The 67,354-nt window shown below is 32.2% G+C and overlaps 4 protein-coding genes and 2 pseudogenes across 16 annotated transcripts; 1 reads left to right on the plus strand and 5 right to left on the minus strand.

Annotated features, from left to right (window-relative positions):
* Positions 1-13,119: 13,119 nt before the first annotated feature.
* On the minus strand, positions 13,120-17,676 carry LOC113855466 (zinc finger CCCH domain-containing protein 18-like). 2 transcript variants are annotated; one of them, XM_027487109.1, is made up of 8 exons: positions 17,147-17,676; positions 15,509-16,426; positions 15,028-15,183; positions 14,754-14,933; positions 14,184-14,260; positions 13,869-14,036; positions 13,631-13,754; positions 13,120-13,533 (listed from the first exon to the last, which is right to left on the minus strand). In XM_027487109.1, exons 2-8 carry the CDS (start codon positions 16,408-16,410, stop codon positions 13,461-13,463), a joined length of 1,680 nt encoding a protein of 559 aa, XP_027342910.1. In that variant the 5' UTR covers positions 16,411-16,426; positions 17,147-17,676; the 3' UTR covers positions 13,120-13,460. The 2 variants fall into 2 exon arrangements, with proteins under 2 accessions (XP_027342910.1, XP_027342909.1); XM_027487108.1 differs by having other exon boundaries at positions 13,190-13,533; positions 15,509-17,645.
* Positions 17,677-24,678: 7,002 nt separating this feature from the next.
* Positions 24,679-27,211, plus strand: LOC113855304 (vacuolar protein 8). The gene is made up of 2 exons (XM_027486891.1): positions 24,679-24,838; positions 25,103-27,211. Exon 2 carries the CDS (start codon positions 25,150-25,152, stop codon positions 26,542-26,544), a length of 1,395 nt encoding a protein of 464 aa, XP_027342692.1. The 5' UTR covers positions 24,679-24,838; positions 25,103-25,149; the 3' UTR covers positions 26,545-27,211.
* A 692-nt stretch (positions 27,212-27,903) lies between these two features.
* On the minus strand, positions 27,904-34,453 carry LOC113854378 (annotated as a pseudogene).
* A 990-nt stretch (positions 34,454-35,443) lies between these two features.
* LOC113853693 (ABC transporter C family member 3-like) lies at positions 35,444-41,708 on the minus strand. Of its 12 annotated transcripts, none has more exons than XM_027484218.1 (11): positions 40,625-41,708; positions 39,340-40,573; positions 38,850-38,936; positions 38,107-38,757; positions 37,821-37,985; positions 37,257-37,551; positions 36,932-37,146; positions 36,498-36,803; positions 36,233-36,296; positions 35,870-36,109; positions 35,444-35,764 (listed from the first exon to the last, which is right to left on the minus strand). In XM_027484218.1, the coding sequence occupies exons 1-11, from the start codon at positions 41,674-41,676 to the stop codon at positions 35,652-35,654; spliced, it is 4,422 nt and encodes a 1,473-aa protein (XP_027340019.1). In that variant the 5' UTR covers positions 41,677-41,708; the 3' UTR covers positions 35,444-35,651. The 12 variants fall into 12 exon arrangements, with proteins under 12 accessions (XP_027340019.1, XP_027340017.1, XP_027340018.1 ...); XM_027484217.1 differs by adding an exon at positions 37,625-37,644 and having other exon boundaries at positions 35,585-35,764; positions 37,257-37,488; positions 38,127-38,757; positions 39,340-41,708; XM_027484219.1 differs by having other exon boundaries at positions 35,585-35,764; positions 36,498-36,514; positions 36,590-36,803; positions 39,340-41,708.
* A 2,459-nt stretch (positions 41,709-44,167) lies between these two features.
* On the minus strand, positions 44,168-47,315 carry LOC113856081 (annotated as a pseudogene).
* An 11,199-nt stretch (positions 47,316-58,514) lies between these two features.
* LOC113854623 (cytochrome P450 71D10-like) lies at positions 58,515-60,608 on the minus strand. The gene is made up of 2 exons (XM_027485746.1): positions 59,745-60,608; positions 58,515-59,126 (listed from the first exon to the last, which is right to left on the minus strand). The coding sequence occupies exons 1-2, from the start codon at positions 60,432-60,434 to the stop codon at positions 58,515-58,517; spliced, it is 1,302 nt and encodes a 433-aa protein (XP_027341547.1). The 5' UTR covers positions 60,435-60,608.
* Between the last annotated feature and the right edge of the window lie 6,746 nt (positions 60,609-67,354).

Below are 67,354 nucleotides of genomic sequence, written 5' to 3' on the forward strand. Positions count from 1 at the left end.
TTAAAAAGGACAGAAGAAAAGCACAATGCATTGGTGTTCATGTGATTGTGGGCAAATCCCTGTGGCTATGTCCCTAGATTTGAAAAACCACTTTACACAAAGACTATGCGTTGGTCGTTGAAGTTGAGTTGAATCCTCTCCATCGTTAATTTCCCTTTGTTGTTTTCTGTTTCTTTTCAACACACCAACATGCACGCCATGATTATTTATGTCACATTTGTTGATACAATATGACATTAATTTATCGTCAACCATGCGTCATGCATGTGCAGTGGTTAATTTAATTAACTTTTAGAAGTCTTAATTATATAAATTTAATCATAGAAATTGCTATTAACATATATTACTTTTTATTTATTCATATAGCAAGATAAATGATTCTTAAATAGAACATCTAAATATCCACAAATTATGTCTGAGTTGGCATATATAAAAATATTATTTAATACAAGGTAATTAACCATTTTTTAAAGGGAATAATGATTTTAAAAATGAAACTCAACAAGACAAGGAAAAATCATTTTTGTGAAAGAAATTACTTATACTTAATATATAAAACGAGTAACCATCATAGATAGATACAAGTGATATAAACATGGGAATCTGTCAGCAAAGTCTAATTTTTCTGCTTGGTTCACGTGGACTTTGTCTCGATGACATAACATGAAATACCCCATCGTTCCTCTATTCCTAAAGTGGCTTTCAAAAACTTAGTGTAATTGAATTCACTGTCAATATATTATGTGAAGACTTTTACACCAAAAATGAAAAAAATAGTATAAGGAGAAGGATAAGCTTTGAATATCCAGTTGCAGATTTGAACACTCAAGTGTCAAACACCGAGTTTAATAGCAATTAAAGGAGTCACTGAAATATGTCATCATCAAGATGAATAACATTATTATAAACAAGAATCACCAATGTTAGCTATTGTCTTGTTTATGTGTAATGGACTTGGTGGTCTTATATCAATGATTTTATAATATCGTGTAGTTGTGACACTAATATAATAACATTTATATGTAGAATTAGGTAAAAATTATTACATTTTGAAATAACAGTTGTTGAAATATTTTAATCTTAAAATTTTATTTGAGTGTGCTCATAGAAAACTTATTTCATAATGTCCATTTCCACGGAATGTGTGGCTTATGACAATTTGTAAATAGTGACGAAAACAGATGTTGACCTGAATCCCAGGTATTTATAAAAGTAATAAATAAGTCAATCACAAAATGATAAACTATGAAGTACCCACCAACTTGCTAACTATGTAGAATGGAATATGAAAATATGCACTTCATCTATTTGATGCAGATTAAAAAGACCCTTGTTTATAGTGGATGTCATTTGTCCACCTATGAAACCATGAAAATGGAGAGTTTCTGCTTATTTAGGTAAAATAAATTTTGATAGCATTAACTTTAAATTATAAAATATGATTAGATTGTATGATTACATTAATTTTAATTATAATTAAATTTTACATTAAAACTTATGTTACAGAAATATAATCAACACTAAATGTTTCTCCAAGAGACTATTTCATGCTTTTTCCTTCACTTTTATTATCATTGAAAATCTCTGAGGTTAAGCCCTTAAGCACACACGGTATAGATAACGTCATTAGGTGTAAGGTACAGCATTTCATAATATTTTATTAATTAAAAAAATATTAAATTGTATAATATTTAATATGATTAATATATTTTATTATAATTTTTTTAAATTTTGATTTTTAAATTTCTTAACTACTACGTTAAAATAGTCATTAACAAAATAATTTACATATTATTGCAACTCTTGAATTTTTCACATGATCCTGTAATAAGCACATATACTTAAATTCAACAATAATTAATTATTTCATATATAATTTATTAACTTATATTTATTTTAAAAAATATCCCATATATTAAAGTATATCAACTTACCTTTAAAATTTTGTTACATAAAAAATAATAATATTAAATTATTTAACTCTATTTATAAAACAGTGTTAGACAGAATAAGTGACACAGTAAACTTCAATATATATAGTTATGTTGATATCATTATTTATATGAGACTTAAGACATTTATTTCACCTGTGGTATTTTGAGCCTGTTTTTTGAAAATTATTTTTATGAAAAATGTTTTTTAATAATTATTTTTAGATTTTTTATTAAGATTAAAAAATGAAAACAAATCTAATTTAAACTTTTCAAGAGAAGTTATTTTGAATGATTTCTATAAAAAAAAATAACTAAAAAATTATAACTATCCACTAATTAACACACACAATCAAATTATTTTTTATATATCTTAAAGATTACATTTTTTTTTTTCAAAAGCTGCAACAAATGGATCTTAAATATATATGACATTTAGAATTAGAACTGGTGCTTGTCCTTGTCCTTGGCTGTTCTGCCATATATGGTAAGATCATTATCTGAGCTATGGATGGCAAGAAATCAGAGGAGACATGAAAAGTTTCTATTTGTTTTATCGTCCACGAAAAGGCACCCATCCAAATACGTACACGAAGAATGCTAATAATATTCTGATATATCTTTTATTAAATAATTAATTTATGAAATAAATATTTTATTTTTTAAAATAATTATATATTAAAAAAAATTGTGTTGTTAACATTTATTTTAACTTGGGAGAGAAATTAATTTTTTTTATCTTTTACAAGTACTAATTAAAAAAGAATCCGAATGTTTGCTAACATCACAATAATGCAAACTTGGATGTCTTTGTATTTTTAATATATATGTAGAAATCTTGAATTAATTTTAAGAGGCTGTTTGGTAACTTTGTATTTTTAAATATTTATAACAAAAACAGTAAAACATTTATTTTATTTTTTATATGTATAAATATTAAATAGAAAATAGAATGAAAATTATGATATATAAAACGATCCAAATATTTCTACATTTGGAGTATTTTGCACATGTTTGAATGAGACTTTGAGTTTTTATTGATTGAAGAAGCTGACAAACTTTATAATGTGCGTTGAAATATTGATAAATCAGAGGCATATTGCCCAAATATTTGTGAATAATTAGTGTTCAATTTTATCTAACGTAAATTGATTTCAACATTGTAAATTATAATTTTTACGTATAATGTACTTTCAGCAAATTTCACAACATTAAAACTTTTGAGCACTGAAAACCACTGACCTTTTATTATTAACAGGTAAACCACAAACATTAAGAGGCCCAGCCCAGTCTTACATGGACTAATGCAAACCCCTCACCCACTTCCCCAAAATGAGATAAACCAAATAGCTATGTTGTGTTTGAGTACATATTAATTAAAATACAATTACCAAAACAATAAAATACTGAAAATTAAACAGAGACTAAATGATATGTCTAATGTTCTGCTTTGTCTATAATTTTTAATTTAAAATGTATTTTTGATATGGAAAAAGGGAGAAGTGATTATCCAGTTTCAAGTTTCAAACAATGCTACTAAAAGATGATATACCAACAAAAGTTCATAAAACGAATCCAAGATGATTAAAAATGTATGACAAATAGACAATTGTTGAAAAGACTTCCATGTTTACAAGTGACAACCACTAATGAAGGATTAGTGACAACCATTAATGAAGGATTAGTGTTATAGTAATAATACTATTCAATGTAACCCATATAACCAAGACCCCATCAAGGATTGAGAGTTGTTAAAACGCCAAACGTGAATTAACATTAAAATATTAGTCAATAAAGGATTATATTGATTGTTTTAATTGTTTTTATTCTCTAATGCTGAAAAATCTCATTGTCCTTACCCCTACTTCTTTATTGAGGTGTTGCATCATACCTCAATTTTTCTTCCGATACATTTTTAACTTTTTTTTTAATTATAAAGAAACACTTTTAAAGATTTGTAGATAGAAAAGAATTATTATTTATTAATCATGTAATGTTAATTTTTTGTTAGTATAATTTTTTAATAAAAATTAAATTATTATTATATCGATATAAGTTTTTTCATGTTATTCAATTCTCTTTACATTTTCATATTAATTTTCTTCAAATTTTGTTTATTCCAAGTTTGAAAAAAAAAAGTTATAAAAAATCAAGGCTAACAGCAAAATGATTCAGAATATCATTATTATTTTTATTTATAAACAAATTTAATTATTTATTTTTATCACCTATGTCTATTTAGAGACCTTGGCGGTGTTCCAAGTGTAGAACCCTTTATTCCCATGTTTTTAGAGTTGGAAAACCTCCTTTTGGCATGCATGATTCAAGATTAGTACATTATTCTTCCCACCATAATTTTAATTTTAGATGAGTGTGACTACAGAACTATTATGATTCATTGTTTTCCCTTGGATGTGGTACGGGACCTCATTAATTAAAGCAATATTATTGGGTCTGGAAGATTATTGACGTAAATTTTAATATAACCTACATATATACAACATATATATTATCAATGAAAGTTAACAATTTAAGAACTATTGAAATTGGTATATGTTTTATTCATCCATACAAGATATAAGATAAGTAATTACTTAAAAGAAATAACTCATTAAAACAAGATTTTATCATATTATATATAGGGATGGTTATAAATCAATCTAATCCGACACATTTTTTTTTTTGTTAAGCAAAATATATATTATTAGAGAAAGTGTAAACTCAAAATCTATATACACAGAGAAAAAAAATTAATACTTACTAAAAAAAATAAAAATATATATATATACTTATATAAAGATAAGACAGAAATAATTTCTAGGTTCAGATATCAATCTGCTAACAAAATAGCTTCTCTTTTACTAACAAGTGATAGCTATTTTCAAGACTTCAAAATAATAGAATTTGACACAAAATATATATTAAATTGAAACAAAAAATTTTAAAAATTCAAAACCCTCCAATTTTTTACTTATCATGTAAAAAAGTTTTATCTAATTTTAAAAATTGTTCAAATCCAAAACAAAATTTGTTTGTATATAATTTAAATTATGAAATTAGTTATTCACTTATACTTAATTATATAACTATATTTTTATTTAGGATCTTTTATATAATCAGATTTACAAAGTGCTAATTACATGCAGATAGCATGGTTTTTGTGTCGTAATTACACACAGAAACAAGTAAGCTGACGTATTTTAGTAGGGATTGCGTGCAGAGTGTTTTTCTATGCTTAGATTTGGTTATATAAAATAATATTAGTTTTTCTCGAGATCATTTATTTATATAATATTAAAATATTACTTAATCACGCCCATTCATTGAGTTTAGGATCTTTTGCAGCATACTTTCATTTTTTTAATATAATATATAAATATATAAGCCAAAGATAGAAAGTGTTATGTGTTACTTTCTTATATGCAATAGAAAAAAAATTGAATTTTGCTACATTGACCTCGAATATTCTGCAGCATATTCGGTTTTTTGTTTTAATACATAAATATATAATAGAACGATACAAAGTCCGATCCTTTTTGTCGTTGACAAGGAGGCAAACAAAAGCTGTAAACTTCACTGTATTAATTACCTTCAATCACATTTTTAAAAAATGTAAGCAAGAGATATAAATATTTGTAGATTAATAAAAATGAACACACTCATTTCACACATGAGAAAGATGAGAGAACAATAAAATAATTTATGAATTACACTACCTTTTATTCCCTCACCATTTTACTGTAACATTACTGGTATGTTCTTCACCCTTGTTCCATGTATAGAAACTCGCTCAGTAACTTTCTTTACAGATACAGTTGCCTGAACAAAAGATAAAAAACCAATTTGGAGGTGAGGTAAACAAGCATCAGAACACATTGTACAAAGAAATTGCAAAACCTAATAATTTGAACCGACAAAAAACTCACTCCCTTCTATGGTTAGAACGAGAATGCTGCAATTAAACATCACTTTGCATGAGTTGTTTTATCTTCTTCTCTTTTTTTCTTTCCCAAATAACTTGATTAATGTGGGGAGCATGGTGCTAGGCACAACATCCCCATTTGCATATCCAGCAATTTTTTGTGTCCTTCTTTCAAATCCGACTAATACTCAATCAATGTGGCTTTTACTGCAATTTATACAATGTCATGTGTTAAAATACTTCAGAGCTCCTATTTTGGGAGCAAACATCTTAAACAACAGGGCACATTAAAAATTTTGCTTATCATAGCAAAACCACTCTTCAGATAACGCCATCAAAGAGGATCATCTAGCAAAATGTTTATATATTAACATATGAATTAAAATGCAATATTTAAAACTTATAAATTTCTGTCAATCCCGACCCTTTATTTTCATATTAATATATCCAACGATAGAGATAAGCTTTCATCGAAAACCTACATAGCACAGCTAATAAAGTTGGCTATTCCAAGTGATGACAGTACACCTCATGCTCTTAACTCTACCTGTATATAAAGGTAGTCAACTTTAGATTCCAACATCTTTTTCATTCATTCATTCATTCTTCTCCTTACTCCACACACCTCACATGCTCGTCTATCCCACTAGCTTCATTCTCATATCAAAGATCAAGAACGAGACCCAACATCAATGTATGTATGCTTTTAAACTCTTCTATTTTTTATTATTTTTCTTTAAACTCATCAGATATTTTGGTTTAGAATAATAAAGGGTAGAACTAGGGTTAATTGGTTGTAATATACATTTGGTTACAACCATGCATAAGATGCTTTAGTTCCTATTCGAACGAAAAGGAAAACATCATAAATGAGTTTCCAGTTCAAACAACCAACGACAATGTTTGGTGGTTGAAACTGGATGGTGGGAAGGAAAAAGAATTGATTCATTACCCTCTTAAGGGTTCTTGTGTAACTAATTAGGGTGCAATTCTTGTAAAACCTACCTATATATATTACTACAGGCTACAGCACTACCACCCCACATATCATTTTATCAGATCACTCTTCTCAAACAACCGTTATTTTTCTTTCTCTTGTTGAAATTGGGGTTTGCTTTGTTGAAACTAATTAAGGTTGGGGGTGCTCCAATTTGCAAAGCCTATTTGGCGCAAAGAAGACCCTGAAAAACATCATGCTGTTTTCCGATGAAGGTGTCGAAGATCTTATTCTCAAAGTGAATGAATAAAAATAAAAATAAAAATAAAATAAAAATAAAAACCATGTTATATAGTAAAGTGAATGAATAATATACATGCTTAATTATTATTGTTCAACTTACATAGTTTTTGGTTGGAAGGAAGTTTGAAACAAAGGAGAAAGTTTTTTTTTTTTTTTTTAAATAATTTTCTTTTATGTTTGATTTAACATATTGGAAGAAACACGAGGAGTGAGAAGGAAATGAGTCAAGATCTCTCCTCACTCAATTTTAATCAGCTCTCCTCCAAAATTAAGTGATTAAAAGTCTTGAAACTTAGCTACTTATATTTATTTTTTCATTTTATCCTTAATAATTAATTATTTTAATTATAAAATTAATATTACACCCGTCCCTCAAAAAATAGTCTTTAATAACATTCAAACATATGCATTATTTTAAAATCACTTTTAACTCAACACATCAAAACAGAACTTATTTTTTATTATTACAAAGAAAAGATCATTTATTTTTTCTAATTATGAATTGGATGTTCTGAAAATGATGAAGATAATTAAATTGAAGATATGGCAAGCTCTTGCAGTTCATGTTAAAACAGTCTATTTCTCATTTCTTGTTTGATGCTTTGAACTCATTCTTATCATGAAATTGTTCTTTTTTGCATGATGACTGAAAGCTAATTACTTCAAAACATATTTTCCTTCTTATTATATAGAAGAACGTTAAATATAAAAGAGATTGTTTGTTTTGGGCTGATATGTGAGACTTAGTATATGATGCTTAATACTTGTAGATATAGGTAAAACACCCATAGTGCTTAATTAATGAAACTTTTGTGCTTATAAAAAAAAAAGATCAATAAATATAAATTATCAAAAATAGATTGTTAGGATACATTATGAAGATTTATATACTAATATGATATATTATACTAACAAATAATTTTGTCAGTAAAAATATTAATATATACTATTGATATATTCAATGTTAATATATATTTAAAGACTATATTAATAATGTATTCTTTTAGACAAAGATTAATTATACTAACAAAAATTATTCTAATATTATAATCTGATAAATTTTTTTATAGTAAATGTTATTTTTTTATAGTGAATAATTGAGTAACACTGTATAATTGATTATTGAAACAATCTCTGTTTATTTGCCAATTGATCGATCGAACACACTAATTTCTTTATTTAAATGCACTTTCAACAGTTTATCAGCTATGGCAAGTGGTATCTCAAATTCAAACCACTACGGTGACCGCATTATAAATAACATGGATTGCATTTTCAATGGCAATGGCAACGGTAGCACAATAAGCCACTACAACTTCTATATCAATGACAAAGGGTACAATCATCAATTACCAGAGGCAAAAGCAGTAGTACAGCCAACAATAACCTACTATTTCACCAACTTTCCTGAGGAGTATGGTGTGATGGAAATGCAGAAAAGGTTTACTAGATTCGGATGGGTGATTTACGTGTCCATTCCCAAAAAGAGAGACAAAAATGGAAAGAGGTTTGGCTTTGTTACATTCAAAAATGTAAGACAACCTACAGAATTGGAGAGAAGACTTAATGGGATTCGGATTGGCACTAACAACATAAGAGTGAACTTGCGCAAACATAAGAGTGAGATGAATCTGCATTGCAAGAGGAATTCTAATGTCCAGTGGAGACCCAAAAATGATTCAATAAAAGAGTCAGAACACAATGTGCGAGGTAACATGTTCCTAATTCATTTTAAAGCAGATGATCAACATCTTCCTTCATGGACAAAAGATTATGGTGGTAAGAATTTTGATGAGGCAAGAATTTTGATCACAGCATCTTCCCCCCAGAATAGAACAATTAATATCGAAATCAATGGATCGATATCTAGTATCAGGGTTTATTTTAGTTACCTCACTGGTAAATAACAATTATTTGAAGAATCTCCTCAGAATAGCATCATGAACATGGGTGGTGAAACTTGCACAACTGTGTTCATCTTCAGTTGTTTCTTGACTCCGAATCATCCTAATTCAAGTTGCGTAGATAAAGGAAAAATAGTTCACATACACTTCTTAGGTATATATATTTAGAGAGACAGAAAAAAAAAAGAAAAATACATAAATATGAATAGAAGAGAAGGAGAGTAAAATGAGTATTAAACTTATTCAAAAGTTGAATATGGTTCACATACACTTTTTTTATTTGTAGTTTGTTGATTTTTTGTAATGATTATTTCCACAAGTTATGTAGCCGTTGAATTTATAGAATTGATATCTTGTGTATTATCTTTAATGCAAATGAAAGTTATAACGTGAATATCTAAATTTTGTTTAAATTTTTTTATATTTATTATTTCAAATTTTTGAATTTATTTTTATAAAAAAGAAATAAGAACAAAATATCTTAAAAAAATAATTTATTTTAACAAAATAAAAAAATTTAGATTTAACTTTAAAATTGAAAAAAAAACGTTGCAAATAATTGAACTTATAAATCAATGTTTACTTTATAAATTTTTATTTTAAAAAAGATTAGACTAAATTCGTTTACAAAATAACTTAATTCCTTTATTCAAATTAAGAGTTGATTAAAATTATTTTATTTTATGAAATTAATCAAATAGTGACTGATTTACTGAATAAATTAAAGCTTCATTGTAACTTTTAAATACATTTTAGTTTGTAGATCACTAAGTGCAGTTTTCTTAAATTTTTTAAATTTATATAAAATTAGAGCTTTGCCTTGCATTTGTTTTTTTTTTAAGGGTACGGTATTTTAAAGTATTGTAAAAAGATATTTACAACATTATTTGATTAGTAAAAAATCTTGCGTGAAAGCTCAAAAACTGGCAGGGAATGTAGGTCACAAGCATAGTTAGTGACCAAACCAAGATAAATTAGTTTGTGTTTCTCTCTTCTTCTTTTTTTTAATTTTTATCTTCTATTTACATTTTTGTTCATATTTTATTAGTTTATTGTATTAGTTTTTTTTTTACTATTAGTCAACTTGTATCTAAAGTTTACAAACATACTCTAAATTTTTTGAACTCAATTCATTTTCTTAGAGATGAAAGTCATTTGAGTTACATATACACAGAGCAATAGAAGAAGAAAAAAATTATAAAACATAAAATAATTTTTTAAATAAGATTATATTATTCAAGAGTTATATATAGATAAAAAAAGAGTTTTATAGAATTAATATTAATTGATAAAAGAAAAATCCTTAAAAAAGAGAGAGATATATTGTTAAAAGAAAATTAATTACTTTACGTTATATATTTATACTTTATTTCTTTATTTATTCGATATCTCATCAAGGGTTAAAAGAATGTAGATATCAGATGTATATTTCTAAAAGAACGTTTCTAATGAAAAAACAAGATATGACACACATGTATATACATAAAGTTGTTTCTGTTTTAAAAGATTAAGTACTTTTATGCGTGTGTTTATACTTACAAATTTTTAAAATATTGAAATGAACATTCCTTTTTAAAATAAATTTAAATTTAGTTTTTTAAATTATATTAATTAAAAATTTAACCTTTTAAGATTAAAAATTTTATTTCATAATTGAGATGCATGCATGTCTCATAATTTATGGAAAATCAACCACAAAGATAATACCTATTTTGTTGATGACTTTATTCTATTTCAATATTAATAATAAAGAATATGTATTTATTAATTATTAATTATTTATAATTTTTATTAAAAAATATTTGTTTATTTTTAAAGAATTAAATAAGAAAAAAAAATTGCAGCTGCAAGGGAGCTGCGTTTTCAGCCTCATTTCACGTCTATGAAGGTTCCATGGAAATATGCATATTTGAGGTGTAAATTTCAGAGAAATCAAATAAATTTAACCCTTAAAATTTCAATCCCTTAAATTTGACAATCTAAAACTAAAGAAAACGTTGAAACAAGAAAAAGTTGTAAAGTTCTTAACAGTTGAAAAGGTAGAGCAAAGAGTGAACTCACTTACCTTATGTCATGGAGTTTCTCTGCATAAAATTACAGGTTTCATCTCTCCAAGTATATGTACGAAGATATTGACCAATCTTGTTTAATCATTCCCTTCTTCAAAATTGAGTTAGTGCCCATTTTCTATCAATCTCGAAGCTACAGTGACTCTCTGGAATGAATAATAAAGCATACAAAAAGATTGGATCCGTAATGAACATTCAAATCGTGGATAAGATTGGACATGTCCCTGGAAAATGTAAAAGACACATGCAAAACACAGTGGCCATGTTGGACTTGGTTTTTAGAAAAAACAAGAAGAGAAGACCACTTATTTAATTATAATTTTTTTACTTTAAAATTATAAACATTTTACATCAAATTTAAATTTAAATTTCTTTTATTATTTTTTTCTCTTCCATCCACTCCACTGTTCAATCTTTTTCCCAATTCTTGACAACAACAAAAGTTTAGAGAAAAGGACAAACCATTGGTGGTCTCTCCACGTTCTCCATGGCTGAATAATATGTACAAATACAGTAAATTTTGAAAATTATAACATTGCATGAGCACATGAATAATAAGTTTCTTTACCTTTTAATTTAACAGCTTTAATTTTAATATTTATTTAAAACATATTATGACTAATTATCGTTAAATCAATTTATTTTTAACTACATGATTATTTTATAAATTTTAAAGCTAAATAATTTAATTTAAAATAAATTTAATCATAGTTTTAAACCAATTCAAATTAAAATACTATTATATCTTTTATTTTTATCTGATAGAACAATTTTTTCTTCTAATTTATTTAAATCTTAATTAATTTTTTGGTTTCAATAGAAATTGCATGATTTAGATTTTGTCTCTATAAATTTTTTTATTACAATATATTTTCTATTTTTTCTTGTGTGTTTTGTTGTTAACTATTTCGGTTAATGTAATTCAAAATTAAAAACTAATATTTAACTATATTTTAGTAAAAATATTAATTCAATAGACTATAAGTAAAAAAAAGAGTAAAGACTGTATAGTTGACATACTTGCACGTAATGCTTAGATTTAGATGCATGGTTTCTTTGTATAATATTAAAATATTTATTAGCCATGTCTATCACATAACTTAGTTATTTTTAGATGCAAACTATATATATATATATATATATATATATAAGCCTCATTAAAATTATACTTATATCATGCATAAATAATTTTGATAAATACTACAATATATGCTCGAAACAAATGTTAAGATGAGACTTTTTAACTAGTGATATAATTTATTAAAATTGTTATAATTTTGATTTACAAATTATTTTTGAACTTTTTAGATGTAAAATTCATGTAGAATCATGATGCTTTTCATTTAATTAAGTTCTTTAAAATCTTAAAAATGTACGTTAAAATTAAAATAAGAGAATTAAATTTAAAATTAAAGTTGTTTGATAATTTTACAAGTCAAAATAGTTTTATAAAAACTCTAATATTAGAATATGTAACGAAAGGAAACGAGAAAAACTTGAACATGTAAAAACATTTGTTTGGTTCTAGATAACTTATTGTTTTAAATAAATTAAGTTAAATAAAACACTCTTGCAGCTAGAAGGGTTTTTATTTTTTAAAAATACTTTTGATAAGCTAATATTATTTATTGAAATCTTATTAGTTTTTAAAAGCATAACAAATAAAAAGGATTAGAGATTTTTTAAATATATACTCTTTTCCTTTCAAAATAAAAATTGTTTAAAAAAAATAAAATATAAGTAGTTTTATAAAAGTAAAACTACATATTTTATTTTATTTTATTTTAAAATTTACATTAAGACAAAAAATAGTATGATAACTAGTATTTAATTAGATAAAAAATGATTTATTAATTATGAAATTTAACAAATTATTTATTTATTTTAATATTTATGTAACAACTTGTATTTAAAAAAAAAAGTATGTCATATCGTTTTGTGAGTAAAATATCACAGGATTAAGAAGTATGTCATAATATTAAGGATTAAAAATAATTACTCAAAATATATCGATAACAAAATCTTAATTTTAGATTTTGATTCTAGAAAGTAACCATTCAAAAGTAAATTTCCGTATTGATTATTATTCTAATAATTATACTTATTCTACCATCCGTGTCGTTAAAAGACAATTACTTGATTTCTTTGTTTCTTGAAGGCTCTTAAATACGACTAAGTCCACTGACTTTCTGGACTTTCTATCACATTTTTCTTCAATACACAAAAAAACTGTAACTTTCTTACATGTGTCACTAAGTTAATTCCACCCGTTCTGCTCTTCACTTGTATGTACGCCGTCCAGAGACTTGACTAAACTGATTCTTGATGCTTAGTTGAGTTGAGAATAGACATCAATAAAATATGAAACTAAAGATACTTTCTTTTAAATGTGTATTATATGACTGCTGAAATTCCACTATCTACTGGAAATGCAAATGGGCTGTCCGGGAGATTCAGTCCTTGGTTTCTGCATAAAATAATTTTTTTTAAAATGAATCAAAATTTGAATTGTGTTTAGAAAAAATTGCTTGTTTAGTAACTATAAAGGATTAAATGATTCATACCTGTCATTGTCAGTGTAATTGGCATTTGTAAACCCCGCTTTGTCATTTGGAATATGAAAGAAAGATTCTGCAGACTGGACATTCGAATGAAAGAAAGATTCCGCAGACTGGACATTGAAATGATCTGTTTGAAAGATGCAAGAGATTACAGCAGTAAGGACTAAGGACAGCAAAGCCAAATGTAATAATGTAACTGGTTATGCAGATATGAAATCCATGTTAGTACATTACTACACACCATCAGAAACTTGTAATCTATTCATGTTGAAGTCTATGTGCGGTGGATTGGAAACGGAGTTTTGGGCCAGTTGCAGTTCTGCAAGATGCCTTCTCTGAAATTCAAGGGCCTCCTCTTGCTGTTCAAATAGCCTCTTAAGAAATCTAGAGTTTCTGCAACTTCTTGAGACTATAAAACTAGTGTGTTAGTACAAAATCTTCTTACACGAGAGGAAACAGATTGAAAAGAGCATTTGCATATCATCGTATAATCTTATAGAACTTGAAAGGGAAGAGAAAATTCTAGGTTCCAAAGTAGGGAATATATCATGCTCACTTGAAGTAGGTTCAGAGTCAATGTCTACATAGTGTGTTGAATAACTAACAGATTGCTCCATTCTATCTTGGTGCTTCCTGAATCCAAATAGAAATGGACAGGGAAATAAAAGAAAAAAACATCAATAGTGAATAAGAGACTGTTGGCATCGAGAAGCTATATGATAATATTTATTCATGGTACTAACTAATTTCTCAGTTTACATGTTAAAGAATATATAGATAATAAAGTGAACAGGTGAGTTTTGAGACTTCAAATAACTATCCAATAACCACAATTTCACATGCACTTCAAATAACTATTCCCTGACCACAATTTCACATCATTACGAGGAATTATGATGCTAAACTTAAGACTTGTATAATTGTTTGGAAAGGACAGGATTGAAAATATTAGGATTCAGAGATGACAGTATAATCAGGATTACTGATGATTATACTGTCTTTGCAAGCTTTCAGCAAAAGCAATGAAGTTTAACGGGCACAGGCAAATTGGAATCCATAAAACTCAAATCAACTTCCAGTGGAAAGAGAAAGAGAATTGAAAGGAAAGAACAAACGAGGAATTTACTTGTCCATAAGTTTTGACTTCTCCTTGTAAGGTTTCACAAGAACTCGAGATCCACGAACATAATGTGGATTTCCCTTGGCCAAAATCATTTCAACAGTTTCAGAATTAACAAATGTCACAAATCCAAACATCCTTCTCTGTTGGCTTGGAATCCTTACATCTTCAACATCCCCAAAAGTGCTACACAGGAAAACATGTTAAAGCAATTTGAATTTTCAGACACAAACAATTAACTACCAAAAAGCGTTCCAATTAGAATGTTACATTCATTCACCTGAAGTAGTTTGCAACATCATCCTCAGTGAAAGTGCTGTCAGCTGGAAATGTCAGATATATTTGTCGCGATGCACTAATGTACTGACCAAAATCTAACTTTCCCTTGCACTTTGGAGCATCTTCTGCCAGAACCACTGAATGCTGCCCATGAGGCCTGTTTATCAACCCAGCAGAAGTAAAATTAGAGAAAGAACGATTTAGTGTATGTTTGGAAACACGTTAAAAAAAAATAAAATCAGTACGCATGGTTCTGATGCAAAAGCTACTGGCATGTTGAGATTCACCTTTGAATAGGATATGGATCCATGTTTTATTCAATACTACTAGTTGTATCTATGTTTACAGGCGATTTAATAATTCGAAATAGAATTAGTAATGTTGAAATAAATGTGAATCTTTGATCAATTAAGCATGCATGCCAGCATGCTATCAATCAAATTATAACATAAGAATACATAAGAAAATTCACAACTCTTCACCTGCCAATTAGCCGAATACTATTTTTCAACCGCGCAAGAAGCTTTGTCAAGCTGTAGCCAGACTTGCCATGCCTCTGGCTCTCAGTTAGGTAACCTTCTGCCTGCAGCACCTTTTTATACTTATCATAGTATGCCATTGGAAGGGAAGCAATTGACATGGGGTTGCCTTTTCTTAGTTTTAGGAGCTCAACGATTTCTGACTCTAACTGTGCTAGTGACCCTGGTGAAATCACCTGATCATCATTAAGACCATCATTTCCATACATCTGAGAGAATATGTCAGGAACAACTTGTCCATGATAGTATCTGCAGCTATTTCCATGCTTACAAAATCCTTTGTTGAAATAGTGACAGGTCTTAACTGGTAATTCAAACCTTCTACCAGGTTTTGAACCCATATTACCACCTGATGGAGCATCTAATCCAAAGCAATCATTGACAAATCCAACAGTCCCAGAATTTACAGTTTCCATTTGATTCTCTAAACAGAAAAATGGGGTCTGCTTTTGAAATTCTGAGATAGAATCCAAGAAACTTAATGGCATAAATTCAGAATTGGTATTACTAGTAGACAGAGTATCCCAGTAGGGAGATTGAACGTGGAAGCTTGCTGCAGAAGTAGGAGTGCTAGAGAAGATTGATGACAAAGGGCTTAAATCTTGTTGAGAGTTGATTGGAAGTGAAATTGGATGAATGGCTGATTTAGCAGCCAACCTTTGAAGCTCGGTCCGGGCCTTAAGCGCCACCTCGCGGATTAAATGGTCTGGGAATGATGCCAATTTAACCATGTCTTCCTCACCATGATCTTGCAGAAGGAGATATCCAATGATCTTTGTAGCATACTCTGGCTCAAATCTCTGAAGTTTCTCAAAAACAATCCTAGTGTACTGTGATATATCCATAGCTTTTATCTTGTCACTGCAAGAAGTTCCAACGACCATAACAAAAACTAGTAAACAACAGCCTAGAAAATAGGCATAAAGAAACACTATACTGCATCAATTATTCACTTCACATTGAGATTAATTCTAAAAATAAAAAATAGTCCCAATGTTATAATATAAGAAGAAAAAATTGCATACCTAACAAATGATAAAAATTGGCAAAAATTAAAAAAGAATAACATCTAATCAATCCTCCAGAGATTCAACAGACCCCATAAAACAAAAGGGATGTTCATCAACCAAAAGGTACCCTACTCCATGAATCTAGTCATAGGCAATTAGCAACCTATTATACGCGAAACACCCTCCACACTGCAATAGATTTTCCTTAGAAAGGAAATTTTTTTAATATATAGCAGAAATGGGTATTTTCTTTTCCTCCTAATTTGGAAATGAGTAGTAGAATAGGAACACACGCTGAGAAATAATCAAATGCACATAAGTGCAGAAAATTGTACGCATTAAAAGCATGCCTTCCCTCCAAGCAAATGATCATACTTCCAAGAAAACCACCCATCATTTGAAAAAAAAAGAAAAAAGAAAAAAAGGGCTCTAGCATTTCCAAATTTGAGTTCAAAGGGAGAGAAAAACGTAATCACACCTTCAACAATCTAAAAAATCCATTTTTTTAAACTAGATCAACAACTCAAACAAAAAAGCACATGAATGATTAAAATTCTAGCAAGGTTCATACCCATCAAACAGCAGGAGATAAACAATCTGCAAGTGCTTCAATCACAGATCTTTGCCTTACACTCAGAGAACTATATCATCATCATAAGTTCATAACCCAAAAAGCAAACACAGAAATGTTTTTGAAAAAGCCAAGAATCCAAATAGATGCAAACATCCAATTGATTATGCTCTATGTCTCTATGTATCTAAGTATAGGTGTTAAAAGCCCCTAACCAACACTCGCACACTAAGCACTAACACTCAGTTATGTGACTCTTTCACTGTGCTGTCCATCTATATTTAGCCTTCTTTAAACTCCTTTTTCTGAAAATCACACACAGCTGTTACTTAATCACGCATACAAGGCAAATTATTATGCTTAATCCCCGTAGTCCATAACTGCTTCTTGAACTACCACTCAGTTACCAAAACACCCTTTAAATTTTTTCTTTAGAAAAAAGAGAGGCTAAATTACTATAAATAATAAGTAATAACAATAATAATATTTCAGAAAAAGCAATGTGTTAAACTTAGGACTTGATCATATATGTAAAAGGCAACATGCATATGGCACAAATATAGATTTTTGTGGGGGAAAAAATTAAATAGGAAAGTGGGGCCCAGTTGAATCTGCACCACTGGGTTGGATCCTTTAGATTCTGAAACTCAAATTTTGTTAGTTTGGGACCATAGTAAGAGGAAAAATATGCACCTTGCGAGTTGGCTAACGGAAAAAGCTTGGTTTGTGGTGGAACATTCCAATTTTATTTGACAGAGGATAACACAAACCACTTAATGGGACAATACTATAATACCATATAAATTAAAATTGTATAAATGCAGTGTCACATAGCACGGTCACATGAAGCAGTGTCCATTGTTTCGTATCCTACTTGATTTGTTTATGTTGTGGTAAGTGGGGTCCATTTCTTGTTTGAGGGGGCCCCAAAACATCCAAGAGAGTTTTTAATCTGTTCTTGTTGGTGTAGCCACTTGATTAATTGTTTTTAAAGAGAAAAGCAACGAAAAATAGGTGTCTGATATTGACAGTAATTTTGGTGTTATTTTTTTTAATTCAAATTAGAGTTTTATTTTTTTTGCTCATGATGATATTTTTATTGCATATGTTATGAAATAAGATTCTAATTTTAGTTTTAAAAAATGTAAGACATAATTGCCCTTAAGTATTCTAATTTTATTTTTGCTTTTAACTTGATTCTAGTTTGTGAACTGTTTGATTTTGTTTGAGATCAAATTACATACACCAAACAGAATTATATGAACCAAATAAGTTATATAACATTGATCATATTCATGCATTTATGAATTCTAAAATTAATTTACATTGTTTGAGTATTCTAAATTAGTTTGTAATCATAAAATCATAATTAGTTCAAGTTTACTTCATTTAATTAACAATTAATGAGCTTAATTTTTATTTTTTTTGTTTAAGTTCAACTCTTTAATTTAGTAACTAAGTTTATTAAGCTAATTAATAACTCAAAACTCAAACTAATTTCAAGTTGATTGATTCATTTTAAATCATACCATCAAAGTGGTATATGTGGTTTTTTGTTTTCTAGTTCATTTTATCGTGTAAATCATTATTTTGTTATCAAAAAGTAGAAGGGTCAATCATTTTAGTTTTTCAAGAAAAAAAAATTAATGTCAACATTCTTGAAAATGTATATCAATCATTTTAAGGCATTAGAACTAATTATTAAACGTTATGTTATTCCCAAGTACTAAATTAATTCATATAAAAATACTCTTAGTAAATTTTTTATATCTGTTATACCTTGCTTTAAGACTTGCTACAATGAACCACAAATGACTTTTGCTTAACCAGTAAATGGAAGAAGAAAGATAGTTTTTATAGTGTAGTGTCTAATTAGAATAAACAAAGCTAAAACACATTTTCCAATAGTTTTTATATCTTCTTAGGAACTAACATGAAATAAAATTTATGTTTATAAAAATCAATTTGAAGTTTAAGGAGCTGATATTGACTATTTATTGTTATATGTTGTCTGACTATTTATAAGAATATATATATATATATATTGCAATAGTTCACTGATTACATTATTGAATTTACAAGCATTTTACTTAGAAAGAATGTCTTTTGAATTGTCATAGATTCTTACATTTCTTTTTTCAAAGATAAAATGAGGAGCCAGTGCAGATAACATGTAAATTATCTTGAGGGAGACGAATAAATCTTGACATTTTCCATATATATGACTACAACTCTTCTTCAAGTTATTTTATCTGCCAAGAAGAAATTAATTCTTGACAAAATTTTGCTCAACTTTCAGTGAATAGCATGTCTTCACATGCTTAAATAATAACTATGTTAATTATTTATAATTAGAAAAGGTTTATTTGAATTCATTAATGTTGATATAAATGGCTTTACTTTGATCAGATTATGAAAAAAGTAAATACAGTTAAAAATAGTATTATGCTGATTTATACATTTATTTAACATGGAGTAATGAAAATATGAAAAGGGTAGTTTGGGGATTTGTCAGGTTTTAATTGAGTGACCGAGTCAAGTGGTTGCAAAAAGAAGGAAGGGGCAAGATCCATACAAATTGACCGGGCATTTAACAATTGATTATTGACTGAGATTATCTAAAATTAGAGAAAAAAGGATGAAAATTAAGCCAAATGTGAACAGTGGAACTGGAAATTTTGTTATTAAATTATTGAACTTCATAACGCAATTAGCACTGATGAGGAACGACTAATCAGCTTATTTAATTCTTTTTTCTCATAACGAAGAGAAAAAGAAATTATATTAGAAAATGTTAGCAAACATTTAAAACACATAATCATCAATTCATCATCGATCAATTAGTTGTGACTGTGACATTGGCATATGTTTTATTTTTGTTTCATTAGCTTTTCAAATTTGGAAACCAAAAAGATGATTATGATACTATACATTGCCACTTTCTTTTGTTTTCATTCATGTTTTGCAAACTAATTTATTGATTCTTGTCCTATTGGAGTAAAATTTTTAAAAAAGTTTTTATATAAAATAATAAACTTTTTCTTGTAAGTTAAAAATAATGTATACTTTTTTTTAGTAATTTAACTTCTCTAAGGTTGAAAGAGAAAATTTATTTTTAATTTATAAAATAAATTATTTTTTTATATTAAAATTTTTTTCTTTTACGGAAACTTCTTTTAATGCAAACATAACCTATGTATAATAACATTATAATTCAAAGATTGATTTTGAAACTTGGATTTGATACAATATTTATTTATTAAATTACGAACATAATCTTTCAAGATGCATTTTTCTTCTTCTTTTAAACACTTGAATGATGAAATCGACCTCAAGGCTACGTACTCAAGAGATCCGAGCCCTCTCTAGGTAAATTATCACAAGTTAATAATATATGATTAGTGAGCTGATAATTGTGATAATTTTTCGTTTGGAATTTTTTTTTATCATCATTTTTTGTTTAGATAAACTGAAGCAAATGTTCATAACGTGGGGAGAAACATGTTTTAATGTTTTATTCAAAGAAATTACCAAAAACTAGTAATTGTTATACAGATGCATGTAAGAAATAAGTTACTATTTTTCAAGTTCAAAAGTAAATTATATTTAACTGATTTACTCTTTCACTTTATTAATTATCCAATTTTATGAAAATTAAAAAATCAAGGATCAAATTAAAAACAATTAACATGTTTAATTTTTTTAAGTACAATAATTCAAAATGAATTAAACTTATTATTATTATTATTATTATTTAAAATGAAAGATTTTTGTGGTACATATGAACAGGAGGGAAAGGATAACAAAAAGATGAGAGAGGGAGATTGTGATTTGTGAACAAGGTAAGACAGATGGCACACATTCATCCATATTTTAAGACACTTCCTCATCTTTTTTTCAATCACATTATCTATTGTTTATTCATCATTTTCCACAACTCAAATACACATTAACTAGAATCCAAGTCAATAAATTTTAAATATTCAAAGATAGGTATATATTTTTATATAGAAAAGGAAATAATAAATTTAAACTATACAATTATGTATAAATTATCAAAAATTAAAAATTAAAGTTGTATTATTATCTCTTTAAAAAGTTATAATTTTTTAACATATCCTCTATCTATAAAAGGAATTCGGTTTAAATATCATTACATCACCCACAAATTCATCCACGATTAAATGAATTTATAATTGTGAAATAGTTTATATATACAACTAAGAACCCGTTAACAATATTAAACATTAATTTTAGAAATTTAAGTTAATTATTAAATTAGTTAATTAATATTTTATAAAAAAATATTAAATAATATAAATATTTAAATTTAACACAATCTAAATTATATATATGTCTGTCAATGAGAATCATTTGGTCTCTTTATTTTACACTGTGAGAGGGAACAATCTTCCACGATTTTGTTTGAACAGACAATTTCTGAAGAATTTATTCTCTTAATATATAAAAAAAAACCCTACCACTCAAAGTGCTTTGTAAAATGCTTCTGTATATTTATTTAAACCAGCCGTTGAATGTGCTTTGTAAATTCTGTGAGCTCATTTATAATTGTTAATTAATGTGCTTTTGAAAAACTCCGTTGCATTAATTTAGCATTAATACAAACATACTGTTCATAGTGTCCCACATGATTTGGAATTGAAATAAAATTCTAAGTTCACATAATAAATATTATTATGATTTGTGTTCATTTATAAGCTCATTTATATATAACACACATACTGTTCCTAGTGCACCAATATTTAAAAAGAAATTTTGAATCAGATCCAAATGTATCATGATTTGGGTCCCCCCATCATTATGATCTTTTGTATATAAGAACCTTCATTTGTATATAATAACACTTATTATTTTTATAATTTTAGAGTTGAGTTTTTATATCTTAACATTATTGATTTCTAGTTTTATACCTAAGCCAATTTTATATTTTGATAGCAGTACAAATTTCCTTTTTATAATTGTCTAATATTTAGATGACTAATATTTTAATTGTTTCTCTTACATCCCTTTTTCCTGTTTTTTTTTTTTTAATATTTTCTATTTGTTTAGTTAATTTATTTTTATTCTCTTTCAATTCACATCGATTATTTATTTTATGTTTCAATTTATTTTAAAGATAACAATGATTAAATAAATTATAAAAATCTTAAAAACTTAAAGTGACTACTGATTTCTTCAATTGATAATTTTGATTGATTTTTAAAATTAAAATATTTAAAGAAAATAAGTTTTAGTTAATTAGCTAATTATATAAGAAGCAATTTAATTTTATTTAAAATTCATAAAAATCATGTAAAATAATAAAAAAATGTAACTGTATACAAATGAAATATATACAAAGTCTCGTTTTAAGAATACATACTTGAATTCGTAATAAAAAAATTATAATTTAGGTAAACCAAATAATTTTGTTAGGTACTGAGAACACATTTCTTGAATAATTTTGCAAATAATTTATATTTTTACAGCCTGTAATTTTTTATTTACAGGTGAATCATTTAGACCAATATTTATTTTCTCCTTTTATTTTCTGTCCAAATTTATATATATAAAAAAATATTAAGAGAGTTCAAAATTAATCTAAACCGTTTTAAATCATCAAATTGATAAGGAAAAAAAATCATATTTTTCTTCTTTTGTAGTTTGATTTAAATTTTCATTCGTATTTTAAAAAATGATCAAACTCACAAGCATATTAATCTTATATTAATTTTACTATTATATATTCTTTTATAAATACAATCTAAAATATATTTTATTAAATATATTTACATATTAAGGGAATCTCCCAAGAAAAGAAAATTTGAGTTTGAAATATAACTATGTGAATGTCCAAATCATTAATATCGAGAACATTATAGAAGTTAATTAGGTAAAGCTGAAGCAGAAAAATATATATATAAAGAGATAATCTTGTGAATAAAATAAAAAAGATTTTATGTACTTTTTTCCCCTGCTTATTACATTGAAAATAGAAAAAAAAATAAAGAAAATAAAAAGCACATCAACACACAAAAGATGTTGAGAAACATCACAAAAAATTTATTTAACTTGTTTAGTGGACAAATATTTATTTTACAAATATAATTTTTGAAGATATATATATATATATATATATATATATATATATATTGAGAATAAGATTATTACAAGTTGTCAAGGAAAACAGTAAGAAAATTACTTAGAGTGTTAATGGATGGACGTAGCTATTGGATTTAAAGATTAACCAAAATAAATCATTATATTTTATTTTTCCGTCCTATCTATCACATATTTAAATATTAAAAAAATAGGTCCTTTTTAAAGAAAACAAATTCAACTCCTCTTTCTGTTTTCAAAGTTATTTATTATGTTTTTTAAATAAAATTTAAGATTATTATGATTTATAATTTGAAGTTTAAATTATATTATAATTTATGATGAGATACGATATTTGAAATTATATTTTAATTACTATATATTTAATTTTTTATTTAATAAACATTGTTTGTTGAATAAAAAATAGTTATGAAAATAATTGATATAATTAAGACTCTATTCATAATCTAATTAATAAATTTATTTACTATTAAAAATTAAAGTTGTGGCCTTAAACAATAAAGAAAAACAATATGACAAAAATTAAAAATATTGATCCAATTGAAAGGTAAATATTGTTTAGATTGGTTCGATTTTAATAGTATTCTTAAACTTGTTTAAAATGAGTCAAACATTTTATTTATAATTGATTTTAATATTATTTTTTTTGCCTTAAAATTGATTTAAATTGAACTAAAGTTAGCAAAATGACCGACCCAACCCATTTAGGCTAGGCCATTTCAGCTTATAAGCTCATAAAGTCTATTTTCTCATTTAGCGATAACAAGGTTTAACAAAGTTTGCTAACAAAGCTTCATTGGATTAGTTTAAGCTCATGAAAATGATTTTTAAAATAGATAATTTATTTTTTTCAGACTTAATTAGATCGAATTAAAAAATTTAGATTTAATTTAAAGTCAAAATTTAAAATTTAAATCCATATTTCATTTAACAAGTTCAAATTTGCTTAATTGAACGTTAGCTTAAAATCAAACTATGAATATCTCTAAAAAAATTATATTAAAATGCAAAGAAAGATAAAATACAATTATAAAATCTTCATGATTTATTTAGGAAGATAAGTAAAAATGAGATATATATATTTTTTCATGACACACAGGAAATCCCATTTGTAGGGCTAAATTAGGATTTAGGACGAAGAGATATTTTTCATTTTTTAAAATAATTTTCTCATAATAAAAACAATAAATAATATTATAATAAGAAAATAAAATTAAATGATTTATTTTTTTGAATTTAATATTTTTAAATAAATTTGATTTCTTTTGAAATATTTTCATATTTTTTTATTTATACATAATAATAATAATAATAATATATTAATAATAATAATAATATATTATTATTATTATTATTATTTTATTCCTTTTTTTTTCCTCATAATTTCACTCATCAGGCAAATAAAGCACAAAGCTTTATAATCCGCAATGGAAATTGAGTTGAGAAGAAAACACAAAGATGATTGTGATGAGTGATGACCTGAGGCTGAGACCTAACGCGGCTGTTTGAGGCGGTGCGCGGCTTCGGTTTTCGTTAGTATTCTTTTGCTGTCAAAATTTTGATTTTTCAAAGGTATCATATCAGATTCACTTCCTCCTCTTCAAATTCACCCACTTTTGCCAAAAGGGTATTTCCCATTTGATGTTTTTCATGCTTAATTTCTCTGTTTATTGCTTCCTAACTGACTTTTTCTTTTACTTTATTTTTTCACTCAGTATTTTTTTTTTTCTATGTTAACAGTTCTATTTTTTTGTTTTGGGTTGTTTTGATTTTGATATTTTAGTAGGATATTTTGAATAATGATTCTTATTTTTTAATTTTTGCTCATGGAATTAGGCTTGAATTTTTCTGAAGTAAACCACTAACGAGATTGAATTAGAACCATGAAACCTGTTGATTGGGAGCAAGAATTGAATAAGTATCAGAATATTATGGCCTCAGGGACCAAGTCTATGAAAATAAAAGCAATGGTCATGCTGGCCCGTTTCTCCAAACATGCCCCTGAGCATGTGTTATCTTGCACCATTCCCATTCTCACTGAGATTCTTGGTGATGCTATTTCAAATGATTCCGCTCCTTCATTTCAAGAGGCTGCTGCTTATTGCTTGAAGTGTATTGCTTGTAGAGGAAATGGTCAATTGGCAATTGAAATTGCTGAACACGGTGCCGCTCATTCTTTGATGAGGTTGTTGCCTCATTCTGATGGAAGGATGAAGAAAGTCCTGATGAAGTTTTTGCTGGTTATTGTTAGTTTTTGTGAGGAAAGTAGGATAGTGGTTGCTACCAATGGTGGGGTGGAAATCATAATCAGTTTGTTGAATTCTTGCACTGATGATACTCGGTGGTATTTGTTAGAGATTTTGAGTGTGTTGGCATTGAGGAGGGATGTTAGGAAGGCGCTCGTGAGATTTGAAGCTCTTAATTTTGTTGTGGAGGCTGCTGGTGTTGGGAGCATAGTCTCTAGGGAAAGAGCTTGTCAAGCAATTGGGTTGCTTGGAGTCACGAGACAGGCTAGGCGTATGCTTGTTGAATTGGGAGCAATAGAGGCGCTTGTGGAATTGTTTCATAATGGAGATTACACCACGAAACTTTTGGTTGGTAATTCTCTTGGTGTGATATCTGCTCATGTTGATTACATTAGACCAGTTGCTCGAGCTGGGGCTATCCCACTTTATGCTGAGCTTCTTCAAGGACACGATCCTTCTGGTAAGGAGATAGCCGAGGATGTGTTTTGTATATTGGCTGTTGCAGAGACTAATGCTGTAGAAATTGCGGGGCATTTGGTGAGAATCCTTAGAGAAGGTGATGATGAAGCAAAGGCATCTGCTGTTGATGTGATGTGGGATCTGTCAGGTTACAAGCACTCTACATCTGTGGTTCGGAATTCAGGTGCAATTCCTATTCTTGTGGAGCTTTTGAGGAATGGAACTGAAGAAGTAAAGGTGAATGCTTCTAGGGTGTTTGCTCAGTTAAGTTATGATGGGGAAGACAGAATGGCATTTGCTGGTGCAGGGGCAATTCCAATTCTTATTGACTTGATGAACGATGTTGATGATGTTGACGAGGTTGAGGAACTAGGGCATAATGCTGCAGAGGCTCTTGTCAATTTTTATGAAGATCCATTGTATCATGACAGAGTATCTGATGCAATTAATGTTCCTTTGTTCAGAAACATGCAGAATAGATTAATTCTTATTCGTTCATCAAATGAGCATATGGCTAGATCCTTACGAAGGATGAGTGTTGAGCAGCTCACTCGAAACCTAGATCTTGTATAATCGTTTTAAGGGTATGTTTTGATCTCATAAATCCTTTGCAAAATAGGGATCAATCTCGAGTTATTTTAGTTTAACCCTCGAGTATAGACTTGTGTTGTCATGAGAATTGGGTGAGGGGGGGCGGGGGTATCCCTTAGCCTGAGAGAGAACTTTCCAATGCAAAGATAATCCTTGATAACTTTGCTGTATATTTCTAGAAGTTTGCATACACACATATAAAGGAGTGAGCAGATAACCTTGTACTTGTAGGAAAGTGCTTGAATTTGTATAATTTTGCTGCCAAATGTCAACCATGATGTTATCAGTAATAATGTTATTCTGAATCTCTGATGAATCAGAAATAGCCATTCCTTTTATTTGTCTCCTTGTTTGATCCAGCCACAAGGACACTTGCATTTTGGCTCTCTTGCCTAAATCATTTTGTAAAATATTAGCCATTATTTTTGAATTTTCCTTAGCTTCTTTAGTGTGTCTACATCCTCCATAAAACTCTACCACCCCATTGTTTTCATTTGGGCTAAGGCAATGCTTCATCTGTGTAGAGGATGGACCCTTAAGTTCTACTACCCTACTTATACAGCTCAACCGTTCTTAAACTCTTTATTTGGGATCTTCTGGCTTTAATGCAAGATTATATCATATTTAAAAGGTCGTCCATTTTTTTAATTTAAAGAGTCTTGAAGATTGAAAGAATGGAAAAAACACTTTTTAATTTTTTAATGCTTAATGCATATGATAATTTTGATAAGTTTGTTTTTTAACTTTGAAGATGAAATTGGATGAATAGTCACTATATAAGAGTATGAATAAATTTATCTACAAGCAATTGTGTGAAATGGGAATAGGATGTATTAAGAAGGCGCAATAAATCAACCTTTTTTTGTAAGTTAAAATTGATTTGTACACTTCAATTTTTCAAAAATTTTATAATTTAATTCTTTTAACAAGGACTTGTAAATCTATTAGAACTCAATCTAGTTAACCCAACTCAAAAATGAAAAAATAAATCAAATTATCAAATCAATGAGAGAGCGTTGGACTTGTTGTATATCTGTTTTCTTTTTCAGTTGTCTTGTTTTACTTAATAATTTAAAAAAATATATTTTGTTTTTTTTCCAAATTTTTCATAAAATTTTGGAAATAAGGAATAACAAAAATAATATACAAACAAAACTATTTCTCCCCCGGTTATGAACACTCTTTCAAATCTAATACAATAATGACACCACAAAATAGTATTGCTAATTGTAGCCAGCGGACAGTAATGACAAACATTAATCTATAGAAAGTTGACTCTCATTTTTTTATCTGTATGATGCGTCTCTAAATCAGCTCAATTTCCTTGTTACTCTAAATAAATAACACAAATTATATAACTAGAAAAAGACTTTTGCATGACAATAAAAAAGAAACACAAAGAAAAAGGCTTTTGTGCCTCTTACAGGTAAAACAAGTATGTCTATGATGAACAAACATGTAGAACTTTCAAATCTTAAAGTTTGTCATAATTGTACTCTAGCTATAATTAGAAAAGGGTATTTTTGTGGTGTCAATGTAAATGCATATCTAACCATATTTGACACCATTATTGTATAAGCTTATGAAAGAGTGATTCATGACCGAGGGAGAATAAACATACTTAAACCAAAAGCTAAAGGGATATATTTGTGAATGTCTCTAGTATACATGATAGCATATAAATCCTAACAACTGTTACATTTTCTTTTCACCAATTTAGGGGCCTTGCGAGTTACTTCTTTGGTCTCCAACATTTCATGACCACCATTTATTCGTCTAAACTGAACAGTTGTTACCTTTCTGGCATTTCCTGATAAAATCTGCGCCAAACAAAATAGAAAATAGCAAAAAGAAAAAGTGAGCCTCTAGATTTAGCTTCTCATTTTGTTTTTGTTTTTTTTTTAAAAAAAAACTTATTCTCGTAAAGCATATTAGATACAACAAGAATCTTTATAAACTATGAACAATGCAATATATGAAGTTATCATATTATTACGTGGTCCTTGTATTATAATCATATTACTTTCTCCGTTCTTTGAAATAATTAACATAATAATTTTTAAAAAATTAATTGTAACATTTTAAGTTTCCTCTTATGTAAAATTAAACTTCATTATAATATTAATCGTTAAGAAGTTAGAAAGGTTTAACAATAAAAACTAAATGTAAAATAATAAAGAAAAAAATCTTAAAATTTTGTAAATGGTCCTACGAATAAAAGTCTTTAAAATGTTATTAAAGGACTAGAAGGAGTATTAGGCTAATACTCTTTAACATTAATTATGCGCTCCATTCAATTCTTTGCACTTTGCATATATGGGAAACAGAAGTAAAAAATCAAAGTGACTTCTTTAAATGATGAATTCCAGTTAACAACAAAGAAATTACCTCAAGTTTGAGAGTCTCTTTCTGATTCTTGTGGTCAGCATTAGACACACCATTATCATTATCATAATTTTTCCTCTCAAGAACCACTTCAATGCTTTCACCTTCCATTGGAATGTATCCAAATTTTTCACATACAAAGCCTGATACAGTTTCGTATAGGTGCGTATAGGTGTCCCTGAAATAATAGAAGCAAAATATTAAGAGCTAAACAATTTGAGTGGTTTGCAACTTTGCATAGATAATTTCAACATGAAGCCATTATTGTCTCCATCTTAAGTATTCACAAATTGATTATTGTTAACAGCAAAGTCTCTTAAAAAATGCTTGATTATGTTTTTAGTCTATATTTTTATGAGATTTTGATTTTACTTGATTTTCCTAAATTCAACATTTTTGGTCTTTTGCGATTATGTGACTAACAAAGAGATTACAATGTGTCAATTTTAAGAAAAGTCAGCGACCAAAATTAAAAAAAAAAATGATTAAAATCAAAATCTTGCAAAAATATACGAACCAAAAACATATTTAATTCAATAAAAATATGCAAGACCTGAGTTTGTATCAAGCAAGAAATTTGCACTAACTCCAAGCAACTAATGTAAGTTTGATAGAACCATAATCCCAAGCCCTTCAGAGATAAATATGCAAGTTGCATGTATATAAAATAGTGAACCTCAGGCATCTTAATGTTCAAATATTCAGAGAGCTGATCAATAGATGTCTGGGCATCCACATCAAATACACCCTCCGCTTGCATTTTTATGTTGCCAGTTTTTTTCTGAATCTCTTCCACATCAAATACATCAAATTATGTAATGTAAATTCCACACACAAATCAATGTAGATATTTGCAGCAAACGGTAGCAGTAACCAACAATTGAAAGAAAATGCACAAACATTTACACTGAGCTTTACCTTTGAGTCGTTTTCATCAAAGATTTCACCAACAATTTCCTCAACAACATCTTCCGGAGTTACAATCTGTAAAACGGCACATAAATAATTATATACAATAATACAAATCAGCTCTCTAAAATTGTCGGAACTCATGGGCAGACAACATAAAATAGAATTCAGACAACTTAAAAAGGGTTTGTTTACAGTTTAATTAACTTCGCCTAAGAAGTAAGCCTTGCAGTTTTTTATTTTTATTTTTTATGTAGTTTTTCAGTCATTCATGAATATTATTCCACAATGATAGCATAGCATATTGCTATTGTTATATTTACTTCCCTTTCCACTATTATAGATGCGAAATAGTATGATATATCTTTAGTTAAGTACATATTTTCTGCATCAAATATTCATAATTAATGTCAAACACATGGATCTAAGTTGAATTCCAAATTGGTGTTGAGTGTTGACTTACTCCCACAGTTCCTCCATACTCGTTACAAACAACAGCCATGTGAACCTTCTTGAATCGGAAGTCTCTCAGAAGATCCCAAATGGACATTGAATCTACAAAATAAGTACTAAGAACTAATCATTCAACATATTATAATAAACTAAACAGGTATAAAATACTTTCCTCTTAAACTAATCCTCCATGATGACATAAAGGAGGCATATACTACATTAGCCACAGAAAGTACTATCAGAATTTTTTTTCCACACAAACTCAAGAAAGAAAGAAGTTACCAGGCACAAAATGTACAGGGTCGTGAGCCAATTCTTGAACAGCAGTAGTATCTAGTACCTCACCCTTCAAAATCAAACAAATTTTCATTCAGTAAACAATGAGATTAGTAAATTAAATTAATAGGCAAAGCAATTATAACTCTAAACATAACGTTTAAGGACTAAAATTTCCACCGAACCTTCTGAAGAAAATCCAGCAGATCCATAGCATATGCAATACTGATTATATGATCAACAAGTTTCTCAAAAACAGGTATCCTAGGAACACATCAAAATCCAGTTACCACATTGGAAAAACTAAAATCAAAGTCAATGTGAAGCAATAAAGTCTATAAATACCTTGAGTACTGATTTTCACTCCACATGTTTTGAAAATCGACTAGACTAGCACTTGCATCAATTGCAACAACATCAACAAGAGGGGTCATAACCTCTCTGACTCGTGTTACTTTTATCTCCAGCACATTTTCTATCATATCCTATAAACTATATTATATAGCTTTAATAATAAAGTATTTTTTTCTTCAAGTGTAGTGAAGTAGCATAAAGATTAACACAGCACATATCAATTTATTTTTACAGAAGGGACTAAAGAAATTAAAATTGCAATATGAAAAAAAAGTTTTATAACGTTGACAGATTCATGAAATTTCATTTTCTTGAAAAAAGAGACAGATATTGAATGTATAAAACGAAGAATGGATATTATTATTATTTCTAGATCAATAAACATAATATTCATTACCTGTTCTTCCTCCTCTATTGCCCCACTTAATTCTGCACCTCTTACCATCAATTTTAGCTCTTCCTCAGTAACATATGGCTCACTGACACAGTAAACAAGGATCGTTAGTATGGAATTTTGAATGATTCAAGGAGAATGTCCATAACGATAACTGCAATATATGAAAATATGTTTCCGTATGACGTTATCAAATAATCCACAGTTAGCTTCCCAAAAATATAATAGCATCCTAAATGGAAGAGTTTCTCATGGACTATTTTAAGTTACATAAAAGTTAAAATAAGTTGGTTAATCAAAGGTTGTTCTTTAGAAACAGAATGGGAAAATACACATGATTATATTTTTGTTAGCAGTATACTAGAATTATAGTTCAACAGCATAAAGAAAAAAAACTTCACTGCCTTATGCATTTTGATTTTGACCAAATTTTGAATCCATTAAATTCCACCAATAATTAAGAAAAAGGGAAAAAAATTACAAGTAGCAACCCGTACATAATTGTAATAATTGACTTTCTCAAGTAACACCCTTTGCAATGACTTTTAGGTGTCAGATTAACATACAACTCAACCATAAAAAATGGACAGGTAATGCGAGTGCAAATACGAAATATTTTCCCCTCTATGAAGAGACTAATTCTTCACTACAGAATAAATTAGACTTAGTAAAAACATTAGCAAGAAGCAACAGTATTAAACAAGAAAATATCTCAAGATGAATAATTTATTTTAAGGCTGTGTTTTCAGCATACCTTCTTGCTTTTATGCCAAGCAATTTTAGTATCCCCACTGAGAGATATGTTACAACTCTTCCTACAGGGTACAAAACCAGGGAAAGCCATGCCACTGGCTTCACCTGGACACATCAGAACCAATATTTATTATAAAAAGAAATTAAATAAAAAGATCAAGTACATTCAAATGTATAATCTTCATAATTTCTGATTTCCAAGGATTATTAAAGGAATGTAAAGAAAATTACAACTTACCACTATCCGAGCCACTTCTGTGGCATTATGAACTGCTAAACTTTTTGGAGTGATCTCAGTGAGAAGCAAAATGGCAACCTTGTTAGATTATGGAGAGTAGAATCAAGAGATAAATTAAATATTTGTGAAACTCTACAAAGACACATTTCTACGGACATTTATGCACAAACTTGCATACTTATTAGCATAACAAGATAATACATTCAAGTAATGAGAATGTTTTGGTATATAACATCCTATTATACAAGAAACAGTTTATAATCAGAATAAAAAAATAAAAATTAAATGGATACTGTAGCATGAATAATAAACATACAGTCATCACTCCAGTTGCTGCACTAACACCAGCTTCGCCAAATACTGCAGTTGCAGCTTCTGTGACCAGAGCTGTTGCTCCAATATTAACCACACTGCATACAATAAAATAGCCTAAAATAAGAAAGAGGAATACATTGAATATATAATAATTTTCAATGAACACATATCAATGAAAGTTCAAAGGGGAATTATACGTTGTGCCAATAAGTATGGTTGTAAGAAATCGGGTAACATCACTTCTGAGTAGTTTGAAGACTCCATTTTCGGACTCCTTTTCAGCTAACTCACGAACCTACAATTACATCAACAATTATTTGACTTCATGAATTTGATTAGGTAAATTATTCATACGGTAATGCAACTAAATGCCCAAAAATGCAGGGATACTAAAGAAGTGGAAAACATTTCTGAAAGGAAAGGGAAATAATATACCACTTAAGGCTTAAATCAGTAACACTTAATTTCCTCAAAAATATGTAGTTGAGTTAGAGAGATCAAATGCTTAAGTGGCACTGTTAAAAGTATTCACACTCTTCAGTCAATTTATGTATTACAATAAATAGGTGTATGAAGAAGTATAATGCTACTAATATATCAAAATTCTATATCAAAGGAGAGAGATAGGAAGAGAAGATAGAGAAGGGTGGGATAATATAGATGGAACAATGGAGAGAGATAGAGAGAGAAAAAGAGTTTGAAAATGCGTTGTGAGAAATTTAAGTAGCTCTAGCATTATTATATAAAGAATCAACTAAACATGTAATTTGATCCTCCAAATGGTCAATTTGATGTCAAAATTTAACATTGAAGGACCATTTTGATGTGTTTACCGACTTGTTTTGCATAAGTGTGTTTAAATTTAAGACAAATATAAAAGAAATAAAAATTATTCAAGAGAAAAGTTTTAAGTTAAAAACAAGACATGTATAATTAATTCAAGTAAAAATTGAGAAGTATAGAATATAAAATTAAAAGTATTCAAACTATAAAGAACATATTCACAAATTTAAAAAATATTTTGAATTTAAAATTGAAAATAAAAAGGAAAAAAAAAATAATGTGTTACAGTAAGGGATTTGTCACTGAATATATTCCTCCCATGAATTACATGAAGACCAAATTGATTACACTTACACCTGTATGTTCTGATAGCAAAAACAAACTTTAGGGGAATAAAACTAGTAATGCTTATAACAATGTAGCATTCTAACAAGAGAATTAAAAAAGTAAAGTGATACCTTCCAAGGCCAAAGGGTGGTAATTGAAGTCTCTGCCATTGAGAAGAAAGCAGAAAGAGCCAAAAGGAGAGTCAGTACCAACCCTTGCTCCTTAAATATCATAAAAACTGGCAACACTTTGGGCCATGCATTCCTAAGAAACAGTTTGCTCTTCTCTACAATAGTCAACACATACTACAATGCCAAGGCTGGTTTACATCCAAACACCAATATTCCACAAACAGTTGCAGCCAAAATGATCATCATCCTCTTCAGTAACTCAAGAAAAAAGTTTAAATTCCACTTGAAAACATTATTGTTTTCATTAGAACATTCACTACTTCTATCCAGACATAAACATCCCATGCCACTTTTTCCAAACACTATAAAATCATCCTCCCTACGACCAAAAACCAAAGAGCCTCCAAATGTGCATGTTTCAATACACTTCGGCATTAAGGGTAATGAGTATCCACTATTTTTGGCCAATGCTTTAATCGGTGTTCTCTTTGGCCAATTTTCATGCTGAGTGCAAAGTACCCTTGAGTCAAACTTGAAGACTGGTCGACCCAAAACAAAAGGTTGAAATGCCATCTCTAAATGAAAATTACCCAAGAAATCAAAATCAAATTTTGATGCATAAGAATTTGAGAAAGAAAAATCGTTGAAATCTCAATTGAAATTGGTACTTTTCCCTAATCAAAGTCGAGCTGGATGAAACTATTGAACGAAACTTTTAAAACTAATGAAGTGACACTGACAAATCATTTCATTACATAATTTAGGGTTATTTCAATTTTAGGTAACGTGTAATCTAGTTATATTATCGGTTAATTATTAGTTTTAAGCTCATGCGATTTGTTTATATACGAATTCCTCAAAAAAAAAAAAATAATCGTTAAATTTTAAATATAATATTATAAGAGATTATTATGTATATATATATATATATATATATATATATATATATAATATTATAAGAGATTATCTTCAAATTTATTCATAAGAATTTACGTTAAAAATGATATATGTACATAGTAACAAACTTATACTTACATGCTTATATATCATATATAAGCATGCATAACAAGTATTTTTTTTTTCTTCACAAGGAATGACTTAAATGAAAATACTTAGTTATCATAAAAATAAAAATAATAAATATAAACTATCAAATGTTATTTAAAAGATCAAAGTTAAAAAAAATGCACATAACTTTGGCAAATCTATACTTTGACAAACACAAGGTGGCTGACCCAGTGCTTATGGAAGTGTAGTACTCCCTATTTTTCCTAAATGTACTTGAAGGTACTGTGTGTAACCAAATTTATTAGACATAAATTTATTTGAAAAATTGCTAACAACACACTGTTAAACAAAAATTTATTAAAAATTACAGAGTAATATGAAAGAGAAACATTAATTTAGATGTGAGAAAAAGAAAAATTTACATAATATTTGTAATTTTTAATTGGTTTTAGAAAAAAAAAAAGTGGCAAAAATAGTGTATTAGAGAGTTAATTAGTTACCATTCTTCAAATTTGTATATATCTCAAACAATTCACCAAAGCAAAAGTAATTTGACTTAATTTCTAATATTTATTTTAAAGCTATACCTATTCGAATGAGCGTTGAAGTTAAATCAACTATTCGTGACAAACAGTGAGTCCCATTCAAGTCTCTATAAGACTACAATAAAGTGTAAGCATCAAAATCTATGCCCAAGACCAGTGAATTTATATCATCACAAACAACATATGTGATTCATGACTAATTCCAATTCAATACTAGTTCAATTTCCAAAACCAGAGTTTGATCTCCTTGTGTATTCTGCGACTAAATGAGCAAGAGATGAAGATTTATTCTTAAGCAGTTTCTTTGGTGAATCATATTCCTCAATAAGCCCTGCAGGATCAATATGAAGAAAAATAATATTAATATTTATGATGAGGAAAAGAAGAAAGAAAAGGTGACAAAAAAAAGAAGGGTAAGAAAAAAAGTTATGCTCACCTTGATTTAGGAACAGAACCATGTCACTATCAAGGATTGAAGTTATCCTATGAGCAATGGTAATGACTGTGCATCCTGAGAAATGTTGCTTAACTGTTTGCTGAATAATATTATCTGTGGCTGCATCAACTGATGCAGTAGCTTCATCTAGAATCAAGATCTTGCTTTTCTTCAGTAGAACGCGGCCAAGGCAGACTAACTGCCTTTGACCCATACTCCAATTTTCTCCATTCTCAGTAACTGCAAAAACTCATAATGATAAGTAACACATTCTTATTTCTAATTTCTTACTACACTTAGATATATAACTGTGACTTGTAACACAGGTTATATATATATATTCAAAGTTTCGAGGAGTCTAACCCATGGAATCAAGCTTCCCTTCTTTTTTCCTTACTTCCTCTCCAAGTTGGCACATATCTAAGGCCTGAAATATAAAATAAATTAACATGTATGTATGATTTGCATCAAAGAGACAAGTTGTTATATTAACTACATAGAGGGAGAGCTTTGCTGCCTATAGTAACTCTACTCGGCTCAAACAGGATTATCTCCAATGGAGAATAGCTGTGGTCTAGACAAAAAAAGAGTCAAGTTCTTCATAGTGTCATATAAGCTACCAAATTACCTCCCAAATCTGTTCATCTGTGTACTCTTCCAGTGGGTCCAGGTTGCTTCTTACAGTCCCTTCAAACATTGTTGGATCCTGAGGAATAATGCTTAGTCTAGACCGCAAATCATGAATTCCAATCAAAGAGATGTTGATGCTATCTATCAATAATTGTCCAGCAACAGGTTCAATGAGCCGGAATAGTGTTTGAACTAGAGTTGATTTTCCACTTCCTGTTCTTCCCACAATACCAGTTTTTGCTCCAGCAGTAAAAGTGCAAGTAAGACCGCGTAAAACAAGAGGCAAGTGAGGAGCATATCGAACCTGTTTTGAACACTTTATCATTTAGGGTGTATACCATATAAAAACCAGGACAGACTCGCAACCGAGAGAATAATATAATCGTAGGCTTCAATTTAGAATATAACAAATGAATAACCTTTGAAATGTACCTGTAAATCCTGAATATGAACCTCTCCAAATGATGGCCATGAATGATCTGGTTGATGGTCTTTTATTACAAGAGAAGCTTCACTTGGGATGGAGGTGTATTGGAGTATTCTTTCAACAGATATAATTTTGTTCTCCACATTGCAAAGAAACCAGATTATTTTAAATTGTATTGAGTTTAGATTTAGTCCATATGTCACAGCCAACCCCGCAATGCCTTCACAAAAACAAAATTGAAGTAAATAAGGAATGGAGTTTTATGCTTAGTGTCTTAAAGATTAAGGTACGACCAGTGAATATATATATATATATATTTGAAGCACTCACCAGGAGTAGTAATTGAATTTGGAAAAGAAATCAAGAAAACCAAACAGCAGGCAAATGTTAAAGTGGACAAAAAATCCAATCTGAAACACAGCCACTCTATTGCAGTACTACTGTACAATTTGGGTTGGGAATATCTGTCTATCAATTTCATATTTATGTCATTAAACCTTGATTCTTGCTCAAAACTTCTTATGGTTGTTGCTCCAGAAATTGTTTCAGAAAAATGTTGTATAACTGGAGCTTGGCATGTACCAACTAATCGTGCCAATTCCCTTGCTGATGCAGAATAATATCGCTGCATTGAATGAAGCAATCTGTTAGTATACATAATGATATTGTTTGCACAATAATATCGGTCAAATTCATTTTTTTTTCTTTTTCTTCCTCTCTAAACTTCAAATAATGTGATGAAATTAACCGCAATACTTAATCAATGAGGAAAACGTGTACCTTGAAAAATAAAATAGGATGGATGAAAGTCAAAATCAAATTCATTTGGTGACATTTGATGTTAGTGGCATATATGATATAGGATTATAGCTTCGAAATTATTTAGGAAACTACCTGGTACCATATACATGCTGCCATGACAGGAATCAATACTATTAACACCTGCCATGTGGCTTGAGACATCACCACAATATTTCCAAAGAGTTGAACTACATTGAAGGTAACTCCCCAAAATAGATTTCCAATGCTCATATCTAGTGTGCTTTGATCTGTTGAAGCCTGAAACAAAAGGCATACCTAATATTTAGACAACAATGGCATTAAAGAATAATGCACTAGCCATATGATCAGGTAAATAATTTGTCTATTCAAATTAAATTATAAACATATTATGACATACTCTGTTAAGGATTCGCCCACTTGGGGTGGCATCAAAAAAAGATATTGGTGCTCGAATAAAGCAGAAATGCATTTTATTGAAGAGTGTAGTGGCTGTCTTGTATCCAGCTAATACAGCAAGAAATGCTCTGAAGAGGGTGAAAATGGAACTTCCACTTGCCAAAGCAACATAGACAACCATAAGTGTAACACTGTCAATATCAGGTTCTGCTGTTTCTGAAACAGGAGTTGCCAAAGTCATCCAATAATTGCTTGCTATCTGAAAAAACACAGTGAGTGTCTGTGAAAGTAATATGAAGGGTAAAAGAGCTCCCCCATAAGCTGATGTTATGTATTTCCAGTAGACTCTAAACCCAACTCGACCTGTTTCGCGTTCTTCTTCTTTAACAAGTTGGCCTTTGGGCTCAACTGCATCATCTGACTTGTCACCTTGATCATCTATGTTTTCCACATTGTTCTCAAGTTCAAAATCACTTAGCAAATTTGTGTCATCCTTGGAGATACTTGATGTTTTAAATGTTGGTTTTCTTTCTAAGGACTTAATTGAAGACAAAGCTTCTCTATGTGCACCTACAAGTTCCATAAAATCAGTCCCTGCCCTGAGAATGTCATTGTATTTTCCTGATTGAGTAATCCTTCCTTCTCTCATGACCTAAACAAATTGTATGCAAGCGTCAAATATGTAGTAAATTGACTAAATGCATATATTTGGATTTTTGAGTAAGAAATCTATGAATCACTCACCAATATTAGATCAGCATCAGGTAAGAACTCTACTTGATGAGTGATGTATATCACAGTTTTTGATTTTAAAAGGCCTAGCAAGCATTCCTGATACAGTGTAGTGTAAATGTAAAATCAGATGAGTTTGTCCATCCAAATGCAAGACAAAACTAGTGTAATTGTATAGATGTATCCATGTCCACAATATACAGTTGAAATCTATAGAAATCAGATTCATAGAGTTCCAGGAGACCTTATTATACAAGCCCATAACAATGGAAAGAAGGATTTATTTTTAATTTTTATACACAACTTTTGGAGACATCCAAACTCACTCACTCAGTTAATTTTGAGTCACTTCGATAATACATTGAACTAAATACTCTTTAAAGTTCAGAATGTCTAGAAAGGTTCAAAGATTGTGTAAAAAATTTGGAAGTCTTAAATTAGCTTACCAATAAAAACAACTAGATTGCACGGAAAACAATAGAGTTTAGAAAAACAATAGTACCTTAAAAAGATGTGATCCTGTATGAGCATCCACAGCACTGAAGGGATCATCAAACAGATATATGTCAGCATCTTGGTATAGAGCACGGGCTATTTGTACTCTTTGCTTCTGTCCACCACTCAAATTGATTCCCTTCTCTCCAATAATTGTCTGATCACCAAACGGTAGAATCTCAAGGTCTTTTGTCAAGGAACATGCTTCTAGCACCTTCTCATACTTTTCCCTGTCCATCTCTTTACCAAATAATATGTTGTCTTCTATCTTTCCACTCTGTATCCATGGCGATTGAGCAACATAAGCCTTTGTTCCACACACCTTCAGTGTCCCAGATATCTTTGGTACTTCACCTATTATACAAGAAAGTAAACTAGACTTGCCTGATCCAACAGTACCACAAACAGCAACCCTCATACCATGAAAAACTGTGAGATTTATATTTTTCAATGTTGTATTAGGAGAAGATATATCCCAAGAGAAATTTCCATCTACTACTTCAATTGCTATATCAGAACTACCTGGTGGAAGTTTCTCTACTACATCAGTCTGCAAGTCATCTAGACGAAGAAATGATACTATCCTATCAAGGGAAACCTTAGTTTGTGTAATCATTGAAATTGTGTCAGGAAGACTATAGATGGGCATTTGAAGAATTCTGAATGTTGCAAGTGCTGATAAGACCTTGCCTGATTCAAGTGGGATTCCAACAAGAACACAAGTACCGAAAGTAACCACAGCAATAAAAGTTGGCGCATTATGGAAGAGAAATCTAATAACTGCTGTGCCAACTAGAAATTTTTTTAGCCATGTCTCCTCAGTCTTCCTAAGCTCAATAATCTTTGATAAGAACTTCATCTCCCATGCCTGCAATTTTAGAATCCTCATGCTCTTTAGAATCTCAGATGTTGCCTTCATTCTTTTATCTTTGAACTCCATTACCTTACTTTGGAACTTTTCTTGCAATGATGACACAGGAAGGTTTAATAACATCACAATTACAGTGGCAGCAAGAGCAGCTATTGAAGCAACCCCTACACTCCTATATAGAATTAACAAGGCCAAAGAAACTTGCAGAACACACATCCATGGATCATGCATGTACCAACAAAATTCACCAATCCTTGCAGCATCAACAGTCAATAGGTTGATGATTTCACCACTACTGCGACCCTCCTTCCATTGACATGAAAGAGTCAAACCTTTAGCATAGATCATTGCCACCAACATTGATTGCATCCTAACTCCAACCTGTTGGAACCTAAACATCCAATGCCTCTGTGAAAGACACTCCACAATCTTTGCAGCGACAAATGCTACAGTCAAAACATATCCTTCATTTTTAAATTTTTCTTCCCCATTGATGTATTGAACAAGGATGTCAATAAGATAGGGTCCAACATAAGAAGCAAATGTGTATAAGAATGCAAATAAACCTGATAAGAGAACCCCTTGCCATGTTGACAAGAATAACACCTTCACCAGCTTAAAAGTGGTCACTCTCCTAACACTACCACACTCTGACTCAAGTTTGTTTCTAAAAGTTGGGAAAGTCCCATAAGCACTATCATCAGTAGCTAGCAGTGGAAGGTCCTCATGGTCTAAAGTCTTCTCATTGCCTAGAGTTATTAATGGACTAACCCAAGAGAAAGTGAGCATGCTGAAAAATCCAGCATTTGAATAAAGGGTTAAATTTTCATTTCCACTAGTCTTATTGGGAGCACAATTGTTGCTTACACTGGAGTCACCATTCAAAAGGGTCTCTTCAAGTGGGGCAAGTTTAGTCACATTGTTAACAGAAAATGCCACATAACATAGAAAAAAACCCATAAAAATGGAACCAGTGTCAGAAACAAGGAATATAATTGGCAAGAAAATATGGTTCCCATAGACAACAAAGTCTATAACAAGGCAACAACAAGAAACAAAGGCAAAAACCCAGCTCCAAATTTTCAACAAACATGGGAAACTCGGTTCATGTGCTTTGAACCTTTTAGAATGCAAATAAGCACAAACAACACCCCAAACAACTGTTCTGAGAGCCAAACCAGAAACTGTGACAAACTCCTGTAAACCATGATGTTTATTATACAAATAAAAGTAGGTTACTATGCACAAAACAAGGTTGAGTACACAAATAACTACGCCAGAAACCAAACTGTGTTTATAGTACAAGAAACCAGTACTATGGAATTCATTTCTTTCATTCTTTCCTCTATGATCCACTCGGACTTTCTTCCATATCCAAAACACAAGAAACACCAGTAACAACACTAGGTGTAGTGAAGCAGACACCCCACGTGTGAAAAAGGGTTGAAGGAAAAACTCAGCTACATGGTGCATTATGGAAGAAGAATAGTGAGAGAAGAGTAAGAATATGACAATACCTTACATTTAAAGAAACAAAAACAAGTAAGAAGCTTCACTTTGGGTTGATTTTTCGGGGTAAAGAAGAGTAAAGGTTGACTTGTTGACTTTGAAGTTAGAATTATTAAAAAAAAATAAAGGTGGCAACTGACAAGTGAGTGACTGATGTCTGAGAGAGAGAGATAATTGGGACTTTGGAAGAGGGCGTTCAAGATAAACACCAAGTTAGAAGAACGGTGAATTTCATTTTTGATGGTCGGAAACTTTGGAAGATGATGATGTTGGCTATTAAGGCAAGATTTCTTTTCAATGGCATATGAATGTCCACCTTGGGCAGAGAGCTAGAATCATATCTTATATATAGTTCAATTTAATTATTGTTGGAGTCAATCAGGGGAATCACGTCTTGTGTATTATATTTATTTTAATATTAAAGAATACCCCTTTGAAACCATTATTACATATTGTTTTAATGTTTGTTTTAGTTGAATAAAAAAGCTTTTTGAATTTCTTATAATAGTCGATTGTACCTATAAGAAAAGCTTCTAATGTTGTCTAATATCGTATCTTTTTCAAAAGGTGTACCAAATATTTTTATATATATAGAAGTGAGCTTATAGAATTTCTTAACTGAAATTAATAAATTTCACATTTCTTAATAACGTCAATGCAGAAAAATTATTAGGCAACTTTATAGGATTTTGTTAAAACAAACCGCATAAAAATTTAATCTAAATTTATTGAAGGTTTTTTTTTTTTTTTAAACTCAAGCCTTTATTAAGTAACATTTTAAGTGGGATCCAATTATATATCACCAATTACATTAAAGTTCAAATATAGAAATGGAACCAAGACATAAATGCGAGTATAATGGATTTTAATAATTAAAATTAATGTAAAAGCATAAATTGCAAGAGAATATTAAAAAAAATCTCTCTCTTCTCTTAAAAAACTACCTCTCAAATAGGAAACATTTTTGCATAAACCATGGAATCCAAACCAATAGTGTATAAATTATATAATTTTTAAAAAATTTAATATATAGTGCAAAACGAATGATTGAGATTACATGAACACAAATAATCAATAAACAGGGCTAATTTGGATGAACAAGGTTAGTGAGATTAAATTAGTGACTATTGCAAGGACTTCACATGGCTCCAAGACATCATTTTCTTTGCAAGCAAATGGTTTTGAACATGTTTGTCGTATTTGGTCTAAGTATCTTTGCTCTTTTCAATTTCAATGCACGCGTTTTGACTAACTTTTGCTTGTTCTTTGTTTGTGTGTGTATCTAAGAAAGCGTCCTACAGTCCCATAAATTTGAAAGATCTGAAAGTAAAAGTAAGTTATATTGTATAATAAATAATATTGATATAAAATAAATTATCAAATTATACAAATATGAGTAATTATTTTTAAAATTATTATTAATATACAACTATTTAAAAATACATAATTTTTTAAAAAATAAGACAACAAATCGGATTAGGATCGATGACCAAGAATATAATGGAAACCTGTCTCCAAAACCTGGAATATTTTTTTTGTTGTTTTTACTATTTCTATCATAAATTCATAATGTGCTAATTTAGGTGGTAAAATCGGATATCATATATTATATATTATATTTTTTATCTTTTATTTTCTTTGTATACACATCTTAAAAATACGCACAAAATATAAAGGACGCCTAAAGTGAAGCATATCAAAACACTTTCCGTTTTTAAAATTACTTTGATATCTTTTTAAAGACTTTCCTGTTGGAAAGTGTTTCCATTTTTAGACCCGAAAAAAATTAATCTATAAAAACTTAAAAATATTTCCTAAATATTATGTTTAAATGTAAAATAACTTTTTCTAGAAGAGCTCCACTGACTATATTTAATTTTTTTTTCCACAAAATTTTCTAAACGAGTAATTATTACATTGTTAAACAAGTCCTGTTTAGTGCTTCAACTTTCTTTTTGGAGAAAGCAATCCAAAGACATTAAAATATGATAAATATGAAAAGAAAATTAGGAGTTGATGTCTAAATGAGAGGTTAATCTTAATTGTCATTCTTGGGCAAAGGAGTTGTTTGTCGATGATGGTTTATTTTAGTTAATGTTATTAATACTTTAAGTACTTCTTAATATTCATATTATTAAACCAGAAATATTTATGAAGAAAAATGAGATATTCAAAATTTATTTCAGCTGTATACTTTTTGAGGCTAAATTCATCCTTGAATAATCTTTGTTGGGTTGTTGCATTTAATAAAATCAATTTCCTAAATATTAGTCAATTTGCAGGGTACACTTCCTTAATCTTAAAGCTGACACAATAAGTTTTCTTCTTGTTATTTAAAGTGTACAATATTATGATATCCTAATAAATACGAAGAAGACAAAGTGATGATTACCATTGTAATTTCCCCAACTTGTTATCATTCAACCAAAAAGAAAGAAAGGAAAAAGATAATCTCTTATTTTGGTTGGTCAAAACTGGAATTGGACCTCGTGGTATACTCAGCAACAAGTTGAGCAAAAGATGCTAATTTGTCCTCTAGCAATCTTGTTGGTGAATCATACTCCTCAATAAATCATATAAAAACGTACATAAAAGAATTTCAGGTCAAACAAAAATGTAACATAACAGGTTTTCTCACCTTGATTAAGTAGTAGAACCATATCACTATCAATGACAGAAGTTATTCTATGTGCAATGGTAATAACTGTGCAATCAGAGAAATGTTGCCTAAGAGTGTGCTGAATCAAATTATCTGTGGCTGTGTCAACTGATGCAGTAGCTTCATCTAACACCAAGACCCTACTCTTTTTAAGTAGCACCCTACCAAGACAAACCAATTGCCTTTGACCCATACAAATTCTCACCATTCTCACTAACTGCAGCATCCATTTTTACATAACCGAAAAGCTCATTACAAAAATATATGTAAATATGTAATATATATTTATATTCAAGAAATTAAAAAGACAAACCGGTAGAGTCTAGCTTTCCTTCTTTTCTTCTAACTTCATCTCCAAGTTGACACTTATCAAGGGCCTATATAAAAGAATGTGAGTGAGTGAAGGCACTACTAATTTTAGGAACAATAATAAGTCCAATAATTTGGATAGAACTGAGTCTTTGTGTGTATTTGTGTGACCGATGAAATCAACATACCTCCCTAATTTGTTCATCTGTGTACTCTTCAAGTGGGTCTAGATTCTTCTTGCAATGCCTTCAAACATGGTTGGATCCTGAGGAATAATGCTCAGTCTAGACCTCAAATCATGAAGTCCAGTGGAAGAGATGTTGATGCCATCAATCATAATTTTCTCAACAGTAGGCTCAACAATTCGGAAAAGTGTTTGTATGAGAGTAGAGTTACCACTTCCTGTTCTCCCAACAATTCCAGTTTTTAGTCCTCCATGGAATGTGCATGTTAGGCCATGCAACACAAATGGCATATGTACAGCATAACGTACCTTCATCAAATGTATATATATCATCATTACAAATGTAGCACCAAAATCAAGTACTAGACTATTTATAATGATTCACATTTAAATGTCTCTAGATCCACATTAATTTTAATGCTACTAGTTGTAGTTTTTGTATTAGATCCATGTTTCCGGGTCTCCCAATATGAACATATTACAAACTTGCTATTCCATGACTCCATGCCATATCTTGCATACGAGGCACACATTTTTCCGTTCAGAAGCTAACTTCTAACCACGAAGGATAAAACACCTTAGCTCAAGTTTAGCAAACTAATAACAAAATGTAAAAATAATAACTCCAGTTACCTGCAAATTGTGAATATCAATCCTGCTTATGATGGCCAAGAAGCATGCGGCCGGTTTTCCTCTACAACAAGCGGAGGCTCACTAGGAATGGTAGTATACTGAAGCATTCTTTCTACTGATATAATTTTGGTCTCCAAGTTGCACAGTTCCCAAATCATCCATGATTGTATAATGTTCAGATCAAGGCCATAGGTTACAGCTAAACCAGCAACACCTTAGAAAACAAGCATGTTCCAATGCCCCTTTACATAAACAAACATACTTTTGACTGGTAAACAAGATACGGAATTTGACTTTTTTACCTGAATTTATGACTCCATGTGGAATAGATATCAAGAATACCAAGCCAAAAACAAATGTGATAGACGACAACATGTCTAATCGGAAGCACAACCATTCCATAGCACCAGCACTATTGAACTTGTGGCGAGAATATCCATCCATCAGTTTCATATTTATTTGCTGAAATCTTGACACCTGATCAAAGCTCCTAATGGTTGATGCACCTGAAATTGTTTCAGAAAAGTGTTGAATGACAGGAACTTTGCATACTCCAACTAAACGTGATAGCTCCCGAGCTGATGGTAAATAATATTGCAAGGACACAAAAGGAACTTCCTATGGCCAAAGCTACATAGACAAGTATAAGCATACTTCCTCCAACAGGTGGCTCAACATCTGTTCAGTTGGGAGTTGCCCAAGCCATCCAATAGTTGCTTCCAATTTGAAGAAGTTGAAACAAAATTTCAGCCAGCAATATGAATGGTACAAGTGCTCATCCTCCATGTGCTGCTGTGATATATTTCCAATAGACTGAAAAACCTACTTTACCTTTCTCCCTTTCTTCTTCTTGAACAAGCTAGCCTTTTGGATCACATTTATCATCTTTTCCACTATTTTGCACATCTTTCTTTACTTCTCTTTCATCAACACCATGAGAAAGAGAGATGCTTACATCCTGTTCTATACTTGTTTTCTCAGATACTTTCCCTCCATCTAGTGAATCAAGAGCAGACAAAGCTTCATTATGAGCACCAACAAGTTCCATAAAATCAGTGCCGGAGTTGAGCAGATCAATGTACTTTCCGCATTGGACAATTTTCCCATCTTTCATGACCTAAACAACAAGGCATAGTTTCATATGAAGTTTATGAAAGAAAATGAGCAAATTCTATTTGAATTAATAACAACACAACTCTTAAAATTGCTTACCAAGATAAGGTCAGCAGCAGGTAAGAACTCCACTTGATGAGTGACATAAACCACTGTCTTTGAACTTAAAAGGCCCAGCATGCAATCCTGCCTTACACAACAAATTAAAAGGATATTTAATACAAAGGTCATGCTATTAGAAGAACCACATTTGACAATTGTTATTAGAATGATTCGTAGTTTGTAATACATAATAAAAGAAACATAATATGCTGATAACAAAGTCTATATTGCAGGTCACCAAAAGAAAAAATGAAAGTGAGTTACCTTAAATAGGTGAGATCCCGTACGAGCATCCACTGCGCTAAACGGATCATCAAGTAGATATATATCAGCATCTTGGTATAGAGCTCGAGCAATTTGTATTCTTTGTTTCTGTCCACCACTCAAATTTATTCCCCTCTCTCCTACAATTGTTTGATCTCCAAATGACAAAATATCTAGATCCTTCTTTAGGCAACATGCTTCAAGGACCATCTCATACCTTTCCTTTTCCATATCCTTGCCAAACAATATATTATCCTCTATCTTGCTACTTTGTATCCATAGTGACTGAGCCACATAAGCCATTGTTCCACACACCTTGAGCATCCCTGATTTCTTTGGTACTTCTCTTGTTCTTGTTGGGGAAACACTAGTCTTCAAATCCCTGACCTGCTGTGATGACGTCTCTCTGGTTGTCACTGACATGGAGAGAGTACCTGCAAAAGGCACTCCGATACTGAAGTCAAGATCCAATTCTGAGTAATAAGTAGTATTTAATAATGAAAAGTTAACCCTTTACCTGTACTTCCTACCTTCTTTTTATAGGCTTTATTATGGGCTAATGGGCCTGATGAGTCAGCCTTAATTTTGGCCCTTTACTTAAAGTAGATAATGCTCTGATTATTACCTTTAATTGAGTTAATTACCTTTTAATCCTGATAGCCAGATATTCGGCCAAACTGGGCCGAATAGGTATTCGGTTTCCTTCTCCTATATGTAAGACCGAACAGTTCCCTATCTAGTACACTAGTCCCCCAAGCCCGAAGAGGTACGATGTAAGAGCTTTTAAAGACGGACAAGTATCAAACAGATAGATAAGGGGGTATTCGGTTTATTAGGAGGGCTGAATACCAAGGGGAATAATTAGTTTAAATGGCAAACAGGAATACCGAGGAGGTATTCGGTTTGAAGATATCCTAGCTAGGCCGAATAGGGTATTTGGTTAAAGTACTTGTAACCTTTTTTGGTGAGCAGTGGTGCAAATTAAGGGGTATTCAATTTTTCAAAAAAGTCTTATAGATTGAAAATAAAAGATAAATCATAAATAATAATAAAAAGATCATTCTAGGGTTTTTTTGATATGTGTGCACTAGACGAAGAGGTGCCCGCTCTTAATCGTTGATTTGGAAAAGATCTAACGTTTCAGAGGGGAAGTGACCCTTCGTATTCCCGACCTCTCCTTTCCTATAAGTATCTGGTGGTCCAGGTCTTTTGTTCTCCACTTTTTCTCTGAGCTGAATAGTATTCATTGTTGTTTCAAACCGAAGGGTACTTAAATTTCTGTCTTTCAAACTGACTACTTGTGAGGTACGCTTTGTTTTCTTTTCCTTTCCTTATTTAAACCATGGTCGGATCCTTAGAATGGGAGGACTCGTTGTCGGATTCATCAATGCCGACTAGTGTCAATGATCAGAGCGTTGATAGAACCGAAGGGGGGTGGAAATTTGTTCAAGGCTGAATAGGGTAACCGAAGAGGTAGAAACTCATCTTAGAGAATGTAGTGACGAGGCCGAATCATCTGAGTCAACTGACTCTGACTCTGCTGAGCTTCTTCCAAGCATGAGTCCTCCTAGGGAAAGACCAATATTCCCTCCTTGTACAGTTCCTGGATATGAGTGGGTACATGGTGAAGTAGCCGCCTACTTCTCTCGGTTTAATAAAAATAGGAGTCTTCAATCTTTCGTGGACCATTGTGATATTTCACTATGGGAACCTTCTGATCCCTATCCCATATCCATTGACCCTTGCCGAGGGGATGAAACCGAGAACCCTGAATTTGTTTTTGTAGGGGGTGCTAGGATGGCCAACACCTTCTTTGTATATGAATATATGTTTAGAGAACTAGGTATAAAATTGCCCTTTGATGACTTTTAAATGGGAATATTAAGGGTTTTAAATGTAGCACCGACGTAACTCCATCCGAATGGGTGGGCGACTATCCAAGCCTTTAGAGTACTATGTAAATTTCATTACATAGAACCTAGTGTATGCTTATTTCTTTACTTCTTCTGTACTCTTCCATCAGACTTGGCAAGATGGATATCTTTAATAAGGCAACCAGAATTGCCATTGTTTAAGCCCTATGCTTCGTCTTTCAAGGGTTTTAAGACCGGTTACTTCAAAGTAATCGTCCACCCTGTAGGTTGGAATTTTTTTTTTATAGTAAAAATAATCCCCTTTTCCCTTTCCACTGGACCCGAGTACCTCGCCGGTACGACTGGATTCCTGAGGACTTGTTATCAGCTAGGGAGTTGTCGGCTTTGGATTATTTGAAGTCTCTACCCCGAGAACTTCCTGCCCGACATATACTTTTAGTGTTAAAATCTCCTCAACCTCGCCTAGACATGGAGGGTACGTTTCGTTTCCATACTTGATTTTTAATTAAATTTGTATTGATTTGACTTGTTGTTTTTATTGCAGGTCTGATAGCTCAATGAGGTGTTGATGTGCCAACCTTTCGTCATACTTTGAAGAAAAAGATACCGGAAGGTACACCAATTGAGGAGCATCGACACCCTCAACTTGATCATCTTCCCAATGTGTCTGAGCCTCGTCCTCCTCCTCGAGACCTAGTCCTTATGGAAAATCAAACCAAGAAGCGCAGGGACAAAGGCAAAAGCAAAGAACCCGAGAAGGAGAGAAAAAGAAAACATGCCCATTCGGGTGTGCCTGTATAAGGGGGCGCGCAAGCAAACCCGAACCGCTATTACAAAAGGGGCCAGTAGTTCCTCCCACTTGGTAGTTCCTATTGTTATGCTTACCGAGTCCTTCTTGGTGTCTGGTACACATATTGGCCGGGTAACTGCTCCTGATTTGCTGTCTGATTCGGGGAAAGAATTAGTCGACAGCCTAGACCTTGAATCTCTCTGGCACTGTTTTGCGAAGCTACAAGTGCGATCGATAACTATGCTTCGAAGGTTAGTTGTGGATCCTATTCTTGAGATGAAGAATATGCAGAAAGCGTATTCGGCTTCTCAACAAGCTTTGGCTGAAAGCAGAGAGACTCAAATCAGTCTTGGCGAGACTATTCAATCAGTAGAAGCTGAGGTGAGTCAATATAAAGAGCACTACCGCATCGTGGAGGGTCGAGTTCAGGCGACCAAGGAGGCATTGATGGTCAAGGAAGAGGAAATGGAGGCGCTGAGGATGAAGTCTTCACAGATGGAGGAGGCCTTAAGGGCCAAATCAACCGAGATGGAAGAAGCCTTGGCACGTGAAAGGCAAAGGGCTGAAACTGACATGAAGGCTTTTGCCGAGAAGTGTTCACAACAAGTTGCTTTTGAACATGAGTCTGGTTTCAATCATGCCATTCGTCAATGCCATGGATTCTGTCAAGTCTCGGCTAATTTTCATTTTGATATTACTAAAGACTTCTTCGGCGGCAAGTTCATACCATATAATGAAGTAGATGATGATGTGGAACTTGACGCCGAAGCCCCTAGCCAAGCTGTCCAGAATGAAAACAATCCTACTCCCAAGGGCCCTGGACCGGATGCTGGGGAAGGGCAAACATAGGACTATCGTTTATAATTTTCTTTGTACTTTTGGGCCAATAGTGCCCCAATTTTGTAGCCCTTTTAAGTGAAATACAATTTTAACTCGTTTCCTTCTAAGTTCTCTTTATATAACAATTAAATTGAATATTTCTCTTTCGTTTCTCGGCCAAGTAGGGATACTCGGGAGAATTAATTCAACTTTAGCCAAATGATACTTGGAATTTTAATAATGATTCGTCCTTGGCCGAGTAGGGGTACTCGGGAGGGAAATTAATCAATTCAACCTTAGCCAAGTGGTACTTGGGAGGGAATTTTAATAACAATTCATCCTTGGCTGAGTAGGAGTACTCGGGAGGGAAATTAAATAATTCAACTTTAGCCAAGTGATACTTGGGAGGGAATTTTAATAACGATTCATCCTTGGCCGAGTACAGGTACTCAGGAGGAAAATTAAATAATTCAACCTTAGTCAAGTGATACTTGGAAGGGAATTTTAATAACGGTTCTTCCTTAATCGAGTAAGGGTACTCGGGAGGAATTAGTGATTCATCCTTGGCCGAGTAGGGGGTACTCGGGAGGGAAATTAAATAATTCAACCTTAGCCAAGTGATACTTGGGAGGAAATTTTAATAACAGTTCATCCTTAACTGAGTAGGGGTACTCGGGAGGGAAATTAAATAATGATTCATCCTTAGCCAAATGGGGGTACTCGGGAGGGAAATAATTCAAAAGATTTGCTTGAAAGAAATCCATAACTGAGAAGAAGTGAGAAGAAATATTTTGTTGATAAGGTGCCTCGTTAAAAACCTTCCCAGGAAAACCTCTTTTCACTTTCTTTTAAGAAACCAAAACCTGAGCGAGGAAAAGAGTACACCGAATACAAATTACAAGTTTTTAACTAAAGTAATACTTCAAATGTGTAACATTCCAAGTTCTTGATATAAGTTTTCCTTCTAATGTCTCCAACTTGTATGCTCCATTGTCTAATCTTGCCGAAACTCGAAAGGGTCCTTCCTAATTAGCCGCTAACTTCCCTTCCCGTCCGTCTCGTCGTGCATCTCTGGTCACTCGCCATATCAAGTCATTCTCATAAAATTGTCTTGGGTTGATTTTAGAATTAAACTTCCTAACCATCATTCTTCTGCTAGCTTCGGTCATTATTGCCGCTTGATCGCGCACTTCATCTAGCAAGTCTAAGTTGACAGCTAGGGACTCGCCATTGGCCAATTCCTCAAAGTTCTCCCTTCGAAAAGATGGTTCTCCAATCTCAACCAGCACCATGGCATCAGTACCATAGGTTAACCGAAAAGGGGGTTTCTTTTGTGGTAGTTTGCGGCATATAACGATAAACCCATAATACCTCGGGTAGCTTCTCTGCCCATTCCCCTTTTGTCGACCCCAATCTTCTTTTTAATTCCCATAAGATGACTTTGTTTGCAGCCTCGGCTTGGCTATTGGTTTGGGGATGTTTGACGGACGTGACCCTGTGTTTTATGTGAAGCCCCTCTAAAAATTCATTGAATCGTCGATCTATAAATTGCAGCCCATTATCCGTAACCAATGCATGGGGGATATCAAAACGTGTAATGATATTTTTTCAAGTCAACTTTTGAACATTATTAGTCGTAATGGTAGCAAGGAGTTCGGCTTCAATCCACTTAGTGAAGTAATTCACAGCGACAATGAGAAATTTATATTGTCCCTTTGCCAAGGGAAAAGGACCGAGGAGGTCCATACCCCAAATAGCAAAGGGTTAGGGAGAGCTAATAGGGTGGAGGATGTCGGCATGTTGGTGCAGGTGAGGATCATGTTGTTGACAAGGGATGCATTTCTTTATAAACGCGTGGCAATCTTGGGCGAGTGTCGGCCAATAGTACCCAGCTCTGAGTATCTTTGTTATCATGGTTCGTTCGCCCGAATGGGTTTCACATATACCTTCATGAATCTCCCTCATGACGTAACTAGCCTGGTCATCGTCAAGACATTTAAGCATAGGTGTTGAAATCCCTCTTCTGTACAAGTCTTTGCCGAGGAGGAGGTATTTGGCTGAATGAATTCTTATCTTCTTAGCCGAGTCTGGATTATTTGGTAGACTGTTGTTGGTAAGGTATTGGATGATAGGGGTCCTCCAATTGTTAGGCATATTTTCTATGTCCATGCACTCTTGTTTAGTGATGCTAAGTTGGAGGATTTTTTGGTGAATCACACTTTACAATTGCCCAGGTTTCCTTTGGCTAGCAAGTCTAGCAAGCCTATCAGCTCGTTCGTTCATGTTTCTTGGTGTGTGCCGAATACATATTTCATCAAATTCATCTTTTATTTTCTTAAATTCTTGATAATATTGGAGCATAACTGAGTCCTTAACTTGATACATATCATTAACTTGTTCGGCCACTATTTTTGAGTCACTCCAGCCAGTAATGCGTTTAACTCACATCTCCTTTGCTAATCTGAGACCAGCTAATCGGTTTGATGATCCACTACCTAATCGGTTTGATGATCCGTCAACGTGCAGATCCCACATATCCGAAGTGGTTTGTTTTTGTACTGTGAATTCATTGACGAAGTCAGCTAGTACCTGAGCTTTAAGAGGGCATCGGTTTTCAAAGTAGATATCAAATTGTGAGAGCTCAATTGTCCATGCAACCAACCGATCGGCCAACTCAGGCTTTCTCAAAATTTTAGCCATTGGACAATCTGTGCATACAACCATCCGATGGCTTTGGAAATAATGTTTTAACCGACGAGTTGTATGGAGTAGGGCCAGTACTACTTTTTCCATCAACTGGTAGCAGATCTCAGGACCTTGGAGTGTTCGGCTTATGAAATATATAGGAGTCGGTTAAAACATTTATGTCTTGATCAAAATTCAGTTTTGTCAATACAGGCGGCTCTGCTAGCATATGCTTATATTGAATGAAGGCAGTTTCACACTCGTTGGACCAAGTGAACTTTTGAAATTTTTTGAGGAGTTCAATGAAAGGTCGAGACCTTTCTGCCATTATTGGTAAGAATCGAGCAAGGGCTACAATCCGCCCGGCCAGTCGCTGAACTTCCTTGACATTTCGAGGGCTACCCATGTCGATGATGGCTTGGCATTTGTCGGGATTAGCTTGGATGCCCCTTTCAGATAACATAAATCCCAAAAGCTTGCCCTCCGCGACACCAAATATGCACTTCTCGGGATTAAACTACATACCATGCTTCCTGGCCTCCCTGAATACCTCCCGCAGATGGGCAAGATGTTGTTCCAATACTGTGGACTTAACCACTATGTCATCCACATATACCTCCAGGCATTTATCCACTTGTTTTTCAAAAATTTTATTCATAAGTCTCTGGTATGTTGCACCTGCATTCTTCAAGCCGAATGGCATTACCCGGTAACAAAAATTTGCTTAGTCAGTGATGAATGCAGTTTTTTCCTCATCTGGTGGATACATTCGGATTTGGTTATATCCATAGTAGGCATCTAAGAAACTCAACATTTTGTGGCCTGTTGCACCGTCCACTAAGGCGTCAATGCTCGGGAGAGGGTAAGCATCTTTTGGGCATGCTTTGTTTAGATCCGTGTAGTCGGTACACATTCGCTATTTACCATTTGCTTTTTTTACCATGACTACATTGGCCAACCAGGTAGAATATCTGACTTCTCGGATAAAACTGGCCTATAGTAACTTAGCAGTTTCTTCTTTTACAGCTTTTGCTCTGTCGCCTCCTACTTTCCTTTTCTTTTGTGCCACTAGTTTTGCTACTTTATAAACCGAGAGATGATGACAAAGAAATGCTGGATCAATTCCGGGCATGTCTGAAGCTGACCAGGCAAATAGATCAGCATTTCGTATCAACATTTCGTGGAGCTCCTGTCTTTCTTGGCCAGTTAGGCCGACTCCTAAATAAGTAACCTGCTCGAGCTTCGGTCCAAGCTGAAAAGGTTGCTTACTTTCATTGGGCTCGACCCGACACCCTTCGTCAGTCCTAAGATCAAGCTCAATATCCAAGTTCTCCCCAAACCTAGGGGTGACAATGTTGACATCCCGTCCGTGTTATTGGAGTGGTTTGATGCATAGGCTTGCAAAATAGCACTCTCTCGCTGTCTTCTGATCAGCATGAACTGTGACTATTCAGTCCCTTTCGGATGGAAATTTCATAGCCAAATGTGGAGTAGATACTATGGCTTTAAGTTTGTTAAGGGATGGCCTGCCGAGTAATATGTTGTACGAGGTATTCGCGTGAACTACTAGGTACGTGACCTTGATGCGCTTTCCTTCATGCCCTGATCCAAATGAGGTATAGAGATCAATACAACCCCGAGTCTCTACCCGTTCTCCAGAAAAACTAAGGGTTCTCGGTATTCTTTAAGTTCTTCTTCTGGTATTCCCAGTTGCTTAAAAGTATTCCAGTAGAGGATGTTAGCAGAACTCCCCTGATCAATAAGTGTTTTCCGGACAGTGCAGTTGAGAATGTCTACACTTATCACCATGGGGTCGTCTTGTACAGGGTCCACTCCTTAAAAATCTTCATCGGTAAATGTAATAGGGGGATCCGAATCCTACTACCAAGTGAGATGTTGTTGACTGATCTGACTTGCCTCAAATGTCTCTTTCTGGCCGAATGGGTAGGTCCTCCCCCGGCAAACCCTCCAGCTATGGTACTAATGACCTTTTTAGTATACTTCTTACGTTCATTGTATCGTCTAGGTTGAGGTTCCCTGGACCTACTCCTCTGTCGTTCAAGTCTCTTGTCATCGTATCTCTTTGATGACTCAGGGTAATGGTCTCTTCCTCTATTGGATTGACTGACAGGATTTGTCTGCACAAAATCTTTTAAATGTCCTTTCTTTATTAATTCCTCTATTTTATCTTTCAGCGCTGTGCACTCTTCGGTGATATGACTCCTGTTCTGATGGTATCGTCAAGCCTTGCTTTTATCTGCCCGAGGAAGGGTGTTGGCACGTCTAGGCATTCTCAGTATTTCTGTGGTCAATGCTTGATCTAGTACTCTAGACCGATTAGTTTTGAGCGTAGTGTAGGAAGGATATTTGGGTCCCCTGGACAGCCTTTCAAGTTCATTTCTTCTCTCCTTATTTTCTTGCCTAAACTTGAAAGTTTCTCTCCTGTCTGTATTTTTTGAATTGGACCCCTGATCCATCCGTACCTGGTTTCGGTACTCATACAATTCCTCCATCTGCATATACTTGGCAGCCTTGCTTCTCAACTCGTCTAGGTCAACATGTGGTTTTTTGTAGATGCTGTTAACAAAAGCATAAAAAAAAAATTTCACGCAATGATTAATAGAGGTAGAAAAGTTTAAATTTAATTTAATTTCAAATTTAATAGGAGCTTAAGTAATATAAAGGTATCTTATTTTAATATAAATATATATATATATATATATAATTTAATGATTAATAAATTTAAGTTTTTGTAAATAATCATATCTGTATATATAAAAAATTATTTAAAATATTAATTTTAAAAAAATATTTTAACTATAAATAATATGTATCCTTTTTAAAGATGTAATGGGTTAGAATATTTTTTGTACTCTAAATTTATTATGTTGATGTTTAGTAAAAAAAAAATGTATTAAAATAATAAAAATTTAGTAAAATTATAATTTATTTGAAAATAACAGAAATAATATATTAATTATTATGAATTTAATATATAAACAAATATATTGGTGAAAAATTAAAAGTTTATATAAGATAACAAGAGAAATTTTACAAATATAAATATAAATATTTATAAAAAATATAAAATTTTATATTAGGTAAAAAAATAAAAATTAAATATCAATCATTATTTTCAAAATTTAGAAAAAAATTAACAAAAAAAAAACACAAAGTAAAATCATTGCACTAAAAAAATATAATATATCATCTTTATTATTAAACAATTTTAATATTTAAAAAATACACATGATAAGCCATGAAAGAAAGTAGTTATATTAAATGTTTTACTTCTTAGATACAATGCTCTCATTTATAATATAGAAGTTAATTGTATTATTAAGATATTAGTTTGAACCAAAATAATTTAACACAAAGGTTTAAACTTATTTAACTTTAAGATAATTTGTAACTTCATATTTTTTTGTTAATTTTACATAGTTTTAAATTATGTTTTAAAATACTATAACTTTTTAAATAGTTGCAATTCATTTTTAAAACTTTGCTATAGAATTTTTTTTAAAATACTTATGCAATAAATTTATAGAAAATAAAGATAACTAATATTAAAAAAAATTAATTAAAATATATATTTAATTCTATAAATGAAACTTGCTTATAAATTAATTTATATATTTAAAAAAAACTTATATTTTAGTCTTTCACAAATGTTTTTAAAGAAGTCTCATATTTTACTTCATACTTTTTAAATTAAAAGAATAAATAAAAATAGTGATAATAAAAAAGTAAAAAATAATTATAATTTTTTATAAATGTACCAAGATCATAAGAAAAAGATCTTTTGACTTTAGACACGATTCGGGAGACATTATCAAAATTTGAGATATTAAGATAATGATGATAAAAAAAAAAATACAAATTGTTATGAGAATATGATGGACCAAACAAACAGTAATAATTGAGAAGAAAATATCAGAAGTGATATTTACGTAAAGACGAATTAAGATATAAAATCTTCTCAGAATAATTTTTAATTGAATTTAAAGTGTAAAATAAAAAAATATTAACTTGTATAATGAAGCTAGACGTCATGAATTGAAAATATATAGAAAAAAAAATACGAAGTTTTTTTTTGAAAAATCTAAAATATTTTTTTGAAGATGAAGAAGAATGTCACCCAAAACTGATATAAAATATAACTATAATGATAAAAACAAAATTATACATAAATTCTCATATAAGAACTGATATATATTTTTTTTTTCTATTTATAAGAAATAAATTACAAGAATAAATTTTATATAAAAATTAAAAAATAATTTGAACCTTGTTGATAACGGAGCCACGTTGAATAATTATTTGACAAGTAGCAAAGAAAGTTAACATCCTAATAAGTATTATAATAATAAAAATAAAATTAAAAATAATTATTGTATAAAAATTGATATATAATTTTTTTACTTATAGAAATTAAATTACAAAAAGTAAATCTTATTTAAGGATTAAAAGTTTATTTAACCTTTTTAAAATTTTGTTATAGAATTTTTTGAAATCTTTTTCCAATAAATTTAAGGGAAATAAATGTGACTAATATTAAATAAAATTTTAATTAAAATATATATTTAGTTCTATAATTGACACTTAGTAATTAAAATTACATTTTAGGATTTTAACAAATATTTTATTATATACGTATGAAATCAATTTCCTTAACCCCTCGCATGTATTCACATGTTTAGCTCTCTACGTTTCAATGTGGGTGATGTAGCAAATTGAATTTCATCTTAGTCTTTCACGAATAAACATGTTAAATAGCTACATTTATGCTTATAATAACCGAAAAGAAATGAGTAAGTAAATCATGAAAGAACACATTGGAGTCCATTAAAAAAGTTCGGTGCTGAGATAATGGGCAACGTAATTGCTACACATTTGACAACATCTAATTCATTATAAGCATAGCCATAGAATTGTCATCAAACTGATGTGCTCTCAACAATGATAATTATAAAGAGGACACACTGCTAAACATGCAATTTGTGGATGATCAGTTCACAAGTTCATTTGAGACATGAGTTATGCAAGAATCATTCATGCATTGATTAAAGAGAAGCTAAAAATATTACAAGTAAAAGGAATACTAGCAAAACACACTCTTTTAAATACACTTTTTATGATTAGTCAAATTTTAAAAAAGTCAAAATAATTTTTAAAGAGTAATCAACTTATATAGCAAATATTTTGATTTTTAAAAAATAACTAATCAGATGAAATGTGTGTTTAAAAGAGTGTCTTCCCTAACATTTATCTTGTTGGTAAAGAAATCAAGCCACAGCCATTGTGGTAAGACGTACTAGTAAAAGAAACTTGTAATTAGGTAAGTATAGACATGCTTCTTGAATAGGTGACCTATGGGTGATGAATAATGGGAATCAAGGATAGTCCATTTTGTCTTTTTGCAGTTAACCCATATGACTCACTCATGTCAAGTTCTTCATGCTTGGTTCCATCAGGAAGCTTCCAATCAAAATGATAAAGCAACTGAGCAAGTGGCAGCTCAATGTCAGCTATGGCAAATGCAATGCCTGGACACATCCTTCTTCCAGCACCAAATGGAATAAATTCAAAGTTTGTGCCTTTGTAATCTATTGAGCTACCCAAAAATCTCTCTGGCTTAAAAGTGTTAGCTTCAGTCCAATACTTAGCATCTCTTCCAATAGCCCAAGCATTAATGAGGACCCTGGTCCTAGCAGCTACATCATATCCATTGATTTCACATTTTTCCTTGCTTTCTCTTGGAAGTAACAATGGTGTAGGTGGGTGTAGCCTCATGGTTTCCTTGATGACAGATTTTAAGTATATCAATTGGTCCATGTCACTCTCATCCACATGCCCCTTGCAATCAAACACCCTTCTCACCTCAGCTTGTGCTTCTTCCATCACCCTTGGATTTTTCACCATTTCTGACATGGCCCATTCCACAACTGCTGATGATGTTTCTGTTCCAGCGCTAAAGACATCCTGCAAATCAATGGACTAAGGAACTGTGATAGAAATAATATGCATGCATTCATAAGTTGATGTCATGGGCTGTTGAAGAGAGTTCTTTCTGACAAGTTCTTAATACACTAATAAAGAATTAATTAATGTAAAAAAGTATTAATTAATATTGATTTAAGCTGGTAATTAATGGTTAATACTACTACCTCTTTAGGTCAAATGCACCCACAACTACTAGTTTCCATGGAATGACTTTAAATTAATGTCATTCTCAAACAGTACCAAATTAGTGTACTAGATATGCCTATATGGGTGTGTGTGTGTGGAAGTGAGTGAGAAAACAATTCAATTTTAAATTTGTATTGAACTTTATGTCTTAAAGGTGTTGATGAATTCAAATTTTATTATTTTGTTCACTTTAAATGGCATTTGATGTCTAGTATATCAAAATTTTAAATGTAATTAGATATAAATTACAGTTCATTACATGATTTTTCCTATACTAGGCTTTTTCGTTTAGTTGCTTGATTAGCTTTAACTCCGATAACAATTCCTCTATTCGCATAGCCCATTAAGTATATATATGGTGTATAAAACATGTATTTATAAACTAACACACACATACACACATATACTAACCATGATGACAGCTTTGACATTGTCATCAGTTAAGGGATGTTCCAAGTTTTGCTGTTCCATGTTTTGCTGTTGAAAGTGTAAAAGAAAATCAACTAAATACTTTTTATCTGCTTCACACATGTGGCTGCTTTTCTTTTTCTTGTGTTCTTTAATGATCCTGTCCAATATTTCATCAATCTTCCGAAACAGTTTTTCAGACTTAGCCTTCACTCCACTGCACATTTGAAGCAATGTAATGGAAGGAAAGAGATCAGCAATACATAGTTCTCCAGCAAGGTGTATTCCTTCCTCAATAATGGATATTAACTCTTGCTGCGCCATTGATTTTTCACCAATAGCTGCTCTTGCTATTATTCCATATGTCAATGAGTAAATCTTCTCACTGAGATTCACCACCAATCCTTTACTTGAAGATATTGTTTCAATGAATGCTGACACCTCCTCTTCTCTTATGGACCTGAAAGATTGCACTCGCTTTGAGGATAACAGCTCTTCTGTGCACATCTTTCGTAGTTGCCTCCAATAGTCTCCATAGGGAGAGAAAGCAATGTCTTCTCCATTGTAAGCAATTTTGGAAGCAAGAGTTTGTGGCCTATTGGAAAAGATGGTATCATGTGTTTTCATTATCTCTTTGGCTATTTCTGGTGAAGAAACTATGATGTGTGATACCTCTCCTAGTTTTAGGTGCATTAAGGAGCCAAACTTGGTGGCCAAGTTTCTTAGTGTGTGATGAGGCAGAGTTGAGCCAAAAAGTTGGTGTAGGTTTCCTATGAGAGGGAGCTTCCATGGCCCTGGTGGTAAATTGGTGGTGGAGTTCTTAGATTTTGATCTTTCTAGTATTTTATGTAACGCCAAGAGAAGGAGAAAGGCAAATAAAACATTGAGAATGAAAAACTTGTCCATGGTGGTAGTCTTGTAAGTTGAGAGTAACTGTAGAGAAAGGTGTAAGTTGCAAGCACATAAACATTGGGTGCATGTGTTAAATAATAAATACTGATAATTGTCGTGTAGTAATGAAATTGTGTAGTCTCACAATTAATTGGTTGTTGCATGGTGAAATTAAAATTTCAAAGATGATATAACTAGAAAATTTCTGCTGAATGTGGCCGTATTCTAACGAGCATGGACTAATTTTGGTAAGTGCTGTAATTCCCTCTAGCTTGAAAACAATCCATATATGAATATTTATATTACCTAACGGCATCAATAATTTGGGGTTTACTGACGTGCTAAAAATTTCTGCAATCCTTTTTGATGCGTGAACGTAGCCATTTTGATGAACGTGCAAAACAAGGTAGTTCAGTTGAATGAAATTTGGTGATCATGAGCCCTTAATCAGCTCTAAGCTGATGCAATATCATGAATGAAAAAGTCAAAACCATAGCTTCAACATCTGTTTATAGAAGCTTGACGGATTTAAATAATAAGGAGATATGAATTACTCTCACCAATTACTCTTATTGGTTTAACTTGTACATCCCTTAAGTGAATGATGTGATTGTTAAATGTTAACCTGAACATTTAAGACCGCATATAAGCAACTAAAAGTGATAATTTTTTATTTAAAAAAATCATTTATTATCTTAAGAATATAAAAGTCTAATAAAGATTATATTTTTAATAAAAACATTATTTATAAGTGCTTAGATTTAATCTTAAAGACTGAAGCTAATAAAACCAACTTTTATATATAAGAAACAAAAAAAAAGCCTTCCATTTAAGTAGAACACCGATAATTACAAACATCACCATCCACTTTTTCCTATTTTCCTCTCTTTTCCACTTTTTTCTCCTACTCCTAAATGGTGTTGCTTTTGGTGATCCATGCAAAGACAAAATGTTTCTGTGCCAAATATTTTTCAATTTACCCTTCTTTGTGAAGAGTTCAATCCAGGACTGGCTGCATCAGCTCTCATCTTCTTATTCACTGTAAAAGGGAAACAATCCATATCAAGTGAACCAGATGATGAACCATAACTAGAACTAGAAAAGGAAGTATCACTATCTAAGGCATCCAAGAGACATACTAGTACCCAATTTGTGAAAAGAAGGAAACTTTCTCTTGAGAACTCCAATGGGTTCAGCCAGTCCTGTTGGAAGGTTCCTCTGAACTGCTCCTGGTGAATTTTGATGCCCATTGTCTGTAATAGTTCTGTCCAATGTTGCTTGTGAATTGTACTCATCTTCATCACTGTCTTCTATAACAATAACAGCTCCCACTCCCAACTTTCCCTCTGCTGGCATCAAAAAACATATTAGTCCTACATGATTGTCTATTTTGCCAACAAATACTTCAACCAGAAGCTTGGGAAATGAAGAGCATTAGACTCTCCGACCCAATAGAACATGATAGTTTTCCAGCATTCATGTAAAATTCAGCCTCTGGCTATTCAATTAGTTGAAGATCTATGCTTTTATCAAATTTAGCTATACGGTAGGAAACAATCTTGTAACATAATACTTATAACTTTCCATTAAAAGTGAATTTTACTAATTCAAATGTAGAATTTAAAGTTATCATAAAGTATATCAAATTTACAAAATTTCACGCAATGCAAAAAATAATTCATATTTCATCGCATCTCTTTATTTTAACAAAAATAAAAGCAAACTGATATTTAAATTTTGTGAACATGATGACAATATTACATAAATTAATGACTGAATTGATATAATTCAATTTTTATAAAAAGTTATTAGAATTGTCATTTTACAATGTATGACACTAGTGTCCAATAGATATAACCAAAAAGGAGGAAAGGCAGCTTAGCTCTATGAGAGAAGAGAAAAATAGTAACATGACTTAAGTAATACCACAACTCGCATCTCATAGAATACTCATAACCATGACCTTGCTAATCAAATCATGAGCTGAACATCAAAAGAAGGAAATATGCACAATCCTGTTTGACATAACTCTGTTTTCATGCATTTCATTTTGGCCATATAAGTGGAAGAAGGATAGGAGCATGAGGATTGGACTGCTAAAATGACAACCAACAAAGACCAGAATTCACAAAAGACATGATTAGAAGATAAACTTGTTGATAGCTGGAGCATTCAGCAATTTAGCTAAAAGCATAAATGGCACTGGTAGAGTTATGTAGAGAAATCAATGGACCTATTTAGGAAAACTGTTGGGTCTAAACCAATGGGACCCCCATTAAAAACATACCAAAGAAAGAGGGGCAGAATAGGGAAGTCAATTCAGAAAACCGTTAGGCAAGATGCTAACAATCTAACAGACGAGCGGACGTGGCAAGGGGAGGAAAGGAGAGATTGTGTGGAGTGAGAGGGAATATATGGGGGTCACACAATTGAGAAGGGGGGGCATTTTTATCTGGGTGGTTATTGGAAGGATAGCTGAGGCTATAGGAGTTCGCATTCTGTTTTTCGTATTGCTGTTTGTTCTTGTAATTCCAGGGTTTTCCCTGTGTTTTGTTCTGTTATTTCAATATAAAACTCAGTTTCTATCAAGTTGGTATCAGAGCTCCCAATCCTAGGAGCGCCTGATGGTATCAACTAGAATGAAGAATCGGTTGGAGAATGTTGAACGGAGACTTGAGGGCATGCAAGGTGCCATGCAAAAAGAGTTTAGGAGACAAATGGAAGAGATGATGACGGCTAGGTTCGAATCAGCCTTACAAGTGGTAAGGGCCGAGAGGGAAGATACGAACCATAACCAAGGGAGTGGCAATGGCGAGGGTGACGCGTGGAGAAGGGAGGAAAGGGAGAAGTGAGTGGAAGTGCCTTATTTTGCGGGAGATGATCCGTATGGGTGGGTGTACAGGGCAGAGAGATACTTTGAAGTAAATGGTATTCCCGAAGCGGAAAAGGTAGATCCGGCGGTGGTGTGTTTGGAGGGGAAGGCACTCAACTGGTACCAATGGTGGGCACCGCGAGTTCTGATGCCAGCATGGCCTGCGTTCCGGCAAGCCCTATTGGGGCGTTTCCAGTTGTCATCTTCGAAGAATCCCTATGAGGCGTTAATGGGGTTAAAACAAAGAGGAACCGTTTTGGAATACAGGGAACAGTTTGAACTATTCTCTAATCCACTGCGTTTCGCCGATGAAGAGTTTATGATTGGGGCATTCCTTAATGGGTTGAAGGAAGAAATCAAGGCAGAGGTAAGGCTGAGAGACTCTGGGGACTTGAGCACGTTAATGGAGATGGCTCAGAAGGTTGAAGAGAAGAACAGAGTCTTGAGCCTTTCGTTTGGGCCTTCTTTTAAAGGGAGCGGGTTAAATGTTAAGAAAAGTAGTTGAGCTGAAACGAGTGGAGCCCAATACGCACCAAGGCAAAATTGGATCCGAAGGAATGAACCCAATACATCTTTCGAGCTTAGGAACTCTACCCATCCCAGCGGCAATCGGGTTGAGACGCAAGGTAACTCGAATCAGTCTCGTGACCTTTACGCAGCACTCACAAACAGAAGAGGTCTAGGGTTCAAACGTCTCACCGAGGAGGAAGAAAACGAGAAAAGGCGGCGAGGGCTCTGTTTTCGTTGCAATGAACAGTATTTGCCAGGCCACGTGTGTCTCAATAAACAGCTCCACGTCATTTTGCTGGGAGAAGAAGACGCAGCCCAGGACGACGTCTCCGGGGAGGAGGAAATGGAGGATGTCAATCTCCAGCTCCAAGTGAGGAGTATCGTAGGTATGACCTCAAAAAATTCCTTGAAACTATGGGGAACGATCGCTGGAAAACGGGTAATCATGATGGTAGACTCGGGAGCCTCTCATAATTTCCTATCTCCGAGTTTGGTGGAAGAGTTAAAAATTCCTTTCGAGGCAACGAAGGGGTATTTTGTTGAAGTAGGAGATGGGCAAAGGTTGGGAAGTCAGGGTGTTTGTAGAGGAGTGGTGTTGGAACTACCAAACTTACAAGTTGTTCAGGACTTCTTATTCGAGTTAGTAGGGGTGGAGGTGCTACTGCGGTACGAATGGCTTAAGAGCTTGGGGAAGTTCACTGCAGACTTGCGCCAACACTAAATCGAGGTACACAAAGATGGGAGAGTTATTGAGGTGAAAGGGGACGTGGGGCTGTCTCGAACAGTGGCTTCATTAAAAGCCATAAGGAAGGAACTTAAAGGGGAGGCTGAGGCCTATTATGTGAAGTTAGGGATGATTACGATGGACCGCACTGAATTGCCCACTCAGGTCGCACCGACAGTTCCTGAGGCTATGAAGAAATTGTTGAGGGAGTTTAGTGATTTATTTAAAGACGGAACAACACTCCCTCCCCCAAGGGAGTGTAATCACGCCATCTTGTTAAAGGAAGGGGCCACTATTCCTGACATTCGTCCGTATCGGCATCCTCGTCGCCACAAGGAAGAAATTGAGAAGTTCGTCAGAGATATGTTGGCAGCAAGCTTGATCAGACCTAGTACTAGCCCCTACTCCAGTCCATTTTTAGTTAAAAAAAAATATGGCAGCTGGCGTTTCCGCGTTGATTATCGTGCCCTTAACAGTATTACTGTTCCGAATAAATTTCTTATCCCCGTCATTGAAGAACTGTTGGATAAGTTGGGAGGGACCACTGTCTTCTCTAAACTCGACCTAAAGTCAGGCTACCATCAAATACGTATAAGGCCAGAAGACATCTCTAAAACAGCCTTCAGGACGCATGAAGGGCACTACAAATATGTGATGATACCCTTTGGGTTAACGAATGCCCCCTCAACCTTTCAAGCTTTGATGAATCAGATATTTAAACCCTATTTACGTAAATTTGTATTAGTCTTTTTTTATGATATTTTAGTGTATAGCTCAGATTACTCTTCCCACAGAGACCACCTGGAGGTAATTCTACAGTTGTTGAGAAACCAAGAGCTTTGGATCAATGGTAAGAAGTGTAGTTTTGGAGTGTCACAATTGGAGTATTTGGGGCACATCATATCCTCTGCTGGAATTTTTGTTGACCCTGCAAAGGTTTCTGCTATGAAGCAATGGCCAGCACCCAAGGACATATGCAGTTTGAGGGGTTTCTTGGGGTTGACAGGGTACTACTGTCGTTTTGTGAGCAATTATAGGGTTATTGCCAAACCCCTTACGCAGTTATTGAAAAAGAATAGTTTCAAGTGGCCGGGAGAAGCATAAAGGGCATTTGAGCAACTTAAAGGAGAGATGGAGGTCCTGCCAACTCTAGCTATGCCTAACTTTGAGTTACCCTTTGTGATTGAAACTGATGCCTCAGGGCATGGATTAGGGGCAGTCTTAATGCAGCAGGGCCGACCCCTGTCCTTTATTAGCCAGGCCCTATCTGACCGAAATAAGTTGAAATCAGTCTATGAACGTGAGTTAATGGCTATTGTATTTGCTGTTTAAAAATGGCGTCAATACCTGCTGGGAAATCACTTTATTATCCGAACTGACCAAAAGAGTTTGAAGTTCCTTTTAGAGCAGCATGTATTGATGGGAGAACAGTTGAAGTGGGTGACCAAGCTAATGGGTTTTGATTTTGAAATTCAATATAAACCTGGGCTAGAGAACAAAGCAGCGGATGCATTGTCCAGAGTAATGACTTATAATGCCATATCCATGGTGACTAATGTTGATATGGCAGATTTGGCCAAGGAGAGTCTTGGAGATGAAGCGTTAAAGGGAATTATGCAGCAATTGGTGGCACGCCCTAGCTCCCATCCGCATTATTCAGTTTCACAGGGTTGCTTATGGTATAAACAAAGGTTAGTCCTGCCTAGGGAGTCTGCCCGCATTCCATTATTGTTGGCAGAATTTCATGCCTCACCTTGGGGAGGTCATTCTAGAGTATCAAGGACTTACAAAAGGCTGGCCATGATTTTTTATTGGACAGGGATGAGACAAGATGTGGAGAGGTTTGTGGCTAATTGTCAAGTGTGCCAACAAAATAAGCACGAGACTTTAAACCAGCTGGCCTCCTTCAACCTCTACCAATTTCGGAGCATGTATGGGAAGACATCTCAATGGACTTCATCGGAGGGTTACCCAGAGCAAAAGGGGCAGACAGCATCATGGTGGTCGTGGATAGATTGAGCAAATATGCCCATTTCATTCCTTTACTCCATCCTTTTGCTGCTAAGGAGGTAGCTGAAGTATTTATAAAGGAAATAGTGCGCTTACATGGGTTTCCCAGCTCCATTGTTTCAGACCGGGATAGAATCTTCATTAGCTCATTTTGGAAAGAGCTTTTTCATCTCTCAGGCACAAAATTGAAATTCAGTTCCGCATACCACCCTCAAACGGATGGACAAACCGAGGTAACAAACCGCACCATTGAAGCTTATCTAAGATGTTTCATTGCTGATCCTCCCCGTCAATGGGTAAAATGGCTGCCATGGGGAGAATTTTGGTTCAATTCATCATTTAATGCTTCGATCAAAATGACTCATTTCAAGGCTTTGTATGGTCGTGACCTTCCCCTGATCAACCCTTATTGTCGGGACAACACAGTAGTGGCGGAGGTGGATAGGCTGCTGCAGTTTCGGGATAGTATCCTAGAGGAACTCAAGCAACATTTAATTAGAGCACAACTAAGAATGAAGGAACAGGCAAATAAGGGCAGACGAGAAGTGAAGTTCCAGATTGGAGACATGGTATACTTGAAGGCCAGGCCATACAAACTGAAAACAT

Source organism: Abrus precatorius, unplaced genomic scaffold (assembly GCF_003935025.1).
Source record: "Abrus precatorius isolate BTA unplaced genomic scaffold, Abrus_2018 Scaffold11, whole genome shotgun sequence".
Taxonomy (NCBI): domain Eukaryota; kingdom Viridiplantae; phylum Streptophyta; class Magnoliopsida; order Fabales; family Fabaceae; genus Abrus; species Abrus precatorius.

Coding starts and splice junctions, on each gene's coding strand:
- LOC113855466 (XM_027487108.1), bottom strand. CDS start 16,449: ATGGTCGTTGGAACTTCTTGCAGTGACAAGATAAAAGCTATGGATATA. Junction 15,184..15,508: donor AGTATTCGGCTAATTGGCAG/GTGAAGAGTTGT, acceptor GTTGATAAACAG/GCCTCATGGGCAGCATTCAG. Junction 13,534..13,630: donor AATTACACTGACAATGACAG/GTATGAATCATT, acceptor TATTTTATGCAG/AAACCAAGGACTGAATCTCC.
- LOC113854623 (XM_027485746.1), bottom strand. CDS start 60,434: ATGCACCTAAAACTAGGAGAGGTATCACACATCATAGTTTCTTCACCA. Junction 59,127..59,744: donor ATGTCAAAGCTGTCATCATG/GTTAGTATATGT, acceptor ATTGATTTGCAG/GATGTCTTTAGCGCTGGAAC.
- LOC113855304 (XM_027486891.1), top strand. CDS start 25,150: ATGAAACCTGTTGATTGGGAGCAAGAATTGAATAAGTATCAGAATATT.
- LOC113853693 (XM_027484216.1), bottom strand. CDS start 41,676: ATGCACCATGTAGCTGAGTTTTTCCTTCAACCCTTTTTCACACGTGGG. Junction 38,758..38,849: donor CTGATGCTGATCTAATATTG/GTGAGTGATTCA, acceptor CAATTTGTTTAG/GTCATGAGAGAAGGAAGGAT. Junction 36,804..36,931: donor TTCATATTCAGGATTTACAG/GTACATTTCAAA, acceptor TGTTCAAAACAG/GTTCGATATGCTCCTCACTT.